Source organism: Silene latifolia, chromosome 6 (genome assembly GCF_048544455.1).
Source record: "Silene latifolia isolate original U9 population chromosome 6, ASM4854445v1, whole genome shotgun sequence".
Lineage (NCBI taxonomy): Eukaryota > Viridiplantae > Streptophyta > Magnoliopsida > Caryophyllales > Caryophyllaceae > Silene > Silene latifolia.
Window position 1 is genome coordinate 81,647,266 of NC_133531.1, and position 72,089 is coordinate 81,719,354.

General features: G+C 36.1%; 3 protein-coding genes and 1 long non-coding RNA gene across 5 annotated transcripts in view; 2 read left to right on the forward strand and 2 right to left on the reverse strand.

Moving 5' to 3' along the window:
- Window positions 1-8,024: 8,024 nt before the first annotated feature.
- Window positions 8,025-10,356, forward strand: LOC141586942 (uncharacterized). The gene is made up of 2 exons (XM_074408352.1): window positions 8,025-8,531; window positions 10,049-10,356. Exons 1-2 carry the CDS (start codon window positions 8,115-8,117, stop codon window positions 10,112-10,114), a joined length of 483 nt encoding a protein of 160 aa, XP_074264453.1. The 5' UTR covers window positions 8,025-8,114; the 3' UTR covers window positions 10,115-10,356.
- Window positions 10,357-39,551: 29,195 nt separating this feature from the next.
- LOC141658820 (uncharacterized) lies at window positions 39,552-40,480 on the reverse strand. Its single transcript, XR_012549455.1, has 3 exons — window positions 40,188-40,480; window positions 39,895-40,004; window positions 39,552-39,652 (listed from the first exon to the last, which is right to left on the reverse strand). It is a non-coding gene; the product is annotated as an uncharacterized LOC141658820 (long non-coding RNA).
- A 2,769-nt stretch (window positions 40,481-43,249) lies between these two features.
- LOC141588282 (uncharacterized) lies at window positions 43,250-43,906 on the reverse strand. The gene has a single exon (XM_074409730.1). The coding sequence runs from the start codon at window positions 43,904-43,906 to the stop codon at window positions 43,250-43,252; it is 657 nt and encodes a 218-aa protein (XP_074265831.1).
- A 23,280-nt stretch (window positions 43,907-67,186) lies between these two features.
- Window positions 67,187-72,089, forward strand: part of LOC141586943 (uncharacterized) — an 8,111-nt gene continuing 3,208 nt past the window's right edge. The window contains exons 1-9 of one of the 2 annotated variants that reach the window (XM_074408353.1): window positions 67,187-67,346; window positions 67,523-67,630; window positions 67,706-67,829; window positions 67,968-68,049; window positions 68,546-68,642; window positions 69,609-69,711; window positions 69,806-69,939; window positions 71,152-71,329; window positions 71,528-71,682. In XM_074408353.1, the coding sequence (XP_074264454.1) occupies window positions 67,523-67,630; window positions 67,706-67,829; window positions 67,968-68,049; window positions 68,546-68,642; window positions 69,609-69,711; window positions 69,806-69,939; window positions 71,152-71,329; window positions 71,528-71,682 (981 nt within the window). In that variant the 5' untranslated portion in view covers window positions 67,187-67,346. The remainder of the gene's footprint in view (window positions 67,347-67,522; window positions 67,631-67,705; window positions 67,830-67,967; window positions 68,050-68,545; window positions 68,643-69,608; window positions 69,712-69,805; window positions 69,940-71,151; window positions 71,330-71,527; window positions 71,683-72,089) is intronic. The other variant, XM_074408354.1, reaches the window with a different exon arrangement.

The following is a 72,089-nucleotide window of genomic DNA, read 5'->3' on the forward strand; positions in this document are numbered from 1 at the left end:
AACTTTAGCTTCGTTTTCAGATGAAAGAACTCAGTTTTAGAGAGAAGAAAGAAAGAATAAAGTTGGAAATAAGTGTGTTAAGGAAGGAAGAATGTGGGGAGTGTAAACATAGTACAAAGGATATATCCTTTTGTCCGCAGGAAATGATCATTGGTAAGGACAATTTGCAGGAGATGTCGTCCTCTTTCATAGCCAAGATTTTCCCTTTTTTTTTTGCCTATATTTTGTAAAAAAATCTCCACCATGCATAGATGTTGTCCATCTAAGGGTCCTTATAAGGACTTAAGGACTCAAATGAGGTAAGGGACTCATTAGATCTCTTCTATATATATATATATATATATATATATATATATATATATATATATATATATATATATACATAAACTTATTTCATTGCTAAAAATACAATTCTTAGATGTTCATAAAGGGATGCATTTTCTTCTATGATATTCATCCTCTCCTCCTTTGCTATTTGGAGGCTTCGTTCCGCAGATGCTATATCGTCATATAGCTGCATTATCTGCGGCTCTAACAAGCCATTTTTTTTTTGCGTCCTTGAGTGCGATCCGAGCTTCCTCAAGGTAGCTCATGTACCTCCTCTCGATTTCCAGCAACCGGCGGATGAAACTCTTGTTGTACTCGGTCATAATACATGTAAAACGAATGGTATCATTCATTGTTCAAGGAAGTTTGGAGTTTATTAGGTTTTAAAGATTTAGGGTTTGGAGTTTAGGGTGGAGATAGTGATATAATGGAATGGTTATTGAGATAATGCATGAATTTATACTTAGTAATGTGTCGTTTGAGTTGTTTTTTAATTAATATGTTTAGGAAGTTGTGTCATATCCTGCTTTAAATCTTATAACCCTTCTCATTCCATATATTGTCTTTTCATATGCAGGGATTTGGCAGTAATAATGCATGCATCGGAAGCATAAGGGGCAGTAATAATGCATGCATCTAGTAATATATAATTTATTTATTTTTTTTTTAAATCAACAACGGTTATTTAAAAAAAACTTGTTGTCTTTAGTTATAACAACGATTTTTTCTATTGTAACCGTTGTTATAACTTTCCTACCAAAAATTAGTCAAACTTTCCACAACGAATGTCTCGTAACGACAACGGTTTTTAACCGTTGTTAATAGTTTTCACAACGGATTTCTTAGAGAAACCAACCGTTGTTACAACCTTTAACAACGGACGCTTTAACAACGTCCGCTTTTTTATATAACAACGGTTTTTTACCGTTGTTATAGCCTGTATCTGTAGTAGTGATGATAGGAAGTCGAAGGATTTTCGTGGTGGCGGCTAGGGTTTAGAGGTAATCCCTGATACCATGTTAAGGAAGATGATGGGATAATGTGATGGGTGGTATTAGGTTTAGGCAAAAGTAGCCTTATATAGCAATTACACAGTAAGCTAATTCAGCTAACGTAGCTAAATAATAGGCAACAATCACGTAACCAAATAACAATATAATCTAGCATATCATATAATTCCTAACATGTTTGTCCTGATCTCAACGACAACAACAAAATCAACACTTTCCCCTTTACTGTCTTCATCATAGATAATAAGCAACAAACTTTTAGCAGTTTTCCTATAATGAACAATCCCTTCACCCACAACAACCAACAAAAAATGAAGCACGTTTTCAAGAAATCCACAAAATTCGGCTCCGGCTCCGACTTCTATTGCTCAGTCCCAATTATGTAATTCTTATCAATCAAATTCGAGTTTCTGGGGATTTGCGGCGGCGGAGGTTAAAGAGTCGGGGATGAGATTTTATTCGAGTTCTTAAATCGTGGTACTTATTCATTATTATTATTATGACCGTCATGGGGCGACAACGGCGCCGGAGATGGCGCCGGTTGAGGAGGAGGTGGTTTGTGGTGATGGCAGTGGCGTTATGGTGTATATAAGGTGGTATTGGGGTTAGTGGATTCATGTTGAGGAGAAAGGATGGGTGGGTTAAGTAGAAAGGGTAAAATGGTTAATTTAAGTCATTTTTTTAGATTTGTATTAAATTTAAAAGAAAGTAGGGTTTTAGGTATAAGCTTTACAAGAAAGTTATCTTAGATATAAGTTTTGAAAAATGATATTATAGTAGGTATAAGTTATCAATTTACCCTTATTTTTTTATGTTTAAGTGTGTGAATTCAGAAACCTTACAGTATAGATTAGATTTTTTATAACAAAACTCAAAAACTTTAGCACAGAGCTCGGATTACAACACGTGGTATAATCTATTAATTACAAGACTCACACAAAGTCACACAAAGTCTTAAGTTGAGTCTTGGATTTCCAAGATTCAACTTAAAACTTTGTCAAGATTTTGGTAAATTATTGATAGTTTTGAGTGAGTATTGCCTTAAAACTTATCAAAGTTTTATCTCAAAACTAACAATAATCTTACCCTTACTAAATATTAGCTCAATCACTCGTAGAGTCATAGGCAGGGGCGGACCTAAGGAGTAGCAAGGGGTAGCAGCTGCTATCCCATAACCAAAAAAAAAATCGATGAAAAAGACGATATAGTATACTACCCCAAAAGCCATCTGACAAGTAGTACGAAATAAATAAAAATAAGACCATAAAAAAGATAGTAGTGTGCTTTGGTGTACTTTTTATTTTTCTTTCTCATAATTTTATATCCTCTTATTTCCAATTTACTTTTTTCACATTTATTTTATTGTTTTCCATTATATCAACCCCTTGATATTTACTCTTATTCCTAGTTCATCTCTTTTTCTATTATCATAATGATTCTTTACATCACTTAAACTCTTAAAATGAAAATTTGACCAAAAAAATTATCTTTTTAAACGTGTACGAAAACATATAAACTTTGATAATGATATAATACAATCATATAAAACTAAATCTCATATGTTAGTTACACTTGATGGTCAACCGACTTATTCACACAAATATTTGGTTAAAAGTGTTTAAACTCTCTAAGACGTGAGAAAAATCAACAGCATACCATAGTCATAGCTGCAATTTTCTTTTATCGTATCCCCAAAATGAAAAATATGATTAATATGGACAAAAACAAGTCATTTATCAAAAAATCTACGTGTATTTTAGCAAGAATTTTTTCTACTAAACTTCGTTATCCCGTATTTTAAATCTTAGGTCCGTCTCTGGTCATAGGTCTCATGTTCATGCAACAATAAATATAAGAATATAGCTATGCGCTTACGCTTGTCGTGAGTAATAAACTAATACTCCCTCTGTCCCGGTTATTTGTTGTCCTTTTCTATTTTATGATGTCTCAGTCATTTTTATCTTTTCTATTTTAAGAATGAAATTGATGAATAATTTGATCATTCACACTTAATTTATTCTACTTGTTATTTAATAATTGGTCATCTTCCATTTCCTTAATCTTTGTAACAAAACTAAACAAACAAATGACCTCGAGGAAGAAAGTAATTTAGTGCAATCTGCAAGACGCAGTCGACGACAAAAGCTCATTTACATAAATCTTGATTCTTGAGTATTTGCATGTGTTTAGAGATGTCAATGGACCGGGTTCGGATCGGGTGAAGCCTCATCCGTCATCCATCCGTCACATTAAAATCTCATCCAACCCATCCGTCATCCATGAAAATTATCATCCGTCATCCACCCATCCGCCATCCATGGATGAAACGGGTGGTTCGGGTATAAACGGGTGATAGTATATATGTATGCTTAGGACTAAAAAATGATAAGACTTTTTATTCTTTACAAAAATTATGTGATATAATTATTTTAATGTGACTTTTTAGTGTGTATTTTCACAAAATATATATTTTCAAAGTAGAAAAATTAGAGAAATATGCTAAAAAACGGACGAAAACCCGATCTAAATGGATGACGGATGCGGGTGAAATTGACAATTAAAAATAAATGATAACAAAAGAATAAATGATAACAAAAGAAATAAAATTAAACTAGAGAATAATAAGTTCGTAATTATATTGAATTATAAAACATTCAAAGTACATCAAACATTACTCGTACTCTTTTCAACAAAATAAATTTAGTAACATTAAAAAAGGAGTTCTCATACCACCGCATACTTAAATAATAACCCGTACTAGTATATAACAATAACTAGTTTTAAACCCGTGCAAAATTGCACGGGTATGTATTTGGGCCGGTATTAATGTTTTTGGATGTAAATTTTTTTTTTTTTTTTGCATTTCTATTGTAATTATCTAGTTGGTCTAAATCAGCGATCTACGTAATTAATGTTTACACTTGTTTCAAATACGTGTTCACATGCAATGGTTTAAGAAGAAATAACGTAATATACTATTGTAAATAAAATTTGCATACATAAAAAACTTTACATCCCGAAAAAAGAAATATAATTTAATAATCAACTTTAACACAGGCAAATTATTCTAAAAATTGAAAATTTTCATGATAGTGATTCTCGGGGATTTGAAATTGATTGTTACGTATTTTCCGTAATCACCAAGTTTCTTGGAGGTATGAACACCTATATTCGTCAAGCATAAAGGCAAAGACGAATTATTTCATTAATTTCTGTAAAATATTCACATTATTTGTTATTCAATCCCGTAAGTAAATGTAATTTATTCTCGTAATTATATAATTTTATTAGTAACTATGTAATTCAATCCGATTATTTGTAATTACTTTTATTTATTCCGATTTCTAATTCATTCCGTTTATATGCAATTTCTTTTACTTCTGGCGATTATCTATTTATTTCATTAACTATGTAATTCAAATTAGAGATTATATGTAATTATTTTCATTTATTCCGATTTTTAATTCATTCCGTTTATATGCAATTACAATTAAAAATAAATTATCAAAAGAATAAAAACAAAAGAAATAATTTTAAACTAGAGAATAATAAGTTCGTAATTATATTGAATTATAAAACATTCAAAGTACATCAAACATTACTCGTACTTTTTCAAAAAATAAATTTAGTAACAAAAAAAGTTCTGAATACCACCGCATACTTAAATAATAACCCGTACTAGTATATAACATAGATAAATATGGAATTAATACTGCCATTTGAAATGTAATGCTTTAAATATAAACAATTAAATAGGGAGACTAGCATAATTTTACTAAATCCCGCGTATTTTTACGTCTCATTCCGACTTTACTCCTTTCATTTCTCACAAGTCACACATCTACCAAGAGAGGCAGAAATCAAAAACCAAAAAATAAAAAATTCCCAAACCGATGGACCACCACGCCCCCATCTGGAAATCGACCGATGACGGAGAGAGGGGAAGGGGACGTCGGCGATGGCGATCGACGGCGTTCGTGGGTATCTATGAAAACGATAACAACACTGAAGTCTGTGACTGTTATGTCCCTTATTCAAGCTTTGCACGACGGGTGTTGTTAGCATGGAAGAATGGCTGTGATTTTCCAATTGTCATCACATCATGGTTTTGAACTTTTCAGAATAATCAAACATGTTTTCGTTACTGATTTCTTGTAACGCATTCATTTGTTTACTCCAATTTGTTAGTCATAATTATTGATTAATCAAGTCCTAATTATTCAAAATCAATTAGGTTTGTAATTTAAACCCTAATTGTAAAAAAAGCTCTTTTTTTAGAAAAAAAAAATCAATTAGATCGATTGAAAGACTGATATTAATAAAATTGTTGATAAAACGGATAAATTATGTGTGATATGTGCGAATTACGATCGATAATTGTCGAACTATTAACAAATTGGTTGATTTTGAGAGGGAGGGGGAGAAAACTATTTTAATTTTTTTTTAAGATGAAGGCCATTAATGGAATATTAGGAGTAAAGTGCGCGGGATACAGTAAACTTGTGCGCGGGATTTAGCAAATACGTATAAATAAAATAATGAATGGAGCAATTTCAAATTTACCTTACAATTTTGTAAAGCTTTTAAACCCCTTCACATAAATATTGAGCTTAAGATAATTTAAGAATATACTTATTTCTTTCATGTCTCTGTTATTTATTTAACTTTGACTTTGGCACAAAGTTCATGGAAAAAAAAAAGGGTCTTTTACCAAAATGATTATTTTTCTTAAAGTATTTGCCAAACTAATCATTGTCAAATTTTAATTACCATTCTACTTCTAACCACTTTTGGCACTTTGGAAATATAATCAATCTTTTTTTTTTTTGGAAACGAGGGAACTCAGGTCATCAGTTAAATCGGCTAAGGGTGACAGAGTCGAAGTCTATTAGGCATGAACTCAGGTCAAACATGCTCCACAAGACTTTGCTCTTTGGGAGGCTTGAACCTGGGTCTTCTAGTAATATCACTCAAGTTTTAACCACTAAACTCCACCCTTGTGGGCAATATAATCAATTTTGACAATGGTTAGTTTAATGACAATTAGACCAAATTGAGTATAGATAATCAAATTGTTCATCAACATCATTCTCAAATTAAAAAGGAAAACAATTCACTTAGACAACTAAAATAAAATAGATAAAGAAATAATAACCGAAATAGAGAGAATACTACATAATTCAAAAAATACAGAATACATATATAATAAACTCGGTTTGATTTTTCATAATCACATAAATCTTAAGCTCAAAATATACTCCCTCCTATTCTAGATAACCGTCCCATTGTGAAGATGACACAAGAATTAAGAAAGTGAGTTTAGACCACACAAAACGGATAATGGGACAGTTATGTGAATAGACGAAAATAGAATTGAATTTGGACCACACAACACTTACCAAAAATAGACAATGGACCATTACCTGACTAGACGAAAATGGACAATGAGACGGTTATCTGGAATAAGAGGGAGTACAATATATACCTCAAAAATAAACATATAATCTCATCAATTATGAGTGGATAGTAGCTACCATGCAGATTAATCATATTTTATAAAAATTGACGAATCATATTTTATATTAGAGTAAATTATCAATTACATCCACGCTTAATACACTTTTTTACATTTACTCCCACGTCAAATTTTTTTAATATTTTACACCCAAAATAATTGCTCAGTTTACATTTTGCACCCAATATCGGATTCAGACCATATTTCCGTCAATTTTCAATTTTTTCCGGCAAATCAACAATTTCATGACTATTTTAACCTTCCCTCTTCTATTATTAAGCTTAGTTATTTGCTTTCTTTCTCCTCATTCAATCATTCCCTCTTCCCTCTCATTTTCCCCAAATTTATTTCTTCTTTCTCCTCATTCATTCTTTCTTTCTTCTCTTTCATTTTCCCCAAATTTATTTGAAGAACTCATCCTCAAGGTAAGTGTATCCCATTATTTTTGAAGTCATTTCCTACAATATATCCACAATAAGGGAGAAATTCAAAGATGGAAAAACCTAATTTAAGGCACAAATATGCAAAACCCATAAATTTCAAATACAAAACCCAGAAATTTCAAAAAGAAAACCTAGAAAATCTAAACCCAGGAATTAAAAACATTGAAATTAGAGTTAACAAAATTAATGGCTAGTATAAACACGATATTACCAAAGTAGCGGAAATCAAACAATAAACTACAAATAAATTAGAAAGAAGAATTAGAAGGACAACTTACATAAGCTACTAAAGTGATAGTGGTGATGGATCAACAATCTCTCAATGATTAAGATATTACGACGGAAATTTGGGAGAATTTTTAGGGGAATTTTTTGGGGGAAAATTTGGGATAAATTAGGTTAAACAACTGAAAAGGGAAGTAAATGGAGAATCAAAACCAAAGGAGACTTATAATCGCGGGGGCAAAATCGTCATTTCATAAAAAAATTCACCTGAAAATACCATTGGGTGCAAAATATAACCTGAGCTATTAATTTGGGTGTAATTTATAAAAAAAATTTGACGTGGGAGTAAATGTAAAAAAGTGGATTAAGTGTGAGTGTAATTGATAATTTACTATTTATATTATAGTACCGTAGTTGGTATTTATCTACTATTGAGTCAGGAGTGTAATAAAATAAACAGGTTAGTCCATAAATACGAGACCACCAACCCATAATAAATACCCATCTGATGCATAGTTGCATACATATCATACACTCAGAAAATACACAGCACATACACCCAAGAATATTAGGTACACAAAATAGAAAAGAGAGATGGAAGAAATAAGCAAAGAGGAGAGAAAGATAGAGGAAGAAGAAGAGAAAGAGGAACTAATAACATCTTCTAGAGGTACTAATAATAATCTTATTATTAGTAGTAGTAACATATTTCAGAAACCATATGATTTCATTGAAGAGGTAATCAGAGTTATACTAAGGTGTTTGGGTTTTGAAGATGCTATTCATCACTCTTCTCAACATTGTGCTTCTGAGCCAACAACTACTACTAGTAGTGATGGTGACGGTGACGATGCCGATGCCGATGAGAAGACCTGTCCTCCGCCCACAGAAATACCGGACCTAGACGTAGGCAGCTGTGATCTTGGTGGAGGTGGTGGTGGTGGCGATGGCGATGATTCAGCTAAAGAGACAGAACCGGTGGACGGGTCTCAGCCACCTGCGGTTGCTATTGTAAGTAACTAAGTATTCTCGGTGGCTAGCCATGTTTTTCATTTGTGTCGAGTAAACTTAATCATTTGTTTATTTTTTTTAACTATTTTTTAGGAGTATTTAAGTTAAAGATATACAAATAATTGAAACATAGAAATTAGATTATTTTTAGTTTTTACATAAACTAAAACCACAGTTAATTCACTACAATAATTGTGATGCTTCTTATTATTAATAAAGGGTAATGTTGTGCATATCTAAGCTCTTTGCTCTATAAGACTATAACTATGCCTTAAACGGAATTTTTGTAGGGTAGTTCTTGTTACTCCGTATTACTCCTTGTTTTATGAGATTGAATTCTATTAGTTTTATGAGTAAGGTTTTGTACATGCGTCCTTTGTATCTCATAATTGAGAAGCCTTTATGATATAGGACAATGTTGATTGTTAGTGTGAGTTGATAGTTATGACTTATGATGTGTACGGTTGTTCAACTTCGCAATTCGAAATTAGCGAAAATCTTACGATAATACTCGCGGTATGATTATATTGCAGCGAATAGGGGGAGTACAATTTAGTGAAAATGATTGTTGGAGTAATTTGTTTTTTTTTTTTTAAACTGAGAAGCATGCGGTAAACAGTGTTTATCCGAGGCTCTTTATTAAGTGGTAATGAGAATTAAATTCCTCTTTTATTTTTCTCCACATATATTTGCATTTTAGAACACAGTATTAAGAAGAAAATTGCATCAAGTTAATTATTTTGTTCATTTGGTTTATCTAAAGAGAATCCTTACGCGTGAGAGTGATAGTTAAGAAGAAAAGATTTCTACTCCAAAGACAAAAATCTTAATTCTAGGTCCGTCGGACGCTTCATCCATCCGTGGTTTATTTGTAAAGGCCTTCATTTAAGTTGTGGATTGAGATGCGAATGAAGGCCTATAAAAGTATACCACGGTCCATGGACGGTCGGTCGGACGGACCTAGGATTACGATTTTGGTCTTTGGGTACTAGATCGAACAGATGTCAGATTTTGCTAAAAGTAAAGACATTTTAACACATACAGAGCGAGTACATGAGATATCAATCATGTAGAATATGTAGTAGTAAAACTAGTAATAGCTTTATTTCGGTCAAAACTAACTTCTAGCACAAATTCTACGCAAAAAGGTTGATATAAGACATAAAGTTACTAAGTATTTCTTTAATTGAAAGGAGTAATAGTTACGGAATACTCCCTCTGTCCCGGTCATTTGTTGTCCTTTTTTATTTTTGGGTGTCTCAGTCATTTGTTGTCCTTTCTATTTTAAGAATGAACTTCATGAGTAATTTGATCATTCTCATTCAATTTGTTCCACTTCTCATTTAGTTATTGACTTTTTCCATTTAGTTATTGACTTTTTCCTCATCCTTTGATCTTTATGCCAAAACAAAAGGACAACAATTGACTGGGACGGATGGAGTATAATATATTGTACTAGTAACATATACACATATGAGCTTTATCACTACTAAAAATCCTTTTTAATGTGCGTGCAGAAATCTATAAGCAAGAGACCTCCACGACCTGGAGTAAGCTCAGGAAAACCTCCTCAACATAACTGAACATTTCCAACGTATACCGCTGGGTTTTCAGTCTACCAAACCCGGTTATAATTAGTTTTTACCGTAGCCCTCTCTGAAGACCGTGAATATGCTATCCTATTATTATAACTCTTCAACGTTGTTTTTCCTTTGTGTATTTAGTAAGGTCTTGGTGAAGACAGTTTAGATAGAGATCAAACCATAACAAATTGTATGTTTTGTGATTTTAATTCATTTATTCAATGTGTGTGGTTTTAAGTTGTAATAGGATTTCAATACAATTTTAAATCTATGATCTCGAACAACATACGCATGTTAATATTAATTTAAACTAAACGGAGATATATGACGGCAGAATAAATAAGGATTGGAACTCTTCGAGTTAGCAATGTAAAATAAGAAGAAATCTCAAATTATTATCTCAAATATTTTGCGATTTAAGCAGCAATTAGGGATATAAAGTTTCTTATTATTTTGGTAGTTTTATTATTTATTTTGATCTATTTTATGTTGTGTGCATGAGGATCCATCTTTTATTTAGTTAAAGAAAATGAGAAACAATATGATAATTTACATGTAGACATGTAGTTATCAAATTATCATGCATAAAGTGCACTAAAAAAGATTTGACAAGTATTTATGTGTCATCAATGTATGTATGTTAAGAATTACGGAGTATGTTTGTTGATCCTATGATATTTCTATAATACAATGAACTAGGTTTGGTGTTCGACCCCGCTTGGGTTATCTCTATTTATCGTCAAATTTTATTTTCTCGGCTATGTTAGATTTCCTTAACTCATGTTTACCATTTATACTGAAATATTAAAATTTATCAGCAAATTATGAGACACATTCATTACTCTCGCGGTTAATATTATTACTTTGACTATTCATGCCATTTTTACAGTTATATCAATTCCCGTAAATTCTATCAAATTTATATTTAAATAAATAAATATATTTCTTAAATCGAATTCTTAGCTAATTTTTCATACTTTCTCCGTTGTTTCTACTGTTACTTTCGTTACATTTATTGTGACTACTGTTAATTGGGAACTTAGTTGATTATAGACCCTTGTCCATCAATGGAAGTTGATTAGGTATACAATTGACTACCCACTTAGATTCCTTGTCAATTTGGGTTGAACCCGGGAGGGGGAACTCAAAGCGGGTATCTTTGAGAACCGTTTGATCTTCACCTACCTTTGGGAAAAGGGTTGGGGAAGATCGGGAATCTATCGTATGCTTAGTGACTCCTAACAATAATCGAATACCTTGGGGATGGCGCGGGTTCTCGGGTTCTAAAGTATTGTATAGAAGAGTCCGAGTCATGAACCCAGGAGGGAGGTGAGTCGGCAATACTAGTGTCCTGTTATGAGCCCGAGAGGGAGTTAGTAGGCGAGTTAGAAGTGTTTTCCCTAACTAAATTACCTCAAGATGACTAATTCACAGAAGTAAAAAGGTGATTATGAATCTTGGTAGTCTAATTGTGCCCTAGGCTTTTAATTAATTAAGTTGAACCATATTAATCTAGCTTGTTTTAGTTCTTAGCATTTGCATTAGTCATTTCTTATTATTTGCATTAGGAATCAAATGCCTTCTTTATGTCAATTTTAATGAGGCACCTCGGAGAGATCTACTTTTTGTTGTATCCCCTTACAAGAGATTGGGACCAACATTATATTCTCAAAAATGTCCCTCCTTTTGATAAATGCTGCTTGTTGCTCACCTATAAGAGTAGGTAGGACTGGCTGAAACCTATTTGCCAAAATCTTACTAAAAGTTAAAAAAAAAACAGTACAGCAAGAAATAAGTCTAAAGTCCATGACAGATAAGGCTACTTGCTTTTTTAGGTTAGGGTTATGAGGGTAGAATTCGCCTCCTTTGTCATATGCCTAGTTCTGAAATCTTTGCATTGCTTTACAGAAGTGAGCTTCGATAATATCGCAAGAAAGCTAGAAGAGAAACAATCTACCCCAGGGCTACTATTAGAGTCAATACCAAATACACCATCTTTATTTGATTTCCTTTTTGGTAATCTCTTTAGTTAAAAGACTTTGATCCTCCGGAGTTAGTCTAGGTTCTGAACTCAGAAGTTGGGAATCTAAGCGAGAGACATCTTTTTTAGTGCCAAGTAAAAATTTGTAATAATCCTGAAAAGCTGACCCTACCTTCTCCATACCATGTTGAGTTATCCCATAGGAATCCTTTATTGCTCCTATCATTAGTTGATATATTTTCGTTCAAAAAAAAAAAAAAAAAAAAAAAAAAACCTTGGAACAGCTATCAAGAGTTCTGAACATGATAAATTTTTTGCCCTCTTTTGAAAAATGGTCATCTCAATGTACTTCAGTTTGCCGTAGTTTGAAATCAGAGCCATTTCTTAATGCATGAGGGTATCGGAAAAAAGGATTGGTAGAAAGTGAAGGATCGGTATGCGCATCGGAAGTAATAATTATCCGAACCTTAATTAGACCTATTGCATTCAAATTGATGTAAACAAAAGGGATTAAATCACATACCTGAATTTAAGACGGATCAGCAATTAAAGTACATAACCTCTAGTGTACCCACATCGGGTACGATCTACACTCTCAACCTTTAAGACGACTCGGAGATTTTGAGACCTTCTTGAGAAAACCTTTTTTTCTCTTTCTAACTAATATGGGGTGGAACAACTGATTGAATATAAGTTGTGTTTTCCAATTCCCCTAAACCATGTATTTATAGAGAATAATAAAATAACTATCTTATTTTATTTCCTTATTTAAATACTATGAAATATTTTCTCCTTTTATTAAACGTATCTCCTGTGTTAGCAGTTAATACAATAATATGTCATCTACATACTTTAATTATTATCATATAATAATATAAAGTTATCTTAAGTGTCAAACGTTAACCCGTAAGTGTGTGGCCATCTAGGTTCAACGTTAAGCCAGTAGTAATTAACGTTACCGACACGATTTGGTTTAGGACACAATTCCAACAATCTCCCACTTGACCCAGAGTCAATCGTCTTAATTACTAATCGAGGTTGGCGTATAACAACACTCCTCAACAACTGGATAACGTGAATATCAACATCCACTGAAGACGAACCTTGTTAAGGGTAATGTATCATTTCCTTCCATCTTTCCAACTCTGGATCATCCTAAGGTATGCTTAAAACTGTCATACCCTTTTAGATGACCACTATGTTCCATGTCAACCACTATGGTTGGCGAATTGACTTCAAGAAACTCATTTCTTGAACCATTCATCTGCCTTGGCCAAGGTCTTGTTACAACCAATAAGATTAATGACAACATAGAGTTCAAATTCGTTACCTCGAGTTGATGGATTTCATCTAACTCACCACTAACTTCATAGGTACTCAATTACACCCAATAACCATTCAGCTAGTATTTTTACACACTAGATGTCAGGCATCAAAGTATAACAAGCAGTCTATTAATTACAATGGTGATCTCAAGTCAAAGGAAAAAGAATTGCATTCACTCCTTATGAGAATTTCCACATTGACAGTATATAGGTAAAACAACCATTGGGAAACCTTCATTCGGTCAGTTCAATGATCATATCTTTATATGGTCATCTATACATACAACGTAATGAATGAGATCCATCATATTCATCTGATGAATACAGTTGTACATATACTGATCTATCTGGATCATCATAGTCCCTTTTGATAACCCTTTAACCAAGAACATATTTAGATCAAACCCTCCAATACTTGACTCTCGTTATTATAATCTCGATTATAATGTCAAGCATACAGTTTAATCAAGGACTTATCACATATGGTTCTCAAACACAATATGATAAAAAAAAAAAAACAATGCCATTTTATTAATATATCAATTAATAACAAAAAAACAATATGAAATGTGTTCAAAAGGAAAATGTTACATAACGATTGGGTCTAGAGCATAATTTCAAAAATAATCTCCCACTTGACCTAGAGCCAAACCCTCATGAACTTTAATCCTATGTTCCACTTATGCTTGTCAAATTCCTTTGATCCAAGCGCCTTAGTGAAGGGATCTGTAGGATTTGCCTTTTCTTCCACCGTTCGTACTTGAACATCACCACGTTCAACAATTTCTCTAATTAAATGGAACTTTCGCTGAACATGATTAGATCGATGGTGTGACCTTGGCTCTTTGGCCAGTGCAATAGCGCCGGTATTGTCACACAATAAAGGAGCACCTTCCTTCACTGAAGGAACTACACCAAGTTCAGTTAAGAACTTTCTAATCCAAACCGCTTCCTTAGGAGCATCACATGCAGGTATATACTCTGCATTAGTTACTGAATCAGCAACAGTGCCTTGTTTGGAACTTCTCCAACTCACTGCCCCACCATTCAAAGTGAAAACATAACCAGAGGTGCACTTGCTATCATCCTTGTCTGATGCAAAACTAGCATCGGTATAACCCAAACAATTTAGGTCAGTATCTCCGTAAATGAGGAATTGGTCCTTAGTCCTTCTCAAATACTTAAGGATGGATTTCACCACTTTCCAATGTTCCTCACCTGGATCCTTTTGGTACCTACTCGCTACTCCTAGCGCATAAGAAACATCAGGCCTTGTACATGTCATGGTATATATAAGAGCTCCCACTGCGCTTGCATATGAGGCTTTACTCATGCGCTCTCTTTCTTCTATGGTCTTAGGACAATCATTCCTAGATAGAGAAATTCTAGTGTTTATTGGTAAATAGCCTTTTTTGGAATTTTCCATGTGATACCTCCGTAAGATGGTATCAATGTACATAGACTGTGAGAGTCCAAGCAGTTTCCTTGATATATCTTTATAGATATTTATTCCAAGAATATAAGTTGCTTCTCCCAAATCTTTCATGGAGAACTGTGTAGATAGCCAATCTTTTATTTGTTGCATGGCTGGTACATCATTTCTTGTTAGTAAAATGTCATCGACATATAATACTAAGAAAATGATAACACTCCCACTAACCTTTTTATACACACATTGTTCCTCCTCACAACGCATAAAATTGAACTTTTCAATTGTCGTGTGAAAACGGATGTTCCAGCTACGAGAGGCTTGCTTTAATCCATAAATGGATTGCTGAAGCTTACATACTTTATCAGAAGAAGATGACAATGTGAAACCTTCAGGTTGAGTCATATAGACATCTTCCTTTAACTCCCCATTAAGGAAAGCTGTTTTCACATCCATTTGCCATATCTCATAATCATAGTATGCAGTTATAGTAAGCAGAATCCGAATAGATTTGAGCATTGCCACATGGGAGAAGGTTTTTTCGTAATCAATACCTTCCTTTTGATTATACTCCTTAGAAACAAGACGGGCTTTATAGGTTTCAACCTTACCATCTGCTCCAATCTTTTTCTTAAACACCCATTTGCATCCAATGGGTTTTAAGTCCTTAGAGTTATAAACCAAAGTCCACACTTTGTTGATTCTCATAGACTCCATCTCGGATTCCATAGCCTTAAGCCATTTCTCATGATCTGGACTTGTCATAGCCTCTTTAAAGGACCTTGCATCATCATCGACGTGAGCAATATCATCAATATGATTACCCTCATCATCTTGCACTAATAGATTTAATCTATTTGGTACATGACGTTCCCAAGTCGACCTTCTAAGAGACTCATGTACTACTTGATTCTCCGGTTGCTCAGGTTCCTGCGTTGATTCATTAATCAATCGATTTTCCTCAACATTTGAGTTTTGACGTATTTGTGGCAAATATAAGACATCAAATAAGGTTGCTCAATTGACATCTCATGCTCTTGAGCCACTGTTGATTCATTGATATCTTTGATCTCATTAAGATCTATTTCTACACCATGACTTCCACTTTCAAGGAATTCCTTTTCCAAAAACGTTGCATTTCTGGCCACAACCACTTTGTGTTCAGATGGGTGATAGAAATAATATCCCATAGTCTCCTTGGGATAACCAACGAATCTGCATTTGTCAAATTTAGCTTCAAGCTTATATGACTGCAATCGCTTTACATAAGCTGGACAACCCCAAATCCTCAAATACTTAAGGTTAGGCTTACGTCCCTTCCATATCTCATATGGTGTTTTAGTGACTGCCTTAGTGGGAACTTTGTTTAATATGTACGCAGCAGCTTCCAAAGCATATCCCCAAAGGAAGATAGGAAGATCAGTGAACTCCATCATGGATTTCACCATATCTAATAAAGTTCGATTTCTCCTTTCTGAAACACCATTATGTTGTGGCGTTCCAGGAGAAGTCCACTGTGACAAGATCCCATTTTGTCTTAAATAATCAATGAATTCATCATTGAGATACTCACCTCCACAGTCAGATCTCAGAGCCTTTATATTCTTACCAGTTTGCTTTTCAACTTCACTGCGAAATCTTTTGAACATCTCAAACGATTCTGATTTATGTCTCATCAGATAAACAAATCCAAATCTTGACATATCATCAGTGAAGGTTATGAAATAAGAATATCCACCTTTAGCTTGAACTTTCATAGGCCCACATACATCAGAATGTATGAGTCCTAAAAGCTCACTGGCTTTTTCTCCAATTCCAGTAAAAGGAGATTTGGTCAACTTCCCTAGGAGACAAGATTCATAAGTGTTATATGGTTTATAATCATATTGACCAAAACACCCTTCTCGGTGCAACTTGTTTACTCTTTTCTCACCAATGTGACCAAGCCGACAATGCCAAAGGTAGGTTTGATTTCCTTGATTACTTCTCTTCCTCTTTTGGCCAGAAACAGTCATAATAGGACAAATCACTAACTCGGGTAAAAATAAGGACCAAATTAAAAATAACCATTCACATATAAATCATCACCATGATAAATAGAGCATTGGTTTTTATAGAAGATTGTTCTAAATCCACTCTTGTCCAAAGACGAAATGGAAACAATGTTCGAAACAAATTTAGGAACATAATAACAATCTTATAAAGATATGGTCTTGCCATTAGGCATCACAAGAGAAATAGTTCCTACAGCTAATGCAGCATCATTTACTCCATTCCCAACTTGTAGGTTAACCTCTCCTTTCTTTAACCATCTATTGATCCTTAAACCTTGCAACATATTGCAAATGTTAAAGCTATTACCGATATCCAATACCCACTTAGTAGTATCAATAGTTCTCAAAGAAATCATGAAAACATTTTTCACAATTGTCTTATCTTGTTTCTTATTCTCCAGAGTATCCTTATACTCTGTACATTCCTTTTCCAATTTCCTATCTTCTTACAAAAGAAACATTTATCCTCAAATTCAGATTTAAATGAGGACTTAGATATCCGATGGATAGTAGTCCTACTCTAGTACATCTTCTTAAGATGTGCTATGATCTGTGGAGGAGTCATACTTTCATATTGCCTCTGAAGTTCAGGACTCATGGAAGCCAAAATAATGCACTTTGCAGTAGTGCTCTGTTCAGAGTACTTTGCATATGCATCCAATGCACTTGCATTACTTTCTCCCTTTTGAGGTGCTACATTAGCGGGATTATTGATCACATTGATTAGCTTTTCATGCATGAGAACACTTCTCAAGTTTCGGTACCAATCATCAAAATTGTCACCAGACAGTTTGTTAGCATCCAGAATGCTTCGCAGTGAAAAACTTGACATTAGAGAAATCTGGGGTAATGAAGGAAAAACATAAATAAGAACACAAATATATATCATTAAGACATTGACTTTATCTAAATGATAACAATAAACTTTAAAACATGAATGAGCCTCTTGGTAGTCAAGTCGTTTCCCACACATAATTAAAGTTCTGGTAAATTACCATTATTATTTCATCATATGAAATTAAACCAGACTCTATACTTAATAGTCCCCTGGTAGTCAGGTCGTTCCTATTAAAATAGTTGAGTTTATCCACCCTTGTGACAGAAAATTAATTAATTTCATACCCTCCGGGTAGTCCACACTATAAGTACAAAATTAAGTAACTTTTCTTCACACTCATATCATATACAATAGACAATATTATTTATCTCTGAACTACAAGCCCCCTGGTAGTCAGAACGTTTCTTGTAAACAAAGGTAAATTTTATTGACTACTTAGATGGAAAAGTCTCGTTGACAAAATATCGTATATTTTATCAATTACAAAACCCAATAATTTTAACTGGTCAAGTTTTACCTTTACTAAAACAATTTTAATAAAAGAATGGTCAATCATCGAAACAATTTCAATGCGTCGACTCCATTATGAGTGTTAAGGACCAACAAAAAAATGATCAACAGATCACGAAAATATGGTCTTCGCAACATGCATATATTAGTCAATCATATATCTTTCAGATCCAACACTTATGGAGTATTTTGCAATCGTCGTATAATTATCTCATAATAACAAGGGAATAAAAAACACTAACAGATTAGCATTGAATTGACTGACATATACATGTAAACATCATGATTTACCACACTGTTGATACACTACCCAACACACTTGTGAGTTAGAAACAATAGATCATTGCAATTTAGTGAAAAAAAAAACAGTTTTAATGAACACTTGATAACGATTCTCAAAACTCATAGGATGCAACACGTGTATTTGGTCAAATTACCCCAACATGTGTATACCATGATTTCCAATAAACTACTCCGCATGATATTAAACAAAATCAAGGGACCTAAGTGGATATGGCACGAAGACCCGACATACGTATAACCAGCAATAACAATTGAATGGCTGATAACTATTATCACGACAACAGCACAATAGCAACGCAATAGGCGCACGGAAGAGACATACTACAAGTCGAATGAAATTCCCAATTTCACATACAATTTAAATGCAAAATTGTCTCTGATACCAATTGAAGGATTGGTATGCGCATCGAAAATAATAATTATCCGAACCTTAATGAGACCTATTGCATTCAAATTGATGTAAACAAAAGGGAATAAATCACATACCTGAATTTAAGACGGATCAGCAATTAACTCTGAAAGTACAGAACCTCTAGTGTATCCACACCGGGTACGATCTACACTCTCCACCTTTAAGACGACTCGGAGATTTTGAGACCTTCTTGAGAAAACCCTTTTTCTCTTTCTAACTAATATGGGGTGGAATAACTGATTGAATATAAGTTGTGCTTTCCAATTCCTAAACCATGTATTTATAAAAAAGAATAAAATAACTATCTTATTTTATTTCCTTATTTAAATACTATGAAATACTTTCTCCTTTTATTAAACGTATCTCCTGTGTTAGCAGTTAATATAATAATATGTCATCTAGATACTTTAATTATTATTATATAATAATATAAAGTTATCTTAAATGTCAAACGTCAACCCGTAAGTGTGTGACCGTCTAGGTTCAACGTTAAGCAAGTAGTAATTAACGTTACCGACACGATTGGGTCTGGGACACAATTCCAATCGAAAGAATTTCCTGCCATTTCTTCAAGAGAACCTTAGCTTGGCATCTTTGACTTTGTCATAGATGTTAGAGAAATCAATTCTATGAAGTTGAGTTAGAGTATGTTTTAATTTTTTCAGCTTAGAAAAGAGACAAATCGAATTTTGATAAATGAAAGTCACGATAAAGTATAACCAATGACTATACCGTTTATTATATAACAAAAAGGCAATATTAGGGTAATAAGAATGGTGGTAGTTTGATACAACATTTTTTCGTTGACACATAATCATAAATCGCCATATATGAAACTTCTTCTTTCTCCTCAATGTAAAAGTTTCATACTTATTTGTGGGTTTCCTGTCTTCACTCTTTTCATGCTATGAAACTAGTTTCTTACTTTAGAAACCGTTTTCATAACACGAGCTCCTTATTATCTAACTCAATGATTAAGATTTAAGAAGCTTCTTATATGTATGAAACTCTTTATATGTTACCATTACTATTGCCCTTAATTAATTTAACTGGTAAAGTTATGAATGGTAATACATGTTATAATTTGGGTTCGAATTCCATCAATAATAAAAGGGAAGTGATAGGGCGACACCGGGTGTTACCGAATCTCGATAACACCCTAATAAAAAAATAGGAAAAAATAAAAAATTAAGAAATAATTTTCGTGTTTTCGCCAATATCTAATATTGTACAACAAGTCAACAATACATATCATAACACACATATTCATCTTCTTCAAATCATACTAATGCACAACACAATTTTGAAGTATTGAATGTTTTGCTTTGATTTTGCCGATTTAATTTACATCACTGTAATACTTAATTTGTTTAGTACTAAGTATTGTTGATACATGTACTTAGTTCATATCTTCTTGCTTGTAAATTAAACTGATACTTTTTTGCACGATCCAACAGAAGAACTAGCTCATTACTTGTGTGATTGCAAATTATACAAAAGGAATTTAAGTAAATTATGATAAAATGGTCAACATAGGGTATAAGAGTGAATCCCTCTGTAAATAACTTTATCACAAGTTATGTGCTAACAGTGGGAGCATCTTTCAAGTTAAAGAGCCCAAGTCTGGTAAGAAGACTAGACATAAACTTAGATAAACTCATGTCATTAGAGATAACATTGAATAGAAGGAAATAACAATTAATGAAGTTGGAATATAAGGATATATGGTTTATCCACTTTCCAAGCTTTTATTGCATTTTAACTAGTGTAAAAGCTACACTAAAGATTATAAGATATGAAGTAGTAATAGTGTATTGACTATTCATATATGATAATCGCATTTATCGTTTGAGTTTCTTTAAACTCGCCCTTTACTTTGTTATATCCAATGGGTTGTAGAGACAAGTTGAACCCCATTAAAGTGAACTGGATTGACATAGTACTCGCCCTTAGTCACTTAGAAGAGGTGACGTCTCGAAGTGACTAGAGTGTGATGCGATTGATGGCAAGTTCAAGTGTCATAGAGTCATATGGGATGACTAGTCGATCACATAGGCAGACTGTATGGGTCACTCTGTCGGGTAGTGACCACTTATTATAGAGTTCTGGTAATTCATAAAGCCTGGTCGTGGCAAGAGGTACTATAGTATTCTTATGAGTCAATTCTTTTGACTAAAGACTATTCACCCGAGTTGGCACAAATTTCTGATTGGCTTTGATTTATGTTCTACGACTGTCGTAACTGAGGTCAAATGAGTATATTTTGGGTTATGACAAATTGTGGCTAAACAAAGGGAATAGTGCGATAGGAATTTTCCACACCCTTGTCAAGTTTATTTGAAATCTCAAGGCCACTCGAGGAGCAGTGAACTGAAAATGCGTGGCCACGCTCGGAAAGTATCTATGGTAGATAATTCCGGTTAGACAGTTACACTCCAAATCGAGAAAACCACTCAAGATATGTTCAAGTGCAAGTACGACCTGCAAGACACCTTGCATTGAGTAGGAGATTGAAATAGGACAAGAGAATTGGTGACGCACACTTGTCTCGGACAAGTGGGAGATTGTTGGAGTATGTGTCCTCAACAATAGTGCGATCACATGTTTCAATCTCATGTTAAGAATATGTAAGGGATGATTCATTTATATAGTCAACTGATCAACATTAATCGGTAATAATTGGCTTGCTAGAGTTTGACGTTACTGTCGTAGGACGGTGGTGGTCAGTTGATCTCTTAAGGTCACACCTAAAGGATGATGCCCTTATCAGTAAAGTTGGTTAATTGTATGACGATACAAGTTAATCAATTCCTTAAAATTGAACAATTCATTTGTGAGAGAGAATATTTATATCTTATTGTAATGGGATTAAATAAGATTTATTTAGTAATTGAAATTCTTTATTACTAAAATTGATTATTGTTTGTGAAACAATTGAGATAAGAATGAATGGCTAATTATTACAAGATGTTGTAAATTATAATTATATGACCCATTTTATTTATGTGATCAAGTATCACTAGTCAATTTGTTGTATGTGATTTAATTAATTTATAAAATGATATTTATTTGATAAATATGCATTAAATTAATTAATAACATGTAACATACTACATGTGATATATTGTGTGACAAATGACAAATTGACAAAATAAAATGGTAGTCCATTTTATGTGTGTTGGACCGAAATGGATGGAGTTATGGTGGAGTGTGGTTGATTTATTTTAGGAGATAAAGTAAGATGCAATCATACCTATATATACTAGCCTTACACACCTAAAATGTTGATAAGAGTAAAAGAAAAAGGAGATCCCAATTTTTGGCATGTACTCCTTAACCCCCACCGGTTTTTCTCTCTTTCTATAAGAGAATTGTTCTCTTATTTTCCTACATACATTCATTCATTTTTACATCACATGCATGCTTGCTAAAAACTCTCTCAAAATCTCTCTAAAACAACTTTTTAGAAAACAAGAAATTGTTCATAAATTCTAATAATAATATTAGATTACTAGTGTAGTAATAGTGATAATATTAGAATAATTTTAAGGGTACTACTCTATTAATCTAGTTAATTAATATACTAGTTTAAAGGATTAGTCTTGGGTGCAATCAAAAGGAGGATCTCTACATTGAGATTTTGGAGGATCATCCAATATATAATAGCTCAAGAACAAATAAGGAGGGTGAACTTATTTGTGCCCTTAATTTAGAGCCACTCTACAATGTAAGGGACATTGTTTTTCCTTATTAATCTCTTATTTTGTTATGCATGCACTAGATCTAAAGAACACATATTAAGAAGTTAATTAGTTCACTATTAGAAGAATCTAATAATAGGTAAATGAACCTAACAATCTCTACTTTAAAAATATGTTTTTCTTTGTCGTTCGTTTTCTCAATGCTGGAAGCAATAATTTAACTCCAAATAAGAAGTTAAGTACATGTCTCTTAGAAATGGTTGGAAGTGAGAATTTCATGTTGGACTATAGAAGTTAATGTTTAGAGGATGCCGAAACCATAACAAACGCTTTATAAGCCAGAAACACGACTCTATCTAAACATTAAGAAGAGATGCATGTTACTGCGTTGAGGTAGCAGTCCTAGGAAGAGTATAATTTCTCCTCGGCTATTAATTATGTAAAAAATGGAGTAGTTAATTGTAAATTGAAACTACACTTATCCTAAGTAACTTATCATACATTCCATGAAATTCGAAGATAGTAACCAAGAGTAACTGTTAGATCATTTACATGAAAGCCTGCTACTCCTTACCTGCTAAAATGCAGGGACTCCCTAATGTCTTTTTTCTACAATAGGTGTTTCCCAACCATACTTTCAGAGCTAGTATCTTTTACTAGTTGAAGTTTTGAGTATGTGGATGCTTAATATTTTGTCGATATTTGGTAAATAGTAGTTTCGATAGCTGATACTTGATTATTTTGTCATTTGCAGGATGTGAACAGCAAGCATGTGTTTGGGAATGACGAGCCTCCTTCGAGACTAGGGAGATATTTTGTCAATACTAGGTGAGTTATATTTCAAGGGATGTACGTGTAGAAATTGTGAACAATTGGTGGATATTGTAGATGCTTGGTGTTGTCTTGTTTTGAAAGTGATGAATGACTGGAGGTTTGGTGGTGTGAGTGAGTGTGATGTCTTACATTTAGACGGGATTATGGATCTAGGATTGTATAATGGAATCGAGTTTAGTTCTAGAAAATTGCTTGATTGATTGAGACCTTAAGCTAATAATAACTAACTATTATAGATCCCGCGCGAATGCGCGATTTTTTAGATAGCTATATTAGAAAATTTAATAATTACATCATTCGTAAGTTATTATTAAAAGATAGAATAATAGAATTATTTGGAAAGTGTTTGCTAAAAAAGTGCTCGTGACCGTCATACAAAAATAATAACAGTAAAGTAAAATATTTCTATCACATCATACATATAATACTATAATTAGTGTAGTACAATTTCATTTATGTAACAAAATCAGAATATGCAATTAATATGTCTATGCAAATTGAAAAAAATAGTATACCCTTTTTAATTGCAGTATCTATTGTTTGTAATAGCATGTGTAAATATGATATAACCTAATTATAGAATACTTCATTTAGGCGGAAATTTTTTATTAATCTCTTATTCTTTTAGTATAAGAGGGATGAAAATGTTTGTTAGATAACTGTACGTAGCTATCGTGATTAGTTTTAAAAATAATAACAGTAAAATATTTTATCACATCATATGTATAATTAGTACAATTTCATTTATGACAAAATCAGAATATCTTATTAATATATCTATGTAAATTGAAAAATATATTATATATTATATATTATATATTATATATTATATATTATATATTATATATTACAGAATAGAGATATTTATTGTTAAAAAGTATGACACAATGTAGATATAATATTGTGAAATCTAATTATAAAATAAATCATTTAGACGGGAAAATTTTAATAATCTCTTATTCTTTTAGTATAAGGAGGATGCAACTAAGGAAGAATTAAAGTCTTAACGGTTTTTTATTTTTTATTTTGTGTCGATGATGAAGATCGAATAAGAGATCTTACTTTTACGGCTACTGTCATGATTTTCGAGTTTTGGAATCCCTAGGTCAAAAGCTCTTTTTTTTCTCTTTCTATATATTTCCCCTCATGTTTCCAACAGATTAATAGTCTCTATTTCATTAAAGCAATAAAGCATCTCTTTCGAGTTAAAATGTCCTTCATAAATTTAGCATAAGAAGGTATCTCGATAATTAGCCCTTCGTTTTCCTTTGTCGCTCGCCCCGAAAACGGAACCTTTACAACAAATGGTTGGATCAACACCTTTCTTCTTCCTCTTATATTGATATAGTCGACTCAACACCACCATATGTCCCGACACATTTATAGTGTTAGTCGATTGATACGTCTATAATGATCGACCAATCAGTTGTCATCGTCGATCGATCGAGCATTAGTTGCCGTTGATCGACTAGTAGTGTCAGTTGATCGACTCATTTGATTTTCATTTGCTTCGACCGAGCCGGTTTTTCTATCTCATTTTTTTCACTTTTTCAGCATTCAAGTACAACTCAAGTACAAAATCCTCCCCATTAGTTTGAGGCATCTCTTGTCCGTCATATGTGAAACTGTGATTTCATTGATTTTAATTTGTTAGGTTAGCTTTAATTCGAGGAATATCGTAATTTAATTTTGTTGAATCCACTTATTTCAATTTGTTGATCTTTGTTCTAAGTTGTTGCTTCTATGTTTTAAATTGGTATCACCGTGTCGTCACTTAAATGTCAGTAATAATTTTCTTAGAAGGTTGTGTTCTTTTGTAGCCCAAAGCCCCAAAGTTGTTACAAGCCATGGTAACAGTAACACCCACCAGCGAGGCAGCTACTGAAAGCGTATACTATGAATAGAGGGTACGAAAATTTAACCGAGTTTTAGTTATATTCGAATTCATTGTTTTTGTACTTCAATTCGTTTTTATTCGCGAATAGAATCAAGATGTCTCGCCAATTTAGAATGTCTAAATAATTAGAGGTTAGTTTACGTTCCAAAATGCGCGCCCAACCATAACTCGGTATGTGTGCCCCCGTCCCAAGAGCATTCCAACCAAGGCCAGAGTTTTGGTTTTGCAAATTGTAAATAAATAAGAGGTTTTGAAAAAGAAATGAAAAACAAAAGAGAAAATTAGAAAAGTTTTGAAAAATACAAAAAAAAAGATGTTGTGATTGTAAATACTTGTTTAAGAAGAAAAGAAAGAGCAAGCAACACCCCTACTCATTATTTAAAGGGCAGAAAAAGCCATTGCTAAAATAAAGGGCATTTGATGTTTTTCCAAAGTGAGTCGGGTTTACACAATTTTTGCTTGATTTTGGAAAACCGAACTCTTGTTAGGGTGTAGATGTTGCTCATTTGTTGAAATAAAGGGAGTATTTTTAAGTTTTTCAAATTTGAGTTGGGTTTAAGCAATTTTTGTATAGTTTTGGTAATCAATTCTATGTTAGGGCATAAACGTGTCTCATGTGTTGCAATAAAAAGTGGGAAAAGTGATTTATGACTATTCTTGATTTGAACCTCACATATCTAAATGTTGCTTGCAACAATCCCGTTTCGTCCTACTCCCTAGCCTCGTTACAACCCTTGTTTCATACTATGTGCATTACCCCTTTTTGCATCTCACATGGTCATAGGATGGTCTTACACATTAGATTGCGGACACGTTCTCACGAGTCGTAGTAGGAGAGTATTTTGGCTACTTTTTGTACACAAAAACACCCGTTCTTAAAATGAGTGACGAGTGAAAACCGTGAGGATGTCGTTGACTTGGGTCCTTTTAGTCATGGGTCTTCGGTTGAATCTTGTGTCGGTCTTGTAAACCTTTGAGGACTAGCTCCATTTCCCCTTTCCCCGCTCTTTAATTTGTTTCTTGAGTCTGGGTAGTCACATAGTGGTTGCTTGGGCCATCCTTAGGGGGTTGGCACCTCCATTGGAATTATGAGATGGTATTTCCCGACCGAGACCATGTTTTTTGTGATGAAAACTCAGCCACTTAGATGAGGGAAGTGGACCACTTTTGTTAGATGCATTCTATCACTTGTTTATGTGCTTATATGTTGGATGCATTGCATTTTTCTTGCAAGACTTTACTTGCCTCACGAGTCGTGCTTTACCTCATAAGCACAACTACGTAAGTTGAAAGGGCGTAGAGCGCGCTAATACTCGATCAGATTATGTAATAGAATAATTGAGTGGTGCTAATATTGTTCACACACTCTTGATATTTAACTGTAGTATGGCCTTGCGATTTGATTTTGGACTTACTCGAGGATGAGTAAGGTTCAAGTGTGGGGAGGTTTGATATATGATTTGTTTGCACCGAATTTCCCTTCTACTTCCATGTATTTCGACTCCGATCGAGTCAGTTTTGTACGTCTTACCATGAATTTTGTGTCTGATATCCGCGTCTATGATTTTGTGCCCCTCTTGCAGGACTTGAGGAGGTTGTAGAGAAATCGGAGCAAGTAAGACCGTTTGATGAGTAAGCATGAAGAAAAGAAGGGAGAATTGCTGAAGAAGTGTTCTCTGCCGGCAGGCCGGCAGCCGGCCCACCGGCAGGGAACCCCCCAAAGCCTTAGACAATTTGGAGGAAAGAATTGAAGCAAAATGGAGAAGAACTCGCTGTCGGTTGGCAACCCGGCAGCCGGTCAACCGGCACACGCACCAAGCATATTGAAGAATTGAAGTGAAGGAACCCAGTAAGAGGTATTCTGTGCCGGCAGGCCGGCAGCCGGTCCACCGGCACGGAACACTCCCAAGTCAATTATATACATTTTGAAGTAAGAACTCGCTGCCGGCAGCCGGTGTGCCGGCACAAGACCCATATACGCGAATTGGGCTTTGTTCTTTTCTCTTTATGTTTAATCCAAGGGGATAGTATAAATACCCCCTTCCTTAATCATTGTACACAACCCTAGATCTAAAATTATTTCCCTAATCTTATGCAAACCCTTAATCAAAACCTTAATATTTCCTTAATTAAACATTAATTACTTCATAGATTAGCTTAGAATTAGTTGTTATCAATTGTTTACCTTTAGTATTGGGTTATAATTGAAGGTTGGTGAAGATTATTCTTCTATTTAATAAAAGATTGCAATTTTTTCTTCAATATTGGTATAATCTCCTCTCTATTATTGTTCATCTTTCAATTGTTTACATATTTGAATTGTTTAGTTAGTAACATTTGCAAACATGTTTTCTCTTGCTTGTTATATGCTAAAGAATCCATCTTTGACCTTTATTATCATGAGTATGTGTGAGTAGTGCCTTACTAGGATGGAGGGAGAGCTCTTGTAGGATTATAGGGGAGGATTAAGACATAGAATGAATGAAACTATTGAGTTTATGCTTGTTGATTTTATCATGCACACAAGGTGTTTGTGAGAATGCTTAGGTGAGAATTTGAGCATTTAATCTATCTTTCTACTTGTTGGGTGAGAGCTTGACTAGTACTTAGGAAGCACATGTTAAAATCAAGGTTGGGTTAATTAGGTGAGAGCTTAATCAATCTTATCTTAGGGGTTAGTCTCACATTGAGAGATCGAGTCTTCCTCTTATTCATGCTCTTGGTTTTACCTATCTTGTTTCATGTCCCCCTTTACCTTCATGAGTGAACCCGATATCCTAGTTCTTTTAACCATCATCTTTTATCACCTTAAATATTTAGTTGTTCTTTCTCTTGTTCTAGTCTAGTTCCTTAGCTAGTTTAAACCACTCCACTTCCTTTAGTCGAGCTAAACTAGTAGTTTAAACAAACGATCTTAGAACCATAATTCCGTCCCTAGAGTTCGACCTTTGCAAGCAACAACATTCATTCGTACACTTGCGAAACTAATACAAATAGAAAGCATAACAAGTTTTTGGCGCCATTTCCAGGGACGGCAATATTGGATAGGATCATTTGTTTTCATCTAGGCTTAGTTCTTTTATTTGTTGCTTATTTATTTTCTCCCCTTGTCCTAGTGCAACTCTTGTTTGGTTAGAGGGAAATGGATAAATTTTCGCTCCTATAAGTTTAACAAAATTCAAAATCCTTCCACGGGATAAGAAAGATTTTGAAAGAAAATGACATTGATCAGCATCATTGCCCTTTTCTTCTGTAATGTCGAACAGAAGTATTTTGTCCAAAAATAAGTGTCGAACTAACATTGGTTATCTGTCATTCATCCCAACTAAGATGAGATAAATAATAAACTCATAAACACAGCAACACTCGTGTTCCCCTTATACACATCCAAACACTCTCTGAATATACAGAATCATTACTAACTTTCCAGCATAAGAAAAAGGCGGTTAAATAATGAGTTGATCCGTAAACAAATTGATAAGTAGGATTTTAGTCGCGTTTTACCCCTCTTTATACCTTACTCCGACTCGATTTTGCGTGCTTAAATGATTAAATAGCTCATTTAATGACTAATTTAAAATAATTAGTCGTCTTAGTTAAATTTAATAATTAGACGGATTTTTATAGAATATTAGGATTATTATTATTATTATAATAATAATGTGTAGACAAGGAAGAATAATGAGACAGAGATCGAGTGAAGACGGATACGAGTAAATAAAGACAGAGCCCCTTAAAAGAAGTTGGTGAATCATGTAAAAGAAAGTCAAGATTTGACTATTACTTTACCACTATCACAAACCCACAACCATACCCCATTAATAAATTTACCACCATTGCAATTTACCACCTCCACTACTTCCCGTATTTCATTTATCATCATTTCACCATTCATCAATCATCATCACCATTCACCAAAGCTTGAATCACCATAGCAGCTCCACGTTCTCAAGCTGCGCAGATCCGCCAATCAAACCACCATCGCAACACTCTCATCCACATCCACCACTATCAAGGATATTCCACCAGCTCACCAAATAATCACAAATAAGGAAATACCAACAAGATAGTCAATAGTCAATACCCATATCAAGCACAAATCAGCACCATTATCTCCTCCTATGATCACGCAATATCTCTTCAATATAGGAAAATATTTCTTGTAATTGATTGTAATCTTCTCATGTTCATACTAGCCTCATACTATAAATAATGTACACTGTAAATGCTTTTATTCATCAATCATAATCATATTATTTCATTACATGGTATCATCCTAAATACGATCCTCAGGATCATCAACATAAATCCGCATCACTCGTGCTTTATTCACCATCATCATACGACCCGACCAATCACTCCGATGGCAAATCAACTTCAACTCGCTAATGTCGCTGATCCCACCAACCCGCTGACCATTGTTACCTTTGTCAACTGCATTCAACTTAAGGATTCCGTCACTTTCCGACAATGGTGATTTCAGGTTCGTGCTATTCTTAATGGCCTTGCTCTATTTTCTTTCCTTGATGGCTCGGCTGTTATCCCTCCAAAAACGGCCACCACACCACCTACCCCACCCGAGATCCAAGGAACGACCCAGCCCAACCCCGCCTACACCACGTGGTACCGACAAGACCAGTTAATCCTAGGTGTCTTAGCCGGTACACTTGCCTCACCGATAGCATCCCTCATAGCCAACAACCCCACGTCCCAAGCAGCCTGGAATACCCTCACCAAAACTTTTGCTAACTCCTCACGAGGTCACCGTCTCCAAATCAAAGACCGACTCGATAATATCTCCCACACCGACGACATGAGTATCACGGATTACATGACTGCCATCAAGTCAAGTACCGATGATTTAGCCCAACTAGACCATCCCATGGACATTGATGACATTACTGTTAAAATTCTCAATGGCCTAAATCAAACCAAATACTGTTCTGTTATTGAAGCCGTTCGCGCCTGTGACACACCCATATCTTTCGAATTCTTACATGAAAAGCTTATTCAGCATGAACTCCGCATCAAAAATGAAACCCCGACTCCTGCCTTTACCCCGTTTACCAACGCCGCTAATTATCGTCTAAATTACCGAAATAATCATCAAAACCGTCAACCTCATTACCAATCCAAACCCTCTGCCAATGAACCCCCTGCCTATTCTAAGCCCTTTAAAGGCCGATGTCAGTATTGTGATACTATTAGCCATGTAGCTTCCGATTGTCCCGATCTCCAAACAAAGTACCCGACTTTTGTTTTTCCCACTCGCAAACCCCGAGGACCCCCACCACATGCTCACACTGCCACGCATGCTGCTCCGCAACCCACCCGTTATTGGACTGTCGACAGTGGTGCCTCACACCACATCACTGACGACCTCAACACGCTCTCGTTGCACTAGCCTTATGACGGTCCGGATGACTTAGTCATTGGCGACGGTTCCGCGCTGCAAATCACGCATTCTAGTTCATTTTTTATTCCCTTTTTTACAAACTAAACTCTTATTTTCTAATGTTCTTGTCGTTCCGTCTATTTCACGTAAATTATTATCAATTTCTCAATTTTGCAATGATAATAATGCATATGCTATTTTTTTACCAACTTCATTTTATGTCAAGGAAATCCAGACGGGAGCGGTCCTTCTTCAGGGTCCGCTTATTGATGGCTCGTATATCTAGACTCCTACGTCTCCACATGCCAATGTTGCCATTACTCTGACTCACGCATCATGGCACCACCGACTTGGCCATTTGTCTTCTAAAGTCTTACAATTTATTAGCTCTAAATTTCAATTACGTATTTCTGATTCCGCATCTTATATTTCCCGCAATTTAAATAAGAGTCACAAACTCCCTTTTGGTTTATCAACTTTAAATTCTACTGCTTAACTTGATTTAATCTTTTCTGACGTCTAGACGTCACCAATACTCTCTCCCTACTTATTTAAATACTATATAATTTTTGTAGAGCATTTTTCCCACTATATTTGGCTTTATCCGCTAAAAAGAAAATCCGACACACAACTCACGTTTAATAAATATAAAGCTATAATTAAAAAATATTTTGCTAAACCAATCCGACAATTCTACTCCGATATTGGAGGTGAATACACAACACTCACACAAAATCTTAATCTTGACGGAGAAATGCACCTCACCTCACCACCTCACACTCCAGAACACAATGGATTTGTGTAAAGACGGCATCGACATATAGTCGAAACAGGTTTAGCACTTCTTACTCACGCCAATTTACCATTTACTTTTTGGCCCTATGCCTTTAGGACTGCTGTGTACCTAATCAACCGACTCCCAACTCCCACTCTTAATAATCATTCCTCGTATTTAAAACTATTCAACCAAGACCCAAATTATCTAAAATTACATAGTTTTGGTTGTCTTTGCTTCCCGTGGTTACGTCCCTACAACACACATAAATTACAAACCCGATCTATAGAATGTATTTTTGTTGGTTACTCACTTACCCAAAGTGCGTACCTATGTCTCGACCTACTAACCTCTCGTGACTATACCTCACGACATGTCAAATTTATAGAGAATGACTTCTCTTACTCCCGACTACTCAAATTATCCAAATCACCTACCACAATGGATCCTACTAGCTGGTGTAACCTCTCGGTTCATATACTCTAGCAGCCCCCTTCCACAACCACTTCGTCCTCTACCCCTTCACCATCCTCTAACCTGCCTAACCGCCTCACGTACCCTGACACCAGCCCCTCTCCACCCATATCCTCCCCCCGTCCTTCTCTTTCACCCATTCCCCCACCCCCACCTCCTCCCCCTCCACACCATGTGAGACAACTATCAAATAACATTCGCAAACCGAACCCCAAATATGCCAAACTAGCTACTGCCCGACCCAATATGTCACTCCCTCTACTGTTTTATAGGCGCTAATTGACCCACTATGGTGCGCGACAATGCAATCCGAATATGACGCATTGGCTCGAAACAATACCTGGACTCTAGTACCACCTGACATGGCTCATAATACCATAGGCTGCAAATGGGATTTCCGGATTAAATATAAGCCGGATGGTAGCTTAAAGCAACACAAAGCCCGCCTCGTTGCAAAAGGCTTCCATCAACGACCTGATCTAGACTACACCTAAACATTCAGTCCCGACATTAAGCCCACTACCATCCGCCTTATTTTATCCCTTGCTGTCACAAATGATTGGTCGCTTCGTCAAATCGATGTGAATAACGCATTTCTTCGAGGTATGTTAAATGACTCGGTTTATATGGTACAGCCACCCGGTTTTCTTGACTCGAAAAAATCAAATTATGTCTGCAAATTACAAAAAGCAATTTACGGACTAAAACAAGCACCCCTTGCTTGGTATACCGAATTAGAAAATTATCTCGTTCAATATGGATTCCACAAATAACACTAACGTCAAATTGTTTGTTCTAGTTTATATCGATGATATAATAATTACGGGACTGTCACGCCCCGAAGTTGATAAGTTCATTAAAGCCATCTCCAACCGATTCTCACTAAAGGACCTTGGCCCGTTATCATTTTTTCTTGGTATGGAAGTCACCCCAACAAAATACATTTCCGATATTCTAACTAAATACAATATGACCGATAGCCGATCTTCATCCACCCCCATTCTATCCCATCCACCTCTCACTCGCCTACCTGATCAACCAGACCAAAGGGAAACCGACTACCGAGCTATAGTCGGCAGCCTACAATATTTATCTTTAACCCGTCCCGACATAGCCTACCCTATTAATAAATTGGCCCAATTTCTAACCCACCCAACATCTACCCACTGGATTGCTCTCAAAAAATTACTACGATATCTCAGTGGTACTTTACATCACGGTATCACTTTACTCAAAAATAAACTGTTTAATCTCCATGGTTATTGTGATGCCGATTTTGGGGGTGACACAGATCGTCTCCACCACAGGATACATTGTATTTCTTGGCCAAAATCCCGTCTCCTGGTCTTCCAAAAAGCAACGAGCTCTTTCGCGTTCGTCAACTGAAGCGGAATATCGAGCCATTGCTGACACCACAGCCGAAATACTTTGGCTCAAATCTCTTTTATTTGAACTTGGTATTCAACCTTCAACCGCCCCTGTATTATTTTGTGACAACTTGGGTGCTACGAACTATTCCGCAAATCCAATTTTTCACTCAAGGATAAAACACTTGGCACTTGCATTTCATTTCGTTAGGGAACAAGTTCAACAAGAAAATATTCGAGTCCAACATATCAACGGTGATGATCAACTTGCCGACTCGTTAACGAAACCACTGCCTAAGCCTCGTCATTCTCTTCTTACATTCAAGATTGGTCTTACTCCTTAGCGTATAAAGGATATTCCACCAGCTCACCAAATAATCACAAATAAAGAAATACAACCAAGATATCCAACACCCATATCAAGAACAAATCAACACCATTATCTCCTCATATGATCACGCACATATCTCTTCAATAAGGAAAATATTTCTTATAATTGGTTGTAATCTTCTCATGTTCATACTAGCCTCACAGTATAAATAATGTACACTGTAAATGCTTTTATTCATCAATCATAATCATATTGTTTCTTTAAAACCACCACACCATACCCAGTTCAATTTAATTGTTCACCTTGACTTGGAATCCAAACCGAGTGCGAAATCAACCACCATGAAAGCCAACTCCGTCGCCGCTAATTCGAGCACCACCAGCTCAACCACTAACCCGTGCTCCTCTGAACCCAGCCTCGACAACCACCGTGTACAACCGCGCCACATCTACTTTACCTCAACATCACCACAATCAAGCTCGGAATCGAAGCCGCCATCACCAATTCAGTTTAGCCATCGAATTAACATTTAGCACTTTTGCAGCTTCCGGGTGAACCTATGCAGCCGAGGGACTAAACTATGCCCGGTCGGGTGTAATATATGTTGCCCGGTCGGGTGGCAGAAGAAGACAAAGAAAATGGGGAAGCTGTGTGTGACTTTGGTGCAGTGGGATTTTGTGAGTCGTGTGTTATTATTATTATTATTATTATTATTATTATTATTATTATTATTATTATTATTATTATTATTATTATTATTATTATTATTATTATTATTATTATTATTATTATTATTATTATTATTATTATTATTATTATTATTATTATTATTATTATTATTATTATTAGTTGTATTAGTTGTATTATTAGACTAGTATAAAAGAGACATTACATTAGAACACACCACCTTACCTTACTTTAGTTTATTCTACTCACCAATTAGATTAGAATAATTAGTCTCTCTTATTCTCTCATATTATAAGGGGGTTGCAATTTGAAGGAGGAAGAGAATTGTCCTTATTATTCCAATTCAAGTTTCCATCTTTATTTGTTGTTGGTATTATTCTTCTTCTTAATTATCTCCTTTTTATTTAATTGTTTACATTTACTCTTCTTTAGTTTAGAAATTGGTAGTTTGTGCTTGAATTCCTTTCTTTTGTTGTTAGAATATAATTTTCTTTCTCTTGTTCATCTTTTTCATGTTGTTTGTTGTTGTTATTAGCAAAGTTAGAACCTTTGTTTAGTAGTGATAAAGTTTATTCCTTTTTACATTCTCCTACTCAAATCTTAGTTTAATTAGTTGATAACCCTCTTTTGCACAATTTATTGCATGTTTAGTAGTAGAAATCAATTTTACATCATTTCCATGGTTAAAGTATCCATCTTTATCAATTATTTTGTCTTAATAACCATAATTAGTGAGTAGTCCTTTTACTAGGACTCGATTATCCCCGACATGAGTTTCCTAGTCGGTTAAGACCCATTTAATTGGTCATTTTAGGTGGTGGTAAAGGAGAATTAAGGGGATTGATTTGAGTTATTGACTTGTTAGAATTTTCTTCTTGTCCTTGACCCTTGACCATTGGTGAAAATAAATTAGTGGAGGATGGTGTGATTTTAGCTTGTCTTTCGTTAACCTTGGTTGAGACCAAAAGGGAGAACACCCCTAATTTTGTGTTTGAAATCGACCCTCGAGAGAGGGAGTGGGATGACCTGGATTTGTGACGCGAGCTTAATGAACCTAAGTCTAGTTTAAACCACCCTTGAGATAATGCATGATTTTGGGGGAGTTGAAACTCGGAATTAGGTACCCGACCTTCGAACCCGAGAGGGGGGTTGGAAGGTTTACTAGTGTCCACTCACAAGACCGTGTGGACATGGGCCCACGGAGGCGCTTGGGACAAGCGTTTGCATTTGTGAAGTCGCCACCAATTTTTATGGGAAATTGGAACCGTTCGAATACCTCGTGTCATGTCAAGACACAAAGTAGTGACATGAACACTAAGAACTCGTTACCCTTAGCATTCTATGTTTAGAATGACTCTCGTGGATGCCAATGAACACGGATGTTCACAGAGATCTGGAGTAAGGGGTGAGGGTACGTATTAGGAAGTCCTTTTACTGAACACCTAATCCCGCCCGCCTCGATAGCGGCCTCTACTAATGATTAGGGAAATCGTTTGTACTCGATATGCTGTCGATTATATGCATGCAATGCAACAAACATCGTTTTGATCCTAACATGTGAGATTTACTAAGTCGGTGAACAATTAATTAGCATTTATTAATGTCGAATTAGGGTTTAGAATTGATTACATGTGAAAACAAGTAAATAAATCATCCATAATAAATACAATAATAAATAAATTGCGATAAAATTACAATAATTGCAACGGATTAGTTGATTTACGTCAAAAATACATTTAAGACGGATAATTTGAGAAAAAAAAAATAAATTAGGTTAGAAAATACGAACAGATTAAAGGTAATACGAAAAAATTACATTTGAGGCGTTTTTAATGGGGAAAACGTCTCAAATGAAAGCTTCAATCAATTAAAAAAATTATATTTCCAAAACCCATAATTTATGAATATACATTGTTTTGAACATAAATATTCTTAGATTTACACATACATGTAGAATACTTAGGACTAAATAATGATAATAATGATAGTAAGATACAAAATGAAATTAAAAAACTAATATAATAGTGTAGTACTCCTTATTTGTTCCATATATTTGAGCTCCTTCTAACTAGCAACACTGCGTCAAGTTTCCATCCTTAACTCTTCATGGCTTGGCGGGGCAATTTGAAAACAAATCAATGTTTATTTGAGCCTGCATATGTACAATACTACAAATTACTATTGAGAAACATATATATCTTACGATATCATTTGTGCTGTGAGAATCACAAATAGATAAGCTGTTATTTTATTTTAACTCATTTGAATAGTTAATTATCTTCACATCTGTAATTATAAATTGAGATCTTATTACCCTGGGTCTGTAAAAGGAGAACAAATAAAATCTCTCAATACAAACTTTCTTTGAAGACAAGATATTCCAAGAGTTCAGATGAGGTCAAAACACTAGAACTATTGTCAAGAGAATAGCTTACTGCTGTCGATACTCAACTGCTGGGCCTCAAGTAAATGCTCTGATGCAATTGTCTCTATATTATCTCTGTTACACACTTCATTTTTAAGAAAAAAGATTTATAAAATCTGCAATAACAAGAAAAAAGAACTATTGTCATGACCTGAGGTATGCAATGTCGATAAAAGTATAACAGCAGGTGGAATGAGTATAAGGTGGAGTAGTTGCAGTTGAAATAGCCAAGTCAATATTCCATACAAATGTACATAGCAGCCAAGTTCCGAACAAAAAGATTAAAACTGATCAACAACTTAAGGTGTCAGTTTTAACCTTGTGAATCACACTATACACATTGAGCATTATAGAATGGTAGTTTGATTATCTTAAACCTGATCTTTAGAAAAAATGATAAACGCATGAGATAAAAAAAGGTGACAGCTTTAACCTTGTGTAAACCAAATGCAGTTATAAGTAACATAGCATCACTAACTTAGAAGTCCTTGATATACCCTGCAAAACTTATACAAAATTAAGACTTAAGTAGCAAACATTACATCTGCACAATATGTCAAACGAAAATAAATGTACTAGAAGAGACCAAACTGAACTTATGAAACCAAGAGCTAATCTCAGTCTATCAGTGAGTTTGATTGCACAGCAGTTTGATTTTGAATATTAACTAGGCGTAATTGGTTCAGTTTGCTACTCAACACCTCAATCATATTAACCAAGATCATCCAGTGTACGGTAATATTAACCAAGATCAGCCAGTGATTTTGAAGGATTCTGAAGCGGGTTTCTTTACTCGGAGATTGGATAAACTCCAACAAATTTTTAAATGAGCCACTAACATACTTAAACATGGATCCACACCGAAACCAAAGAGATATTTTTTACTATGAACGTAAAGTTTTGAGTTGAATTGCAAAACCAAACCTCACTAAATAACCAAAGAGATCCTCCTGGGTCTGCTATCATAAGTTGACAATGCTATACATAATTTTAAAGGCACAAGGTAATAAATTAAAATAAATAAAGTGACTTAGTACGCTACGGTCCCAAGTTTATCAGGACAATGATTAAATTTGAGATGGAATAGGTGTCAAATAGACGACATAGTCACAAATAATTGAGAAAAGATGATGTGCTACAACAAAATATTAGCTTGTCAAACCAAAGTTCATTCCTTTACACAAAGAGATCAACGATAAACCCTCTTAACTCTTACACAAGCCGCACAAGTCACATCCAACAAATAATATACAACAAAGAAAATATGAGCTGAAGTTTTCGTGAAAAAGGTAGAGTTGTTCCTAAGCCTTGACGTATTTTACAAATCTACATAAGCATCTTTCGTGAGAAATTAAAGAAACTAAAAAATATGGTGCATACGAGAGCTAAACGTGTAAATTATAGGAAGCAACTCCATACCACATTTCCGTTGAGAGTTCGAAGCGCAGCTCCAGCACAAGCCGGTCGGGGGTTTCCTTTTGAAGCACCATCAAACTCAAGAACACAAGTTTGCTGCAGATTACAAATAGGTTAAATGATCATGATCTGTAAGCGAGGTTCTAATCTGTTATGAACAGTCAAAGAAGTCAACAACTTACACTATCAGAAGTTAAGTTATCTAACTTCGGAAGCTTGTTTGATGGAATATTGCAGGTTAATGAGTTGTAATCAGCATCCTGCACAGTGGTCATGACAGTGGAAAATAGAGAGCACTCAGATTATATTGAAAGTAGTTGAACTAAATATTCCTGAAAACCCGAAACCAAAATAGGTACTCCATTTCTCTGGAATTGTTCAATTTACTTAGCAGCATGTCTGTCGGTAAGCAATTGTTAAGAAAATAAAGGGACTTAAACTACCATAAATAAAGAGCTAATATTTGAGAGAGGAGAATTAGGTGGCTCGATTCATACAAAATCAACAAAGCTAAGCTATTATCTTTACAGTGGCGGTTACTGCAATAAGCTTCACAGCTACTCCCTATGTCCCGGTCATTTGTGGTCCTTTTCCATTTTGGGGTGTCTCAGTCATTTGTTGTCCTTTCTATTTTAAGAATGAACTTAATGAGTAATTTGATCATTCATACTCAATTTGTTACACTTGTCATTTAGTAATTGGCCATCTCCTCTTTTCTTGGTCTTTGTGCCAAAACCAAAGGACAACAAATGACCGGGACGGAGGGAGTATTTTTTTCCATTAGTTCAATAATCTTGGAACTCTGAAAGATGAATCTCCAATGTAGCCATGGCTTAGTGGTCGTTAAACACGTTATCAATTGACCAAATTAATCTTATTAAAAACTATGAACTCGTTAATGTTGTTATGCAGCATAGCACACTTTACTCCTGATATAAATTTCTTTCCATTAGTCCAACACCACCACATTATATTCCATCAAGAGTTTAATACACATCAGTTTTTGTTATAACCATATGCAATCATGTATCATACTAGTTAAATAACAGTATTTCTTTATTGGTAAAGATTCTCAACGAAAATTTACAAATTACTAAACCGAAGCTTACAAATATACATATGAAATCATGGTAACCAATTACTTATACTACTACAACTGATTATAGGAAGTACGGAGCAAGCACAAATAAAAGCATTATCTCCCAAATCCCCTAATAAAGCACCGAATAATACAGCTAAAAGAATAAAAAAAGTTTCAGAATGCAATAGAGGAAATACAATCAAGCCTCAGGTGAACCAGGTACAATTCCAATTAAAATGAGAAACTCCATTCCAGAGAAATGGCACAATTAGTTCCTCGGATGCCATCTTGCCAGGAATTATCCTGCAAGTGAATCCTATTCCAGCAATAAGTATTCATCATATGACACCTCAGTCCATATGTAGATTAAGGCTCCTCAAAAGGATAACACCTCATATCAAAGACTATATACCATCAAATCCAATCAACTATGACTAAGTTTTGGTTCAAAATACGCCTCTTTGACAGTCCAATGTCTTAACAACTGGGTGAAACATTCCAGGCTAGAATAGACGAATACTAGAGATACATTAGACGGAATGTACCAGTTAACCAAAAGCTCTTTGTCCAAGTTGTTTCTTATTTCAATAGCGACATTGTCATTGGTCGTAACTTCGAGTAAAGGCCCTGGAAACTGACAATTGACCACTATCACCTGCAGAAAATAGGCAAATCACACATCCTTTAAGAATATCTGAACCTGAGTTCATAAAACACATCCTTGAGATGTCCCCACTTCACAAAAAAATCTTAATTCCAACAAAAATAAAAAACCCCCAATTCATTAATCTATAAACCCTAACTAACTTAAAGAAAATTATTCAATTCGAACTTATACCTAACACAACGGTCTATTTGTGGTGGAAGATGCACACCGTCAGCGGTGGGAGAGGCCTGGTAGTCGCGGTGGTGGTAGTGAAGCCGATGACGAATAGGGCAACTATGCAATAACGTGATAATTAATGGTGAGGACTAGGACGTGACGAAAGAACACTATTGCGGTGTTTGATCTTGGTAGATAGCGTCACCGTGAAGAACGACGGCGTTACAGTGGAGGTTGAGCGATGGGTTTTTGGTGATGAGAAAGGGTTTTGGTTGGGAGTTAACTTAAGGGTTTTTTGAGGTTACGTGACATATGATACGATTCGTGGATAATGAAATTTTGACTGTGACATCGGTTCACTAATTAACTGATGTAAGATAAATATCATCTAAAATAAATTTACATCGATTCTCAACAAAATCGATGCAATGTAAATATATAACATCGGTTTTCAAACAATCGATGCTAGTAACTGATGTAATTAGAAAAAAAGGAAATTAATTGACATCGGTTTTTTTATAAACTGATATTAATAACTAATGTTAGATTATTTACATCGTTTTTATTAACAAGTGATGTTTTTTTTTTTGGTGAAATGTGAGTATATTATATATCAAAATCAAAATTTACATAAGGTGCTTGTAGACTAAAACAACCAACAGACTATCACTCCAACAGATGCATTTTTGTAAGCCACTATAAGTCATCTAAGTTCACCCTTTGCACTTGACTTGTCCACCCACGAACTCGAACTCTCATCTCCTCTACTATATGCTTGGCTACCCAGTCTTTGGACACGAGATGAATTTCTCATTCCTAGACTTGTTTCTTTGATGCCAGACCTGATATATCAAGCTCAACATCAGTGCATTTTTGATACCCTTTTGCAGCTTAGTACCAGTCCTTTGCATACACCATTCCACCACCCCACTCTCAGGGAAGCTCCAACTAGTCATCTTATTCACCTCCCTCACTATCCTCTTCTTTGTACTCACACTCACAGAAGAGATGTTCAGAGGTCTCTTGACTAGGCCACATATACGACGAGTGTCCTCAATTTCCATTTCCACACCAAACCCAACCGACTTAGATGTTGTGTTCAATGCAGCATGTGCTACTAACCAGCCCATAAATTGATGCTTAGGGATTACCCACCCATCCCAGACGACCTTGTACCAGTTCACCTTTGGCCTACTCCCCCTGAACCACTCATAGGTTCCAGCAGGTGTATACCCATCAGGTTGAACGTGCCATTTGCCATTTGTATAACCTGGTACCATCTCATCTTTGATTTTGCAAATTCTTCTCCACACCCAGCTTGAATTCATGCTAGGCTTATATTCCATCCAGTCCTGCCCTTTGAGGTAGTTGTTATGGATCCAGTGCACCCATATGGAATCTCTATTGACAGCTATCCAGTAAACTAGTCTTCCAACCATTGCCTTGTTCCAATTTTCCTGATCCTTAATGCCCAATCCTCCCTCATCCTTTGATCTGCAAATAGTATCCCATCCAACCAAGGGAATCCTCCTGTAATCCGCACTATTGTCCCATAAGAAATTCCTACACACTGCCTCAATCCTCTTAATCACTCCCTTGGGCAGTACAAACATTGATGCCCAGTAAGAGTGTAAAGAATTCAGAACACTGCTCACTATGGTCAACCTACCAGCATATGAGAACTTTCTTGCTCCATACCCATGAATCCTAGAGCATATTTTGTCCACTAAACATTCAAAATCCTGTTTCTTAAGCCTTGTGGTTTGAATGGGCATGCCAAGATAATTAAAAGGGATTTGCCCTTCAACAAACCCTGAGACTTGCAGAATCTCTTGCTTAAGCTGCTCTGGTACATTCCTGAAGTAAGCACTTTATTTTGATGCACTCACCTTCAGTCCTGTTGCCTTAGAGAAAGTAGAGAAAGCTTGCAATAGCAACATCATTGACTTAGCATCCCCTTTGCTGAACAGGAGGACATCATCTGCAAACATCAAGCAGTTCAATTTTTTATTCTTACACAGAGGATGGTACTTAAACTCATACTTGGAAGCTGCATACTGTAGGGTACGGGTCAAATACTCCATGCAAAGAGTGAATATCAGGGGGGACAAAGGATCCCCTTGCCTAAGCCCCCTCTTTCCCTGAAAATATCCAAACATCTCTCCATTGACAGACAGAGAGTAAGTTGCTGAAGTGATGCACTGAATAATCATGGCCTTGAACTCAGAAGGGAAGTTAAGAGCATCAAGAAGTTGTCTCACAAAATTCCACTCCACTGTGTCATAGGCCTTCTGAAGGTCTATCTTGAACATACACCTTGGGGAAGCATGAGGTCTCTCATACAATCTTATCAAGTCTTGGCATATAAGAATGTTCTCTTGAATACTTCTATTTTGTATGAAAGCACCTTGGTTCTGACCAACAATTTGAGGCAGGACAGCAGCTAATCTAGTACACAAGAGTTTTGAGATGACCTTGTATACAACATTACAACAAGCTATTGGCCTGAATTGCAACACACTCTTTGGCCTTTCACATTTGGGTATCAGAGTCAAGTTAGTAGCATTGATCTGCTTAAGGAGTTGCCTAATCTGAAAAAAATCTTGAACTGCATTAATAACATCCCCTCCTATCTCACCCCAAGCATCTTTGAAGAATTTACTTGTGTATCCATCAGGTCCTGGTGACTTGATATCAGGGATACTAAACAATGCCTCCTTAATCTCCAAACCTGTAACAGGCTGCAGCAGCATATTCCAGTGCTCAGTAGTGCATATAGGTCCCTGACCTATGATGCTCTTGTGTACCTTCTTTGTTGTTTGACTGGAGCCTAGCAAAGATTGGTAATATTCAAGAAAAGCTTCTGAATTTGATCGGACTATCACACTCTCTGCCATTCATATCCTCAACTAGCACCACCTTATTCAAGTTTCTTCTTTTTTTCAGAATACCATGAAAGTAAGCACTGTTAGTATCCCCCTCTTTAACCCATTGATGCTTAGCTTTCTGAGACAGGAAACTCTCCTTTGCCTTTGTTAACTCCTGCAGTTTCGGTGTAGCCTCATATTCTTTCGCTATTATCTTTGCAAATTAGTAGGATCCCTTGATATTTCCTCCTGCATTTCCTCCACCTGTTTCTGTAGTATATTTGTAGCCCCCTCAATATCACTATATCCCTCCACATTCAACTGCTTCAACACAGGCTTCATCTTCTTCAAACTCTTAACTAGCCTGAACATTGGTGTGCCCACCAATCCAGAGTTCCAATTCTCTCTCACAAGAGGTAGGAAATTTTTTGACCCTCCCCACATATTGAAATATTTGAAAGACCTCTTGCTTTGACCTTGATTAGAACTCTTTATAACACATGGTGTATGATCATAAAGTCCCTCAGGCATAAAATGTGCATACAGATCAGTAAAATTATCACACCATGCCTTGTTAACCATAAACCTGTCAATTCTGCTGTAAATTCTTTCCTCAGGTTTCTGTTTATTATTCCATGTATACACAGCTCCTATTGCAGCAATGTCCATCAGACCACAATCAGCAACACATCTTCTGAATGGGTCTATCTCACCTGAAGGAGCATTCCCACCTACTCTCTCAGAAGGAGATAGCACACAGTTAAAATCACCTACCACTGCCCAAGGTCCTGCAATCTGACTAGTCAGTCTGTTCAGGTTGTCCCACAGTGGAGCTCTCTCAGCAATGCCATTGAAAGCATATGTCATAGTTAGCCAGAACACTCTCCTATCCACCAAGGACTCAATTTTCATATGTATATATTGAGCATTATACTCCAAAATTTGTACTCTAAATATAGTAGGGTTCCACAGCACCCATATACGTCCACCAGAGTGATACCCATTGTTGGTTGTGATGCACCAATTATTAAAACTACCAGCTGCCTTATTGAAGGCTTTATTCTTTATTTTAGTTTCTAACAGACCAAAAGACCTATATTATTAACTTGCAAAAAATAATTAATCTCTCTTTGTTTACCTACTCTATTCATTCCCCTTATATTCCAAAATCTAATTCTATCCATTAGACAAGGAGTGAATAACAGCATTACCAATTTTTTCACTACTCTTCTTAGCTGGTGAAGTAACAACCTCTTTGTAAGAGAATGCTCCAAAATTTTCATTACTATATCCATCTTTGCTCCCTTCTCTAGAATGCATCCTTACCAGTCTCTTGATAGGTGTGTGATGACCAGGATCTTGTCTCCCAACAGTACTCACTGGTCTGGTTTGTTCCAAAGCTAGCTGTCTCACCTGAACTGGTTCTCCAGCAGTCACAGTCTTCTTAGGGACCCAGACCTGCTTGACAGGCACCTTGTTAAGCTTCTTCTGTTCTCCTTTCCTACATTGCTCCATATCATGACCCATTCCTTTGCATTTTGTGCACGTGACAGGCCTCCATTCGTACTCTACTTCCACCTGGACTATACCCCCAGTTTCATCTTTGAATGAAACCTTAGCTGGCAGGTTTTGATCCACCATTAGCTCCACCATAACTCTAGCAAACCCGAGTCTAGTTCTCTCCTCTGTTGCCACATCACTTTTAACATATTTCCCTACAATACTTGTGATCTTAGGCAAACTTTTGCCCCAGAATTTTAGAGGTAATTTATGGATCCTTATCCACGCAGGAACTGACTTCACTTCTCCTTTTTTCATTTCCAAGTCCTTTTCCCATGCTTTAACAATCATCGGCTTGTTATCAAATAGATAGTGTCCTGATGTTAACACCTTCTCCTTCATTTCCATGGTTTTGAATCTAACCAAGAAAATTCCATTTGGCAAGAAAGAAATTTTGTCAATGTTGAACTTCGTCCAAATCCTTCTTATGAAACCCTCCACAATCTCCCATGGTGGATTTGCACCAAGGATAAAACAAATAACAGCCTGCTTCCAATATTCCACTTCCTCCTCAACGTCCTCATTCTGTAACTGTAACATATCCTCTGACTCTGTTTTCGTATCATTCTCAGTATTTTCATTCCCCTGTTCAAGGCTATCAGAGACTATCTCGTCCTCTTCCTCACTTTCCTCTATTTCCTCATCCGTCTCTTCTTCATCTTCAGTCTCCACTACCATTTCTGGGATACCTACAATGTCGTGAATGTTTTTCATGTTCCCTTCTTCTTCTACATCTGGTCCAGTACACCTCTCATTAGGGTTCCCTACTTCCACGCTTTCTTCATTCTCAACTGTATCACTCATCTCCTTAGACGCAGCAGGAATACTACGTCCTCTTAGGTTCAGTTCACGCTGTCTTTGTTGGCTAGATTTCCTAGCCATTAAGGCTCATCAATGGCGGCACAGAGTTCTAGTCGTACATTTCTTTTTTCGCTCTCTAGGTTTTTTTAGTTTAACAAGTGATGTTATCAAGGCGATGTAAATGGCACTTTTTCTACTAGTGACCTTTGGGAAAAGGGTTGGGGAAGATCGGAAATCTATCGTATGCTTAGTGACTCCTAAAAATAATCGAATACCTTGGGGATGGCGCGGGTTCTCGGGTTCTAAAGTATTGTATAGAAGAGTCCGAGTCACGAACCCGGGGAGGGAGGTGAGTCGACAATACTAGTGTCTGTTATGAGCCGGGAGGGAGTTAGTAGGCAAGTTAGAAGCGTTTTCCCTAACTAAATTACCCAAGATGACTAATTCACGGAAGTAAAAAGGTGATTATGAATCTTGGTAGTCTAATCGTGCCCTAGGCTTTTAATTAATTGAGTTAAACCACAATAATCTAGCTTGTTTTAGTTCTTAGCATTTGCATTAGTTATTTCTTATTATTTGCATTAGGAATCAAATGCCTTCTTTATGTCAATTTTAATGAGGCACCTCGGAGAGATCTACTTCTTGTTGTATCCCCTTACAAGAGATTGAGACCAACATTATATTCTCAAAAATGTCCCTCCTTTTGATAAATGATGCTTGTTGCTCACCTATAAGAGTAGGTAGGACTGGCTGAAACCTATTTGCCAAAATCTTACTAAAAGTTTAAAAAAAAAAACAGTACAGCAAGAAATAAGTCTAAAGTCCATGACAGATAAGGCTACTTGCTTTTTTGGGATTAGGGATATGAGGGTAGAATTCGCCTCCTTTGTCATATGCCTAGTTCTGAAAATCTTTACATTGCTTTACAGAAGTGAGCTTCAATAATATCGCAAGAAAGCTAGAAGAGAAACAATCTACCCCAAGGCTACTATTAGAGTCAATACCAAATACACCATCTTTATTTGATTTCCTTTTTGGTAATCGCTTTAGTTAAAAGACTTTGATCCTTTGGAGTTAGTGTAGGTTCTGAACTCGGAAGTTGAGAATCAAAGCGAGAGACATCTTTTTTAGTGCCAAGTAAAGATTTGTAATAATCCTGAAAAGCTGACCCTACCTTCTCCATACCATGTTGAGTTATCCCATAGGAATCCTTTATTGCTCCTATCATTAGTTGATATATTTTCGTTCAACAATCTTGGAAAAAAAAAAAAAAAAAACTTGGAACAGCTATCAAGAGTTCTGAACATGATAAATTTTTTGCCCTCTGTTTAAAAATGGTCATCTCAATATACTTCAGTTTGCCGTAGTTTGAAAACAGAGCCCTTTATTAATGCATGAGAGTATCAGAAAAAAGGATTGGTAGAAAGTGAAGGATCGGTATGCGCATCGGAAGTAATAATTATCCGATCCTTAATTAGACCTATTGCATTCAAATTGATGTAAACAAAAGGGATTAAATCACATACCTAAATTTAAGACGGATCAGCAAATAACTCTGAAACCTCTAGTGTACCCACATCGGGTATGATCTACACTCTCAACCTTTAAAACGACTCGGAGATATTGAGAACATCTTGAGAAAACCGTTTTTCTCTTTCTAACTAATATGGGGTGGAACAACTGATTGGATATAAGTTGTGTTTTCCAATTCCTCTAAACCATGTATTTATTTGGAAGAATAAAATAACTATCTTATTTTATTTCCTTATTTAAATACTATGAAATACTTTCTCCTTTTATTAAACGTATCTCCTGTGTTAGCAGTTAATACAATAATATGTCATCTACATACTTTAATTATTATCATATAATAATATAAAGTTATCTTAAGTGTCAAACTCAACCCGTACGTGTGTGACCATCTAGGTTCAACGTTAAGCATTAGTAATTAACGTTACCGACACGATTTGGTTTGGGACACAATTCCAACAATCTCCCACTTGACCCAGAGTCAATCGTCTTAATTACTAATCGAGGTTGGCGTCTAACAACACTCCTCAACAACTGGATAACGTGAATATCAACATCCACTGAAGACGAACCTTATTAAGGGTAATGTATCATTTCCTTCCATCTTTCTAACTCCGGATCATCCTAAGGTATGCTTAAAACTGTCAAACACTTTTAGATGACCACTATGTTCCATGTCAACCACTGTGGTTGGCGAATTGACTTCAAGAAACTCATTTCTTGAACCATTCATCTGCCTTGGCCAAGGTCTTGTTACAACCAATAAGATTAATGACAACATAGAGTTCAAATTCGTTACCTCGAATTGATGGATTCCATCTGACTCGTCACTAACTTCATAGGTACTCAATTACACCCAATAACCATTCAACTAGTATTTTTACACACTAGATGTCAGGCATCAAAGTATAACAAGCAGTCTATTAATTATAATGGTAATCTCAAGTCAAAGGAAAAAGAATTACATTCACTCCTTATGAGAATTTCCACATTGACAGTATGTAGGTAAAACAACCATTGGGAAACCTCCATTCGGTCAGTTCAATGATCATAACTTTATATGGTCATCTATACATACAACATAATGAATGAGATCCATTATATTCATCTGATGAATACAGTTGTACATATACTGATCTATCTGGATCATCATAGTCCCTTTTGATAACCCTTTAACAAAGAACATATTTAGATCAAACCCTCCAATACTTGACTCTCATTATTATAATCTCGATTATAATGTCAAGCATACAGTTTAATCAAGGACTTATCACATATGGTTCTCAAACACAATATGATAAAAAAAAAAAAACAATGCCATTTTATTAATATATCAATTAATAACAAAAAACCAATATGAAATGTGTTCAAAAGGAAAATGTTACATAACGATTGGGTCTAGAGCATAATTTCAAAAATCATCTCCCACTTGACCTAGAGCCAATCACTCATGAACTTTAATCCTATATTCCACTTATGCTTGTCAAATTCCTTTGATCCAAGCGCCTTAGTGAAGGGATCTGCAGGATTTGCCTTTCCTTCCACCGTTCGTACTTGAACATCACCACGTTCAACAATTTCTCTAATTAAATGGAACTTTCGCTGAACATGCTTAGATCGATGGTGTGACCTTGCCTCTTTGGCCCGTGCAATAGCGCCGGTATTGTCACACAATAAAGGAACACCTTCCTTCACTGAAGGAACTACATCAAGTTCAGTTAAGAACTTTCTAATCCAAACCGCTTCCTTAGGAGCATCACATGCAGGTATATACTCTGCATCAGTTACTGAATCAGCAGCAATGCCTTGTTTGGAACTTCTCCAACTCACTGCCCCACCATTCAAAGTGAAAACATAACCAGAGGTGGACTTGCTATCATCATTGTCTGATGCAAAACTAGCATCGGTATAACCCAAACAATTTAGGTCAGTATCTCCGTAAATGAGGAATTGGTCCTTAGTCCTTCTCAAATACTTAAGGATGGATTTCACCACTTTCCAATGTTCCTCACCTGGATCCTTTTGGTACCTACTCGCTACTCCTAATGCATAAGCAACATCAGGCCTTGTACATGTCATGGTATATATAAGAGCTCCTACTGCGCTTGCATATGAGGCTTTACTCATGCGCTCTCTTTCTTCTAGGGTCTTAGGACAATCATTCCTAGATAGAGAAATTCCAGTGTCTATTGGTAAATAGCCTTTTTTGGAATTTTCCATGTGATACCTCCGTAGGATGGTATCAATGTACATAGACTGGGAGAGTCCAAGCAGTTTCCTTGATCTATCTCTATAGATATTTATTCCAAGAATATAAGTTGCTTCTCCCAAATCTTTCATGGAGAACTGTGTAGATAGGCAATCCTTTGTTTGTTGCATGGCTGGTACATCATTTCTTGTTAGTAAAATGTCATCGACATATAATACTAAGAAAATTAGAACACTCCCACCAACCTTTTTATACACACAGTGTTCCTCCTCACAACGCATAAAATTGAACTTTTCAATTGTCGTGTAAAAACGGATGTTCCAGCTACGAGAGACTTGCTTTAATCCATAAATGGATTGCTGAAGCTTATATACTTTATCAGAAGAAGATGACAATGTGAAACCTTCAGGTTGAGTCATATAGACATCTTCCTTTAACTCCCCATTAAGGAAAGCTGTTTTCACATCCATTTGCCATATCTCATAATCATAGTATGCAGTTATAGCAAGCAGAATCCGAATAGATTTGAGCATTGCCACATGGGAGAAGGTTTCTTCGTAATCAATACCTTCCTTTTGATTATACTCCTTAGAAACAAGACGGGCTTTATAGGTTTCAACCTTACCATCTGCTCCAATCTTTTTCTTAAACACCCATTTGCATCCAACGGGTTTTAAGTCCTTAGAGTTATCAACCAAAGTCTACACTTTGTTGATTCTCATAGACTCCATCTCGGATTCCATAGCCTTAAGCCATTTCTCATGATCTGGACTTGCCATAGCCTCTTTAAAGGACCTTGGATCATCATCGACGTGAGCAATATCATCAATATGATTACCCTCATCATCTTGCACTAATAGATTTAATCTATTTAGTGCATGGCGTTCCCTAGTCGACCTTCTAAGAGACTCATGTACTACTTGATTCTCCGGTTGCTCAGGTTCCTGCGTTGATTCATTAATCAACCGATTTTCCTCAACATTTGAGTTTTAACCTGTTTGTGGCAAATATAAGATATCAAATAAGGTTGCTCAATTGGCATCCCATGCTCTTGAGCCATTGTTGCTTCATTGGTATCTTTGATCTCATCAAGATCTATTTCTACACCATGACTTCCACTTTCAAGTAATTCCTTTTCCAAAAACGTTGCATTTCTGGCCACAACCACTTTGTGTTCAGATGGGTGATAGAAATAATATCCCATAGTCTCTTTGGGATAACCAACGAATCTGCATTTGTCAAATTTAGCTTTAAGCTTATATGACTGCAATCGCTTTACATAAGCTGGATAGCCCGAAATCCTCAAATACTTAAGGTTAGGCTTACGTCCCTTCCATATCTCATATGGTGTTTTAGTGACTGCCTTAGTGGGAACTTTGTTTAATATGTATACAGCAGCTTCTAAAGCATATCCCTAAAGGAAGATAAGAAGATCAGTGAACCCCATCATGGATCTCACCATATCTAATAAAGTTCGATTTCTCCTTTCTGAAGCACCATTATGTTGTGGCGTTCCAGGAGAAGTCCACTGTGACAAGATCCCATTTTGTCTTAAATAATCAATGAATTCATCATTGAGATACTCACCTCCACAGTCAGATCTCAGAGCCTTTATATTCTTACCAGTTTGCTTTTCAACTTCACTGCGAAATCTTTTGAACATCTCAAACGATTCTGATTTATGTCTCATCAGATAAACAAATCCAAATCTTGACATATCATCAGTGAAGGTGATGAAATACGAATATCCACCTTTAGCTTGAACTTTCATAGGCCCACATACATCAGAATGTATGAGTCCTAAAAGCTCACGGCTTTTCTCAGTTCGGTAAAAGAAAATTTGGTCAACTTCCCTAGGAGACAAGATTCACAAGTGTCATATGGTTTATAATCATATTGACCAAAATACCCTTCTCGGTGCAACTTGTTTACTCTTTTCTCACCAATGTGACCAAGCCGACAATGCCAAAGGTAGGTTTGATTTCCTTGATTACTTCTCTTCCTCTTTTGGCCAGAAACAGTCATTATAGGACAAATCACTAACTCGAGTAAAAATAAGGACCAAATTGCAAATAACCATTCACATATAAATCATCACCATGATAAATAGAGCATTGGTTATTATAGAAGATTGTTCTAAATCCACTCTTGTCCAAAGACGAAATGGAAACAATGTTCGAAACAAATTTAGGAACATAATAACAATCTTCTTAAGATATGATTTTGCCATTAGGCATCACAAGAGAAATAGTTCCTACAGCTAATGCAGCATCATTTGCTCCATTCCCAACTTGTAGGTTAATCTCTCCTTTCTTTAACCATCTATTGATCCTTAAACCTTGCAACATATTGCAAATGTTAAAGCTACTACCGGTATCCAATATCCACTTAGTAGTATCAATAGTTGTCAAAGAAATCATGAAAACATTTTTCACAATTGTCTTACCTTGTTTCTTGTCCTCCTGAGTATCCTTATACTCTCTACATTCCTTTTCCAATTTTCTATCTTCTTACAAAAGAAACATTTATCCTCAGATTCAGATTTAAATGAGGACTTAGATATCCGATGGATAGTAGTCCTACTCTGGTACATCTTCTTAAGATGTGCTATGATCTGTGGAGGAGTCATACTTTCATATTGCCTCTGAAGTTCAGGACTCATGGAAGTCAAAATAATGCACTTTGCAGTAGTGCTCTGTTCAGAGTACTTTGCATATGCATCCAATGCACTTGCATTACTTTCTCCATTTTGAGGTGCTACATTAGCGGGCTTATCGATCACATCGATTAGCTTTTCATGCATGAGAACACTTCTCAAGTTCCGGTACCAATCATCAAAATTGTCACCAGACAGTTTGTTAGCATCCAGAATGCTTCGCAGTGAAAAAGTTGACATTAGAGAAATCTGGGGTAACGAAGGAAAAACAGAAATAAGAACACGAACATATATCATTAAGACATTGACTTTATCTAAATGATAACAATAAACTTTAAAACATGAATGAGCCTCTTGGTAGTCAAGTCGTTTCCCACACATAATTAAAGTTCTGGTACATTACCATTATTATTTCATCATATGAAATTAAACCAGACTCTATACTTAATAGTCCCCTAGTAGTCAGGTCGTTCCTATTAAAATAGTTGAGTTTATCCACCCTTGTGACAGAAAATTAATTAATTTCATACCCTCCGGGTAGTCCACACTATAAGTACAAAATTAAGTAACTTTTCTTCACACTCGTATCATATACAATAGACAATATTATTTATCTCTAAACTACAAGCCCCCTGGTAGTCAGGACGTTTCTTGTAAACAAAGGTAAATTTTATTGACTACTTAGATGGAAAAGTCTCGTTGACAAAATATCGTATATTTTATCAATTACAAAACCCAATAATTTTAACTGGTCAAGTTTTACATTTACTTAAACAATTTTAATAAAAGAATGGTCAATCATCGAAACAATTTCAATGCGTCGACTCCATTACCAGTGTTAAGGACTAACAAAAAACTGATCAACAGATCACGAAAATATGGTCTTCGCAACATGCATATATTAGTCAATCATATATCTTTCAGATCTAACACTTATGGAGTATTTTGCAATCGTCGTATAATTATCTCATAATAACAAGGGAATAAAAAACACTAACAGATTAGCATTGAATTGACTGACATATTCATGTAAACATCATAATTTACCACACTGTTGATACACTACCCAACACACTTGTGAGTTAGAAACAATAGATCATTGCAATTTAGTGAAAAAAAAAACAGTTTTAATGAACACTTGATAACGATTATCGAAACTCATAGGATGCAACACGTGTATTTGGTCAAATTACCCCAAGATGTGTACCATGATTTGCAATCAACTACTCCGCATGATATTAAACAAAATCAAGGGACCTAAGCGGATATGGCACGAAGACCCGACATACGTATAACCAGCAATAACAATTGGATGGCTGATAACTATTATCACGACAACAGCACAACAACAACGCAATAGGCGCACGAAAGAGACATACTACAAGTCGAATGAAATTCCCAATTTCACATACAATTTAAATGCAAAATTGTCTCTGATACCAATTGAAGGATCGGTATGCGCATCGAAAATAATAATTATCCGAACCTTAATGAGACCTATTGCATTCAAATTGATGTAAACAAAAGGGAATAAATCACATACCTGAATTTAAGACGGATCAACAATTAACTCTAAAAGTACAGAGCCTCTAGTGTATCCACACCGGGTACGATCTACATTCTCAACCTTTAAGACGACTCGGAGATTTTGAGACCTTCTTGAGAAACTCCTTTTTCTCTTTCTAACTAATATGGGGTGGAATAACTGATTGAATATAAGTTGTGCTTTCCAATTCCCTAAACCATGTATTTATAAAGAAGAATAAAATAACTATCTTATTTTATTTCCTTATTTAAATACTATGAAATACTTTCTCCTTTTATTAAACGTATCTTCTGTGTTAGCAGTTAATACAATAATATGTCATCTAGATACTTTAATTATTATTATATAATAATATAAAGTTATCTTAAGTGTCAAACGTCAACCCGTAAGTGTGTTATCGTCTAGGTTCAACGTTAAGCAAGTAGTAATTAACGTTACCGACACGATTGGGTCTAGGACACAATTCCAACCGAAAGAGTTTCCTGCCATTTCTTAAAGAGAACCTTAGCTTGGCATCTTTGACTTTGTCATAGATGTTAAAGAAATCAATTTTATGAAGTTGAGTTAGAGTATGTTTTACTTTTTTCAGCTTAGAAAAGGGACAAATCGAATTTTGATAAATGAAAGTCAAAGTAAAGTATAACCAATGACTATACCGTTTATTATATAACAAAAAAGCAATGTTAGGGTAATAACAATGGTAGTAGTGTAATACTACGTATTTATGACTCTCTGGGTACTCTATCGAGTAGGCCTTACTCTGTCGAGTAAGGGCGAGTTGCTGTTTAAAATAGTTTCTGACCTGTTGGGTACTCGATCGAGTAACGTGGATACTCGATCGAGTAAGGGGGCACTCGATCGAGTACCTTAGCTACTCGATCGAGTAGCCGGTTTACGGGGGGACGATTTCTCGGGATTTGTTAATAATGCGATTAAGTATATAATAACTTCCGTCATTGTTCTTTAAACACTTTTAAAACCTAATTACTGTGAAAAGAGAAATCAAACTACGTCATTCGCTTTAATCGCATTGTTGGCAAATCCCGGAGCTTGGAAGGTCGGACTTTACCTTTCTTTATACCGTTGTGATTCTTGCGTCGAGAGTAAGATCTATATACCATTTTTATAGTATTCCATTAAAGTTGGTTAAACCCTAATGTTGGGAATTGGGGGTTTTGTTGTGTTTTATGCTTGGTAGTGATTATATGTTTATATCTTAGGAGGAGGATTCGTAGAGGAAGCGTTTTGATATCAGCTGTGAGATCGTCTGATTGTGTTGTGCTTTCCAGGTAGGGTTTCCCTACTCAGTATTAGTCCCATAATGCATTGTTGGTGATGTGTAATTGCTGGTTATTATCGTATTGGTTTTATGACGGTTGTTGATTGATTGTTGTTGATGGTTGTGATTGTTTGTCTCTGGTTCTCGAGATGCGTTCTCGGCTGAGTGGAGTCACTTGCGGGAGTGGCTTCACGCCCTAGTTTCGCCCTCCGTGGAACCTGCCACGGGAGGGGATGTGCACATTAATGGGACAGGGTTATCGCTCGGTATGATGAGCGGGGATTTGGTGGGTACGGCTGCGGTCCCCCACTGGCAGGGCTGGTCCAGTGGACAGTCGGTGACGGAGATTGATTGGAGTGGGTGATTGTGTGTGTGACTGTTTGAGCTGTGTTGTTTACTGTACTATTGGTTATATAAATTGTGTGATTAGTACTGACCCCATTTAATGTTTTAAAAACTGTGGTGATCCATTTGGGGATGGTGAGCAGTTATTGAGCAGGTATGAGTCGAGTTACTGGGATAGCTGGGATGTGCCACGGTCTGATGATAGAAGTCTTCCGCTGTAGCTAGTAGTTTAGTAAACATTTCAGTTAGCTGCTTAGACAGTTGGTTTGAGGACATGTATTCGTATTTTGGTTTTGGTTTTGAGATTGTAACCTTTCGTTAAAGTATTTCTATTTTAAATGTTGTTTCATTATTGTTTATTTGATTATCATTGCCTCGGGTAACCGAGATGGTAACATCCTTATACCTGAGTGGTCCTGGTAAGGCACTTGGAGTATGGGGGTGTTACAAAATGGTATCAGAGAGACGATCCTGAAACCTGTAACCAATGAACCTAATGAATATAGGGAGTCAATTAAAATGAACCCGGGGTAAAGGTTGTAGGAGCTAATGCAAAGGCTTGGGAGACGTCCTAAAGTCGCGAACTCGCCCTACAATTTTGAACCGGTCACATGGGGGGAATATATGTCAAGTCGTATGTGTTGTTTTATTGGCTTGTGTGTAGATGTGATGAAGTATGTGGTAATTGTTGGATGTTTGGAGTAGAAAGTTGAGAATATGAATGAAAGATTGATGAGACATATAGAACTGTTATTGGAATAAGAAGCATGTTGGATGTTTACTATGTGGCGTTTGATAACATGATATAGTTGTTTCGTTAATCGTATGAAGAGTTGAGTAGCATAGTATGCTTAACTATGATATAATGTTGTGTTTATAAAGTTGTTTTGTATGTTGGGATATGATATAACATGCGGGTAGCATATTCGAGTTAGCATGACTCGATCGAGTGGGTCTGACTCGATCGAGTGGGTATTTGATGATTTTGCAACCAGAATCGTGTTTTTGGGCACTCGATCGAGTACCTCGGGCACTCGATCGAGTATGGGGTCACTCAATCGAGTAGCCTTGCTACTCGGTCGAGTATGTTAGAGATCAGAAGGTCTGTTTGGGATCTGATGTCGAGGCACTCGATCGAGTATGGTGGGAACTCGATCGAGTAGCCTCTTACTCGATCGAGTAGGTTTAGGCACTCGATCGAGTATGTTCTGGGCAGTCCGCTTTCGTGTTTTGAGGTTTTAGTGCGTATGTTTATGTCTACCCTTTCTTATATAGTTTCAAGATGCCGCCCAAGAAAAACGCTTACTATGCGAGAGCTGAGACCATGAATATGGATGATATCGTTAAGATGTTGGAGCATCAAGATGCTCTTACTGAGGCCTTAAAGAAAGTGAATAAGGATAAGGAGGTTGATCACTCTAAGATCAGCCTTTACATAGCGAGGTTCAACCCAAAAGAGTACAAGGGGACCGGGGAACCAAACCTTCTTGACAACTGGCATCGTGAGATGGAGAACATACTAGACCTGGTTCACTGTCCTGATGAGATGAGAGTAGAGCAAGCTGCGTTCTACCTGAGGGAAGCAGCTGGTGAGTGGTGGGATAAGGTGAAGGTGAGTGCTAGGGAGATGTATGCGAACCAGGGCTTACCTGCTATACCTTGGGAAGAGTTTCAGAGGACTATGAGGAAAGAGTTTGTACCGGAGCATGTGAGGAGTAAGCTGAGGGAGGAGTTTGATGGGTTTAAGATGACATCTGATATGTCAGTTGCTGAGTACTACAAGCAGTTCAATGAGAAGTCTAGGTATGCTGAGGATATAGGTTTGAGTGAGGAGAACCTAGCGCTGAGGTTTCAGAGGGGGTTGACCCCTAAGATCATGGATAAGCTACCTGTAGGAGTCCTTACTGATGTTAAGGAAGATTATGAGAGGGCTGGGAGAGCTGAGAGGTTAGTGGAGATGGCTCAGGAGAGAGTGGGTGTTGAGAAAAGAAAGGCTGAGAGTGAGGGTGGAGGCCAATCTAGTCACAAGAAAGGCAACCACAATCAAGCTAAAGGGTTTTCTGCTGGGTCAGGGTTCAGTGCTGGGGCTTCCTTTAGGCGTGGCCATGTGAGTGGTAGTGGTAGTTGGGGAATGACTTGTTATGGCTGTGGCGGTGTAGGCCACAAGAGACATGAGTGCACGAGTATGCCTGGAGCTTTTCAGGGATCGGCTCAGGGGAGCTATTCTCAGGGACCTGCACAGAGTTATGCGAGCAACAGACCAGGTGGGTCATGGTCTAACCGGGGAAGTCAGAGCTATCAAGGTGGAGGTAACCGCAATGGCGGTAATTCTTATCAGAAACCAGCTACGAACAACAACAACAATCAGGGGTCGGGTGCTAAGCCGACCACATCGGCCCAAGATCTTGTCCGGGAGGTGGACGGAAGACCGATGGAAATTTGTTCATGATGGACAAGAAAGCAGCTGAGGAGGATGCACATGTTATCACTGGTACTTTTCTTGTTAACGGTATCCATACCTTTGTTTTGTTTGATTCGGGGGCGTCTCAGTCGTTTGTATCTTCGAGTCATGTTAAACGGTTGGGTTTGAGAGTATATGAGTCTGTAAGCGAGAAAGTTTTTATACCTTCGGGTGAGTCTGTATCATGTGGGAGGTTGTTTAGAGATGTGTCTATGATAGTTGGGCAAGTTGATCTACCTGTAGACTTGCTAGAGTTTCCTTTTGACGGTTTTGAGATGATAGTCGGGATGGATTGGTTGGGAAAGTATAAAGCTAAGATAGACTGTCATCAAAAGAAAGTGTCTTTGAGAGGGCCTAAGGGTGTTAGTGTGTCTTATCGTGGGTTTCTAGTCAAACCCAAAGTTAAGTTGATTGCAGCTGTCACCTTAAAGTCTTATCTGAGGAAGGGATGTCCTTTGATCTTGTGCCATGTGAGAGATGACCGGATAGAGAGTCCGACGGTTGATCAGATACCAGTGGTGGGAGAGTTTGCAGATGTTTTTCCAGAGAAGATTCCGGGGTTGCCACCGAAGAGGGAGATAGATTTCACGGTTGAGTTGAAACCGGGGTCGGGGCCAATCTCTAAGGCACCGTACCAGATGGGTCCTAAGGAAATGGAGGAGCTCAGGAAACAGTTAGATGATCTGATAGAGAAAGGATACATTAGACCAAGTGTATCGCCGTGGGGAGCACCAGTCCTTTTTGTGAAGAAGAAAGATGGGAGTTTGAGGTTGTGTATAGACTACAGAGAGCTGAACCGAGTGACGGTGAAGAACAAGTATCCTTTGCCAAGGATAGACGACCTGTTTGATCAGTTGAGTGGTGCATCAGTCTTTTCTAAGATTGATTTGAGGTCGGGATACCATCAGGTGAAAATTAGAGAGGTGGACATACCAAAGACAGCTTTCACGTCGAGGTATGGCCATTATGAGTATGTGGTGATGCCGTTTGGGTTATCTAATGCACCGGCCGTGTTTATGGATTTGATGAACAGAATCTTCAGACAGTTTTTGGACAAGTTTGTGGTGGTGTTTATCGATGACATCTTAGTCTACTCTAAGACTAAGGAGGAGCATGAGGAGCATCTGAGGATTGTGTTGCAGACTTTGAGGGAGCATGAGTTATATGCTGTTTGTCCAAGTGTGAGTTACGGTTAGAGAAAGTTGCTTTTCCGGGGCATGTGATCTCTAAGGAAGAGTAGTGTGGATCGGCGAAGATTGAGGCAGTGACAAAGTGGGAAGCACCAAAGAATGTTGTTGAGATCAGGAGTTTCTTGGGTTTAGCTGGATACTACAGACGGTTTGTGAAAGATTTCTCCAAGATAGCTAGACCTATGACAGCTTTGATGAGCAAAGAGAACAGGTTTCGTTGGGATGAGAGTTGTGAGAAGGCGTTCCAAACATTAAAGGAGCGTTTGACCACAGCTCCTATCTTAGCATTGCCTAAAGGGATCGAGAACTTTGAGGTTTATACAGATGCCTCAAAGAATGGGTTGGGATGTGTGTTGATGCAGAACGGTAAGGTGATTGTCTATGCTTCTAGGCAATTGAAACCGTATGAGGAGAACTATCCTACACATGATCTGGAGTTGGGTGCAGTGGTGTTTGCTCTCAAGATTTGGATACATTACCTTTATGGGGCGACCTTTAAGGTATTTTCGGATCACAAGAGTCTTAAGTACATCTTCACTCAAAAGGAGTTGAACATGAGACAGGGGAGGTGGATGGAGCTGATTGGCGATTATGACATGGATATTATCTACCATGAAGGGAAAGCCAATGTTGTTGCAGATGCTTTGAGTAGGAAGAGTGTACATTCCCTGTGTACAACTCTATCTTTGATGAGGTTGAGAGATGAGGTGGGGAAGTTTGGGATACATATGATGCAGAGAGGGGATGCTGTGGGAGATTTGACGATACAGCCTGATCTTTATGATGATATTCGAGGTAAACAGGCTTCAGATCCTAAGATGGTTGAGTGGAGGGCTGGAGTAGAGAAAGGGACAGTGTCTCGATTCTCTATTCATACAGATGGTAGTTTGAGGTTCGATGGTAGGTGGTGTGTCCCTAATGATGAGGAGCTGAAAAAGACAATCATGACAGAGGCACATTGTACACCGTATTCAGTACATCCGGGTGGTGACAAGTTATACAAGGATTTGAAGAACACGTTTTGGTGGCCTGGGATGAAAAAAAAGCAGTGAGTTTGTGGCCCGTTGTTTGACATGCCAGAGAGTTAAAGGGGAACAACGACGACCACAAGGTAAGATTCAGTCTTTAGAGGTACCTGAGTGGAAGTGGGAATCCATTTCTATGGATTTTATCGTGGGTTTGCCAAAGAGTCAACAGGGTAACAACATGATATGGGTAATAGTGGATCGACTGACCAAGTCAGCTCACTTTGTGCCAATGAAAGATACATGGACTAAAGCACAATTAGCTATGGCTTATCGAAAGAATGTGCTAAAGTTACATGGAGTCCCTAAGGACATAGTGTCTGACAAAGATGCGAGATTTATCTCAAGGTTTTGGAAAGAGTTGCAGGAATCTTTGGGAACAACTTTGAAGATGAGTACAGCTTTTCATCCTGCGACAGACGGTCAGACTGAGAGAACAATCAAAACTCTTGAGGATATGTTACGAGCTTGTGTGATGGACTTTGGTGGTAGCTGGGAACAAAGGTTGGATTTGATAGAGTTTTCTTACAACAACAGCTATCACACTAGTATTGGCATGGCACCGTTTGAGGCTTTATATGGGAGGAGATGCAGGAGTCCGATTTGTTGGGACGACATCTTTGAGGCAAAGTGGTTCTAGGACCAGAGATGGTACATGAGATGGTTGAACAGATTAAGATGATCAGGGAACGGATGAGAGCAGCTCAGGATAGGCAAAAGAGTTATGCAGATCTACATCGCCGGGATATAGAGTTTCAGGTTGGGGATAAGGTTCTTATGAAAGTATCTCCTATGTGTGGGGTTATGAGATTTGGGAAGAAGGGCAAGCTCAGTCAGAAGTTCATCGGGCCTTATGAGATCTTAGAGCGAGTTGGGGAGGTTGCATATCGTCTGGCTTTACCGGCTGCGTTAGAGAGAGTGCATAATGTGTTTCATGTATCGCAGCTGCGGAAGTATGTGAGTGATCCATCACATGTGTTAGAGGCAGAGAGCTTAGAGCTAGATGAGTCCTTATCATATCTTGAGGTCCCTAAGCAGATTCTCGACCGGAAGGTTAGGAAGACTAGGAGTGGTGAGACAGTTTTGCTTAAGATCCTTTGGTCTAACCACGAGACTGAGGAAGCTACATGGGAGGCAGAGGATGCCATGAGAGAGCGCTACCCTTTCCTTTTTGATCAGGTATGTATGGTTACGGGGACGTAACCTTGTTTCTTTTAGGGGGGGTAGGAGATGATCGCAAAGAGTTTTTAAGAGTTTTATACCCTTTTATGTTGTGTCGGTATGGTTGTTGTCGTTGAGTCGGGTTGAGTTTGGGTTAGTAACATGTTTTATGTTGAGTTTTGTTTTGGTTGTGGAGTCGGGAGTGTTGTAGTGTGAGTCTTTGTTTTGTTGTGGTTTGAACTTCGGGGACGAAGTTCTTTTTAAGGAGGGAAGACTGTAATACTACGTATTTATGAGTCTCTGGGTACTCTATCGAGTAGGCCTTACTCTGTCGAGTAAGGGCGAGTTGCAGTTTAAAATAGTTTCTGACCTGTTGGGTACTCGATCGAGTAACGTGGATACTCGATCGAGTAAGGGGCACTCGATCGAGTACCTTAACTACTCGATCGAGTAGCCGGTTTACGGGGGGACGATTTCTCGGGTTTTGTTAATAATGCGATTAAGTATATAATAACTTCCGTCATTGTTCTTTAAACACTTTTAAAACCTAATTACTGTGAAAAGAGAAATCAAACTACGTCATTCGCTTTAATCGCATTGTTGGCAAATCCCGGAGCTTGGAAGGTCGAACTTTACCTTTCTTTATACCGTTGTGATCCTTGCGTCGAGGGTAAGATCTATATACCGTTTTTATAGTATTCCATTAAAGTTGGTTAAACCCTAATGTTGGGAATTGGGGGTTTTGTTGTGTTTTATGCTTGGTAGTGATTATATGTTTATATGTTAGGAGGAGGATTCGTAGAGGAAGCGTTTTGATATCATTTTGTGAGATCGTCTCGATTGTGTTGTGCTTTCCAGGTAGGGTTTCCCTACTCAGTATTAGTCCCATAATGCATTGTTGGTGATGTGTAATTGCTGGTTATTATCGTATTGGTTTTATGACGGTTGTTGATTGATTGATTGCTGTTGATGGTTGTGATTGTTTGTCTCTGGTTCTCGAGATGCGTTCTCGGCTGAGTGGAGTCACTTGCGGGAGTGGCTTCACGTCCTAGTTTCGCCCTCCGTGGAACCCGCCACGGAAGGGGATGTGCACATTAATGGGACAGGGTTATCGCTCGGTATGATGAGCGGGGATTTGGTGGGTACGGTGCGGTCCCCCAGCGGGGTGGTCCAGTGGACGATCGGTGACGGAGATTTATTGGAGTGGGTGATTGTGTGTGTGATTTGTTTGAGTGTGTTGTTCTTTATCTTTGTTGGTTATATAAATTGTGTGATTAGTACTGACCCCATTTAATGTTTTAAAAACTGTGGTGATCCATTCGGGGATGGTGAGCAGTTATTGAGCAGGTATGAGTCGAGTTACTGGGATAGCTGGGATGTGCCACGGTCTGATGATAGAAGTCTTCCGCTGTAGCTAGTAGTTTAGTAAACATTTCAGTTAGCTGCTTAGACAGTTGGTTTGAGGACATGTATTCGTATTTTGGTTTTGGTTTTGAGATTGTAACCTTTCATTAAAGTATTTCTATTTTAAATGTTGTTTCATTATTGTTTATTTGATTATCATTGCCTCGGGTAACCGAGATGGTAACATCCTTATACCTGAGTGGTCCTGGTAAGGCACTTGGAGTATGGGGGTGTTACAGGTAGTTTGATACAAAAATTTTTCGTTCACACATAATCATAAATCACCATATATGAAACTTCTTCTTTCTCCTCAATGTAAAAGTTTCACACTTATTTGTGGGTTCCCTTTCTTCACTCTTTTCATGCTATGAAACTAGTTTCTTACTTTAGAAACCGTTTTCATAACACGAGCTCCTTATTATCTAACTCAATGATTAAGATTTAAGAAGCTTCTTATATGTATGAAACTCTTTATATGTTACCATTACTATTGCCCTTAATTAATTTTACTGGTAAAGTTATGAATGATAATACATGTTATAATTTGGGTTCGAACTCCATCAATAATAAAAGGGAAGTGATAGGGCGACACCGAGTGTTACCGAATCTCGATAACACCCTAATAAAAAATAGGAAAAAATAAAAAATTAAGAAATAATCTTCGTGTTTGCGCCAATATCTAATATTGTACAACAATACATATCATAACACACATATTCATCTTCTTCAAATCGTACGAATGCACAACACAATTTAGAATTATTGAATGTTTTGCTTTGATTTTGCCGATTTAATTTACATCACTGTAAAACTTAATTTGTTTAGTACTAAGTATTGTTGATACATGTACTTAGTTCATATCTTCTTGCTTGTAAATTAAACAGATACTTTTTCGCACGATCCACCAGAAGAACTAGCTCATTACTTGTGTGATTGGTGAATGATTAAGAGAAACAACGATTATTTTATGAATATGAGAAGAGATTAGTTGATCATATTAAGGGGGGATATTATATATATATATATATATATATATATATATATATATATATATATATATATATATATATATATATATATATATATATATATATATATATATATATATAATCTGGGTTGAAATTTGTGGATGCGACACGTGTCAACCAAACATTAAATACGAGTATTAATTACAAATTTGAACATTAAATATAAACATAATAAATGCAGCATAAATCTTAGTAAATATTAATTATAATTTAATAAATTTTATTATAAAATTATATTAAATAATTACGTTGATTTGATGCTAAATTTATTAAAAAAAATATTTTGATAAAAATTCTAAATTGTAAATAAAAGTGTTCATTGCAAAAAATGCTTTCAATCGAGTATACTTTTCATTATATTTATTAACATAATTTGATATGTAGAGATGATTAAAGTGAGCATCTTACAATGTTTCACATTTACGTAAAAAAACATTTTGAGAAAGTTATAAAACTTAGACCATTAATTTTATTAAAAAAATATATTTTAAAGAGTCATTGTATATATTAAAAACAAAACCTTAAAAAAAAAAAACTACTAAGATATAAGTTTTTATAGTGTGGGAACGAAAAAATTATATTGCGACAAAATGAATACATATGAGATTTTGAGAGGTTTAAATACTGTGATAACGAGTATGTATGTACACAGTGATCACGAATGAGTTTGAATAATTAAAAGAAAAGTAATGATTATTAAGTAATATAATATTATATAGGGTTTTTCTACGTGATACCCCGTGTTTCTTCACATTCTTCGTGATACCCCTATATTTTTGAAAATATAAGTGGTATCCCTAAATGTAGTAACATGTTCTAAAAATATCCAATCTACTAAAAATCACGTTTAAATATGTTATATTTTATAAAGAAAATATGTTTACAATTGAGTAGACGATGTTTATGTTAATGACGTGACAAATTATTGCCAAAAAAATCAATAAAAAATGTATAAATTAAACATTCTAAAGAGGCGGATTAGAGCATTTTGGGTATTTTAAGATGTTTTTATTATGTTTAGGGGTACCACGGGTATTTTTGAAAAGCGAGGGGTATCACATAGAATTCGAATAAGTACAAGGGTATCATGTAGAAAAACCCTATTATATAAATAACATGAAAAAGTAAAATACACATTAGATTTTTCTTTAATATCTTTAGTTAAATATGTATACGTCAAGAACAAAACATTAGTTATGACTAACTAGATATTACTTTTATTTAAATATTTTATACGTTATCTTATAAAAATGATATTTGAGAAAATTCAACCTATTTTATTTACGGTAAACTCTTAAACATCGTTATATATAGACATATAGTTGTTAAAAAAAAACGAGGAAGTGGTAAACTAGCCCCTTAAGTTTGTATCAATGTGAGAATAACCCCCTTAACTTTATTTTGGTGTAAATAACCCCCATAACTTTGCTCTAAAGTGAAATCAAGCCCCCTTCTACTTTTCCGGTCAAAATCTCGCCGGATTGCCAATTTCTCACTAATATCTCATATGTTGTACATATTACGTATATTTTTCACCTTTTCTACTCTATATATTTATACAAATGAATGTATCCGCAAGATTTATACAACTTATTTTAGCACATTATCCAACAATTCATATCTCCTACCACTCCTATCTCTGACTTTCTCTCTCCTTGGCGTCTTGTCTATCACCCAAAACACTCAACACCAACATTATCACTTCTTTTTTCCTTTTCTCAACTTTGCCAAATAAATAAATTTATTCTTACAGAAGCGAGCGAGGAGAGTTCCATTATTGAAGATGATTCAGAGATTTAGACTAAATGATGTCATGGCATTCTATTCTCAAAGAGGCGATAGTAATCTCAGGTTTCCTTGTTTTCCCCGAGCCAGTTGTTTACGGACGTAGCAATTTAATTTTGTAAAAGTTGCACCCAAATCTCAATGTTAAATTATGAGTAATTATACGTAATATTGGTGAGATATTGGTGAGAAATTAACAATCCGGCGAGATTTTCACCGAAAAAGTAAAAGGGGCTTGATTTCACTTTAATACAAAGTTATGGGGGTTGTTTACACCAAAATAAAGTTAAGGGGGTTATTCTCACATTGATGCAAACTTAAGGGGCTAGTTTACCACTTCCCCGAAAAACCAAAAACAAAAGGTTCAAATTTTTGATAGATATGTTTGACACATAGCACATGTAAGACACAACCAAAACATTTGAATAAGTTTAGTTTGGGCCATATATATTTGATACATAAATATCAAACGTTATACATACAAAATTAAAAATTGCATAAAATTATATTCACATCATTTTGAATAAATCTTTTAACTGATTTGGAACATATGGTATCGTGAAATGATATAATTTGATACCTTAATGTTGATTGTTGCATTATTCGAATAAATATTATTTTAATTAATGTGATAATTTGATCAGTTACAATTTTTTTTTGTAAAACGTTGATCATGCGTAATTAACTATAACTTAGTATTAGTTTTAATTAAAATTATATGTATTTTATTTTAAAACACTGAACTTAAACCTAAAAAAATAAAATTTGAGAAACAAAATTAATTTATTTTTATTTATAGGTAAAAATATTAAAGGTTATATACGAATTATATTATTTTTCTTCAATTATAATAATAAAATTTTAAAACAGGCCGCGCGAAGCGCGGGATACTACCTAGTTGTTCATATTATGCAATTTGCAAGTGACAATGTCTATGGACTATGTGGCAACTCAATGCCTACAATTGGCTTAATAACAACCGTAAAATCCTTTTTAGTTATCCTCTTTAAAACAATTTTGATTAATTAATTGTAATACTTGAGTTGCCTTAATTACCCTTTACCATTTCACTTTTTAAATTTGAAAATACTTATAATTTACCATTATATCTCGGGTGTTAGTCGAATTGAACACTCGATGTCGCCATCTCATTTTAAAATGCCTTTGTCACGCCCTTTAACCAAAATAAAAATAAAAAATACGGCTTATAAAAAGGGTTATGCTCATTCATGGACATGATTTACTCAATCATGGACATAAATGACCGTTATACCCTTATTATTTTAACACCCCATTTCCCCTTTTGTTTCATAATCAATAATTTTCTCTCTTTCAATTTCTTCCCTCCTCCAACCACCCCTCATGTCGCCAGCACCCCCACCGTCCTCGTCCACTTCGCATCTATCAACCAACGCCCACCAAATCCGCCATTATAACAGTTTTCTCAAACCCGACACCATTATTTATCTCTTTGTTAGCATTCTCGTCATCAATTTATGCATCATCAGATGGATGAGTACGAGGGTACAACACCGAGAAAGAAATTAATTACTACCAATTATTAGTAGTAACATTGGTATCTATACCAATATTCCAAAGGCAGCCGTTCTAACCAATTATTAGTAGCCCATTAATGGTAGTACGAGTGTATGACATAGACATCAATTTCTTGCATTAATTCTCCAATAGTCAAATGCAGAGGAGTAGTAAAAATGGCGGACGATTCACTTTTGGTATCTATATACCATTAATGGGCTATTGGGAAATTAATATGCAACACTCTACCCATATTTAATATTTTCATTCAAAGTTTTTTCCAGATCAAATTTTAATGTTACACCTATCGCATATCAAATTTCTGATCTTTTAATTTAATTTTCAGATCCAATTTTCAAGTGTCGTCAATTTCATGAGTATCCCTAATTTAATTTGTGTTTGTTATCAAAGTTATACAACAATTTGATGTTTAAAGATTGGAATTATAATTACTATTTAATCAATATGTAAATTCAAAGGTATAATTGTTGATTTGTTAAGAATTTGATTAACCTTTAAGAGAAAGAGGAAAAGAGAGAATTTTTTGTTTTCCTGAGAAGGGTAGGTGATGGAAAAGTTATGAAAAATAGTACAGGAAAGAATAAAACTTGTACATAAATGAGCAACTACGTATAAAAAAACACGAGCAACTCTACTCCATATAAAGGCCAAAAGGGACTAGGGAGTGAAGAATCTTTCCGGCTGCCGCAATACTACTGGAGTAGTCTATCTTTTTCAAACTGAGCAACATTCATTCCATTTCAGCACTTCCGCCTCCCTCCCTCCTTCAGGTATCTTTCTTCTCCATTCATTCACATCAATGCTGTTTTGTTCATTATTAACTCTTTCTTCTATTATTAATTTCCTTCCAAACTTCCATAGCAATCTCCATGTTTTTCTTTAAACCCATGGAAACTATACTTTCAGTTCAGTATACTTAATTCATTGCTTAATTGCTTATGTATAGATGTCTTTGGCGAGTGTATCGTGTAGAGCTACTTCGTCGACCTCCATTATTAATCGCTCCTCCTTGCTTCACTCTTTCGCCTCCCGGAATTTCTCTTCTCAACAATCGGTTAGTGGAACCTTTTTAACCTTTGTTTTATTGTTTCAATTGCCAAACTCGTTAATAAGTCGGTGTTGGTCGCAGGTTGTGACGTCACCTGTCATTAGAGTCAGTTCTTTGTCTCTCAATTCGCGCTCTAAGCAGTGTAGAGTTACAGCCATGGCTGGTGGGTCCGATACCATCGTATCAGATTCTTCGTCTTCTTCAGGTGAATTCTAATCTTAAGTATTTCATTTGTTACTATACTCCCTCCGTTATTCTGATACTGAAGATTATGTTTTCGATTTATTTGGTTACGGTTTTGTTTTTAATGTTTGCGCTGAGTTCTTAATTGCTTTATCTTTAGGTTTAGGGATAAAAAAGGCGTTGCTTTCAGTATCCAATAAGAGTGACTTGGTAACTCTTGCTACCGGATTGGAGAGCCTCGGGTGAGTTTTCATATACATACCATTTTTTTTGTTATGCTTTGCCATGACCATTGTGTAAAGAAGCTCATTTTCTGTTTTGGTTTTGTTTTCTCACTGATAGTTCGGAACTTTTGTTTAGTAAAGTAAGTGATTAGGCTTGTTCCTATTTCTTGTTAGCAACCATATTTTGGCTCAGTCTTTCCAAGGGTTTCTTATTATTATTTCAAGGGTTTGATGCACCGCTCATTCTCAATTTTGAAAGAGTTATGCTAATCTTCTCATTTTTATTTTGAAAATGTTCTAATGCTTCAAGTACTTAAGTTACTGTTTCAAGGTAATTAGCTAAGAACTAGGAAGATTCCCAGGCTCCAGAATTTGCAGTATTGGGAGATTATTAATTTCTCTTTTCAAGTGTCTGCTTTTCTGTCAAATTTAGTTTGTGTCTGTTATTTAACCTCCGTTTAGAGATGAATGATCGCATTGTCATGATTTTGATTATAAAAAATAAACTTTTCAGGTACACAATTGTTTCAACTGGAGGGACTGCAACTTCTCTAGAAAAGGCAGGTGTATCCGTGACTAAAGTGGAGAAGCTAACGGAGTTTCCTGAAATGGTAAGCTTTTGTCGTGTTGCACAATTGTCAAAATTTTGTAATTTACCACTAATGTTTTCCTCTGCTCCCTGCTGCATGATACTGTGGTGTTGACATAAAAAACTTGCACCACATTGCTAGCTACTGTTTTTGCCGTGTATAAGTGTTTTAACTGTAGTAGGTTGGAGAATGCTGGTTCAAGGTCCCTGTGTCCCTGTAGGGAAGTTTTGATTCACCCGTTTTATTTGAAACTATAGTCACAGAATATGAGAGCATAATAAACAAGTCTGGAGCCATTATTAAGGGTCCACCCAATGTCGCAAGTCCTAAATTCCAATCCTTTATCGAATTACATCAAATATGATTTACAAATCAAGAGACTCTTCTTCATTTTCTTTTTAATTCTTAGTGTCTAATGGTTGCCTCATGGCCTTTTGTTTTGACAATAGTTTGTGCTCATCTTATTCTTACAACTTAGTACCTTACGACACATGAAATTTGTCAATGAAACTTGCCAAAATGATCAAATAAGTTGTTTATCTTGTGAAATAATTGGGAGTACTGTATTTTTTTTTCGTGTTTTGGACTTTTGGTTGTCAAATGACTTCTGGAACAATGGCTTGGCTTCCCTTTGTGATTCTTTTTCTTCCAGATCTGGAGGCTGAAATCTTAGATACCTCACAAGTCTTAGGTGTCACTTTATCTTCTTAGTTACATCAAAATGTGTCATCGTTGGGGTAAACACATCACCTTTGTGATATATGTGTCATCTTTCTAATTTGACTGGTGCATTTGGTTTATTAATGCATCATGAGTAGAAGGGATGTAGTGACTTAAATTTCAGATGCTCATTTCTTGCTGAAAAAAATATGGGTCACGCAACTACTGATTGTTAGACACCCATAAAAGATATACTAGAAGGGTAACAAGCAATATTTCCAGGTGTCAATATCTGATCATCCGAAATTTACTGTTTTCCTTTTCCAGCTTGATGGTCGTGTGAAGACTTTGCATCCACGTATACATGGGGGCATCCTTGCTAAAAGGGACTTGAAGTATCATATGGAAGCTCTGGAGCAACATGGAATCGGTGAGTTATTAAATTAACTAACTACATAGGCTTATTGTTGGCTATTTCTTTCCATTTTTCATTTAGAAACTATCTAATCAAGCTTGTTGCACAGGTCTTTTTGATGTTGTTGTAGTTAATTTGTACCCGTTCTATGATAAAGTTACTTCAGCCAGTGGAGTTACATTTGAAGAAGGTATTGAGAACATTGACATTGGCGGACCTACCATGATCAGAGCTGCCGCAAAGGTAGTTTCTGCTCTTAGTATTTTGTTACCTACTAATAAAATTAATACAATAGAAGATTGGCAAACATTAGTATAGTACTACAAAAGCTGGAATTAGTCAGAGCACCATCAAATAGGTGTAGTTGTCGTCCTATACATCAAACATGTGTAGTTGTGGTGGTATACATAACAAGCACTGATTTGCTGATATACATTTGTGGTGGTAGATAGGTGCAATGGAAATGCAATATGTATTTGCTCAAGTGTAGTTGTGGTCCTGTACATCAAACATGATCTGTCTCTTCAGTCTGACCCTGTGTCTTCATGTTTGGTTTCTCATCCATTTTGCTAGATACTGTTTAGTTTCTCATCAAGTGTAGTTGTGGTAGATAGTTGCAATGGAAATGCAATATGTATTTGATCAGTAATGCTGGAGAATACTTTCTTGAATGTTTTTACCGTTCAGATAGTCTAAAAACAAAAGCTATTTGAATAATATCATGCAATGCTCAATATTTTTTCAAGCTTTGAGTTCCAATGATTCTATCTCTGCTAATAGCCCAGTATCCTTCTTCTCAGTGTCTAAAATCTGATCAGTTATAAAAATTGTTAAATCCAACTTTTGCTTTAGTTCTTGAAAGTATATCAAGCCCATACAAAGTATGCCAATAGTTAATATGATGCCAATTGGTCCAATAGTCTGAACCTAATGAACAGTTAGGTTGTGTGTGTATACAAAAATACTTGTCTGACTACTGGCATCATATTAACTATTTTTGTATCCATACACACCCTAATAGTTCTCTGAACTCTGAACTTATCTCTTATTTAGTGTACAGTATGGAATCTCTTCTAAAGTCCTAGCTGTTTCACCTACATATTGCTTAAGTCCCATCTTTTTAGGGGGCGTTTGGTTCAAAAGGTCGGAATGGATTGAAATGGAATGAGATACCATGGGGGAATGAATTTAGAACCCCATACATGTTAATTCTTGTTCGGTTCACTCTAGAATTGTATGGAGGGGGGAATGGAGTTTGAAACTTGAGGGGGTAGGTAGGTATGGGTTTGGGGTGGAATTAGAATCCATCAAGATTCTAACTCCATTCCACAATTCCCCAATGAAACACTAGAATTGATCAAAATCCATAATATTCCATTCCAACTCCCCAACCAAACACCCCCTTATTAGTTTTTGAAGTTTTCATATCATCCTGATATTTTGTATGTGAAACAGAACCATAATGATGTCTTGGTGGTGGTTGATCCACAAGACTACACTCCCCTCTTGGAATATCTTAAAGGACAGAAGGATGACCAGCAGTTCCGCCGGAAGCTTGCTTGGAAGGCATTTCAACATGTGGCTGCATATGATTCTGCAATTTCAGAGTGGTTATGGAATCAGAATGGAGAAGGTACTTAAACAATCTTCTAATTCTGCTGCTTTGTTTTATAAATTTCTCTAGTGTACTTTGCAATAAACCTCTTACTCACGTACCACAAACACTACGTATCTCCACACGCAAGTACCTTGTTAGCTATCTCATGACTTGTATATTCCTTTCTACTGGCATTTCAGAATAAACTAATTCTGTTTTTCACTTTCTTGATAGACAAGTTCCCTCCCAGCTTCACTGTACCTTTGTCCCTTAAAAGCTCTCTTCGTTATGGAGAGAATCCGCATCAGAAGGCAGCATTTTATGTTGATAAAAGTCTTGCTGAGGTTAATGCTGGTGGTATTGCTACAGCTATTCAACACCATGGAAAGGTAATCATATACATCTTATAAATCAAATAATTACTAAATATACAACATTTATGGCACATAATTGATGGCAGTTATTGGACTTGGTTATATAAGTATGGCATGAAATCGAAATCAGTTGATTTCCAGTTTAGTATGTCAGAACTACCTGTTTCTCTTTTACTCCTTTTCTGCACTCGTTCCTCAAAGTTTGTTATAATTCTGAAATTCAAACTACTTGTTAATCGTAATAATCGTAATAAATGTTTCAGAGTAAAAGTTGATGCTACCTGGTGACTCCTGTTTCAAGTTGTCTCATTCTAAATAATCACCTTATACAGGAGTGTGTAAATGTTTCTTGATTAATCTTTATAGTGATGAGCGTATATAGTGTGATAAAACTATGAAAAAATTTCTTCCTTACAGAAATT

Bases quoted from the DNA above. Each gene is read 5' to 3' on its own strand.
- LOC141586942 (XM_074408352.1), top strand. From the start codon at position 8,115: ATGGAAGAAATAAGCAAAGAGGAGAGAAAGATAGAGGAAGAAGAAGAG. The intron at 8,532-10,048 runs GTAAGTAACTAA...ATGTGCGTGCAG, and splicing joins AGCCACCTGCGGTTGCTATT to AAATCTATAAGCAAGAGACC.
- LOC141588282 (XM_074409730.1), bottom strand. From the start codon at position 43,906: ATGACATATGCTTTCAATGGCATTGCTGAGAGAGCTCCACTGTGGGAC.